This window comes from Lepisosteus platostomus, chromosome 2 (genome assembly GCF_059453375.1).
Source record: "Lepisosteus platostomus isolate fLepPlt1 chromosome 2, fLepPlt1.hap1, whole genome shotgun sequence".
Lineage (NCBI taxonomy): Eukaryota > Metazoa > Chordata > Actinopteri > Semionotiformes > Lepisosteidae > Lepisosteus > Lepisosteus platostomus.
The window spans coordinates 60,969,123-61,030,070 of record NC_142612.1 but is presented as its reverse complement, the minus strand read 5'-3'; the positions used below and the strand labels follow the sequence as shown (position 1 = coordinate 61,030,070).

The 60,948-nt window shown below is 38.1% G+C and overlaps 1 protein-coding gene across 6 annotated transcripts; it reads left to right on the top strand.

The window, feature by feature from the left end:
- Window positions 1-21,791: 21,791 nt before the first annotated feature.
- Window positions 21,792-52,934, top strand: il1rap (interleukin 1 receptor accessory protein). 6 transcript variants are annotated; one of them, XM_088611054.1, is made up of 14 exons: window positions 21,819-21,945; window positions 22,094-22,215; window positions 23,018-23,110; window positions 25,087-25,234; window positions 27,667-27,755; window positions 38,467-38,758; window positions 38,965-39,154; window positions 39,948-40,125; window positions 40,389-40,460; window positions 41,870-41,999; window positions 42,532-42,680; window positions 42,866-43,009; window positions 45,812-45,955; window positions 51,522-52,934. In XM_088611054.1, coding segments are annotated over exons 4-14 (2,100 nt in total). In that variant the 5' UTR covers window positions 21,819-21,945; window positions 22,094-22,215; window positions 23,018-23,110; window positions 25,087-25,232; the 3' UTR covers window positions 52,232-52,934. The 6 variants fall into 6 exon arrangements, with proteins under 6 accessions (XP_088467163.1, XP_088467171.1, XP_088467199.1 ...); XM_088611064.1 differs by having other exon boundaries at window positions 25,039-25,234; XM_088611037.1 differs by lacking the exon at window positions 22,094-22,215 and having other exon boundaries at window positions 21,792-21,945.
- The last annotated feature ends 8,014 nt before the right edge of the window (window positions 52,935-60,948 follow it).

Below are 60,948 nucleotides of genomic sequence, written 5' to 3'. Positions count from 1 at the left end.
GTTCCTGTAATGCTTTGGGTATGGGCAGAACCAACTGGCCAGGGCTCATTCAGGAAATGGCTATGCCTCAGGGCAGGAAACCCAGAGGACAAGGCATTAAACTGCATCAACTTTAGGGTGCCACTGCCCATTTAATGCAATTTAACATCCAGGAGACGTAGACGGAGAACAAACCAGGGTCAGGAAGCCAAAAACCAAGTAGTAAATAACAATGAAACTGGGAGTAGCTCTACCCAGGACAACCATAATACAAAGCACCGGGGAGAGTGTGAAGCAGCATTACATAGGCTGGGGTAAAAGGCTAATTGGGAACCGTGCTGGAATGTGAGGTGGAATGACGAGTCCTCCGGAGGCGTGGCGTAACAGCCATTGGCTGCCATTTCCCATTTGAAGATCGGTCTAAACTCAGCAATTGGAAAAAATTGTCAATGACTCCTTTCATTCAGGACATCGTGTCTTTCAAAAATGTGCCTTGGGAAGATGCGACCTGATGATCAAAACCAAAACCACCCAGCATCTGCACTGCTTAGCCAGAACACATGAGTATGGGGTGTAGTGTGTATGTAACTGTTACCTGCACAAGTTGATTTTCTGAAGTGAACATGTATTATTGACTGTTTATATCTATGAGTTTGCATTAAGACACCAGATCAAATCCCTTGTACATGTAATGTACATGGAAAGTAAAGTGATTTGATTCTGTCAGGAGTGACTCTGCTTCTCTGCTCTGTGTTTAGAAGTGCATAGAGGCTGCAGAGACAGATAAGACAGGTGAGTACACGAAACAGTCCTATTGTCAAAGGTAGAGAACAGGCCTAGTAGTCCAGAGCTCTCTTGGCTGTCAGTGACACAGTGAACCATGTGGCCTCCAGGACAGTGGGGGCACTGCAGGAAAGGCCCGTCTGTGGGGACTCTGATGTCATGTTGAAAGGGGAGTGTCTAGAAGGTCAGAGGTTCAGAGCAGTCCGCCCACACTTCCTCCTGGTCCCCAGGATGTGGTCTTCGGCGAGCTGAGACATGAGAAGCAGGTAGGTATATTTTTCTTTAAAAAAGAGTTTCCTCATACTGTAAACATATCAAAATCAATGTGTATAACTACTTCATTTAAATAATAGATGTCTTACCAAAAACATTTTTCATCTTGGTAGAGAGATGGGGGGCCATAGCCTTTTCAAGATAGAAATATTCTTCTGTGCTTAAAAAAATATTTTAAAATGTATTTATTTATTTTCTAAAAGTATAGAGATTAATTACATAAAAAAATCTTTATTAAAACAGAGCACCTTTCCTCAGTCAAAGATTTTCTAATGATTAATCTCTGTCTCAGATGGCCTGTAAAATATTTGAGCTAAATGGTACTTAGCAGGTAATGTCGTTTTACAGGCATAAGAGAAATTCCGTCTGATTTGGTTTTAAATCAGTCCTCAGTAGGTTTTCACTTAATACAAGTTAATTATTTTTAATGGTGAAAGAATACATTTTGGGTTCCATTGCCAAGCTACTGTGTTTATGGTCTCCTGGCAACAGATAAAGTGAAATAAAATGTTTGCTAACTTAGCACCATAAAATGGATAATTATCTACAGGTGGTCTATATAAACTAAGCAACAATGCTTGTTTGCAAAGCAATCTACAAACATTGTATCATTTTTTGGGATTATAGAATCAGAAAACAAAATCGGTAGATAGGTATACATATTGTCATTCTGAAAGTGCAAACTGTTTCCATCCATCCATTTTCTAACCACTTATCCAATATAGAGTACATATAATTGTAAGTGTTTTATTAAAAATAAAAAATATATATTTATAGCAAATGTAAATGTTATAGCAAAAACATTTTAAAACAATGTTATTATTTTCTATATAAGCTTTCTAACATCCTTTCTTCCATGATGGGTGTATTAGAAATTTGGATGAAATCTTCTCTGATAAAACCATTTCATACTTCTGGTTTTTACAGTGCCTTGCAAAAGAATTCAAGCCCTTTCTATGTTGTCCTGTTTTCTGAAATTACAAAATGATGCATACACATTTTTAAAATTATTGTTTTATTACAAACCTGAATGCTCAAACTGGTACTGCTAAGGATTCACAACGTTACAGTAAATGTCAGCAAAAACGACAAAGACTAGAAAACTGAAATGTTGATTGATCCATGAGCTCAATATTTGGTGGAGGCCCTTTTGGCAGCAATTACTGCTACAAGTCTTTTTGGGTAAGTCTGTACCAATTTTGCACATGGACCTGGTGTACTTTTTTAGCTATTCTTCATGGCAGATTTCCTTAAGTTCCAGCATATTGCTTGAGGACTGCTTATGGACAGCAGTTTTCAAGTCTCTCTATAGATTCTCAGTAGGATTTAAGTCAGGACTTTGACCGGGCCAGTCAAGGACGTTCACTTTCTTATTCTTAAGCTACTCCAGTGTAGATTTTTGCTTTGGGTCATTTTCTTGCTGAAAGATGATTGTCCCAGTTTTAGGTCTGAAGCAGATTTGCCCCTAGGATTTATCTGTACTTTGCTCAATCTATGTTCCCATCAGTCTTAAGATTCTCAGCCCCTCCTGATGAGAAGACATAATTCTTCCAACAACATGCTATGGTTAACAGTAGGGATGGTGTGGACTGAGTGATGAACTATTGGATTTGCGTCAGATGTAGCACTTTGCATTTAGATGAAAAAGATACAATTTTGTCTTGCTTGACAGCAAAGTTGATTGCTTCACGTTTGTAGGATCACTCAGATGCTTTGTCAAAAACCCAGTGCAGAAGTTTTTATTGTTGATCCATGCACACGTTTTCTCATCTCAACCACAGTGGTATTCCTCACCAGTGTCCTCCTTGTCCAATTACTCAGTTTGGAAAGACAGCTTGATCTAGGCCTAAGTGCCTTCCATTTAATTTATTCTGAAATCACATAAACAACTATTAATACAGGCAGAGGCCACTCAACTAATTGTGTGGCTTATTAAGGCCATTTTCTGCACCTAAATAAATGTAGGCTTGTCACAGCAAAGGATTTGAATACTTGAGCAAACATGACTTCTCCATTTGTGTTTCATATTATATTTTTTCTTCTTTTTTTTTTGCTGTGAATGTGTGGAGTAGACTGTGTATATGACAAATACGAATTGTTCCTTCAAAGTGTCATAACCTAAAGCTTTAAAGCAACACAATATGAAAATGGTCTGAATACTTTCACAAGGCCCTGTACTGTATGTGTTACGGATTCGGCCAGTGAAACCGAAACCAAGTAGTGAACCCACTTGCGGGAGCCGATAGAGACAAGTAGTGATCCAAATACCGTATCCGAAGGAGAGAGCAGAGAGTCCAGGGGAAGCCAGTGATCCAAACAGGGAGAGAGTAGCCAAAGCCAGACTGTAATCCAAAACCTTAGACGAAGGAGAGAGCCGAGAGTCCAGGGGAAGCCAGAGAACCAAACTAGGAGAAAGCAACCGAATTCGAGCCGTAATCCAAAAGACGTAGTAAAAGGGGATAAACCAAAGTCGGAACCAGAACTGTACGAGGAGGTAGAAGGCGTAGCACAACTAAGTAGCTCGAAAGGGAAACCAATACTGAGCGAGGGGCTAGGGAAAGACTAATGCTTAAATACCAGATGAGACGGAGGTGTGGTGGTGAAAGTGTACACTGATAGGTGGACTAATGAACTAAGGCTACACCTTCTTCTGCCTCTTTCGTTGCCGAGAGGCAGGGATCGTAACAGTATGTTTGCCTCATCAACTGCAGGGTTCAGACTTGTTTTGTACATAGAACCAAAGTATTTTGAAATACTGTGAAGGAGTGACTGTTAGACATGGTCTAGGTCGATCGTGGGTGTTTTTGTTCAGATGCCACTTTGACGTCTTGTTGGATGATTGGGATCTGGATCCCCCAGTGATATCATGTTGCAGCTTTTCTACCAGCAAAGCACTTCCACAGGCATATTGCATTATCTCATAAAAGCATACCTGTACTAAAACAGGTCAATATGTGTTGCATTCTTGAAGAGCTTCTCTTTATATATGTAGATTTAACTCCTTCCAGAAAATAAGATTATTCTGAATATGTTTTGCACCTGTCTTCAGTACATGCATTGTTTGGACTATAAAAAAGCCATTTGTTTGTTTTCCTGGGATTTCCAGTCTTGTTTCACAAAAACCCACAGGAGATGAACAAATGTTTCATTTCACATATTGACAGATATAACAAGGGCCATTATGAGTTTACCTCGGGGATTCTTTTTTTTCTTTCTCCCATTAAGGCCACCTTTGTCATTTGAATAAATAACTGTTGAGTTGTTCATATCCAGATTTCAGTGCACTTCTGTCCTAGCTTTTTATAATATGATCACTTCCCCCATTTATTTTGGGCCACTCCTTTGAAGGACCTTTAGCAAATATGCTCTTTTTAAAAAGCAACAACAACAAGAAAAACTCAAAATGACTGGCTAAAGATTCAGGTAACCATGTCACATCCCTGGCAGAGAAGCCAGACATTTTGAAAAGAGGCCATGCTTGACTACTTAAAATAATTAATCACACTGGAGTCAAGGGTAAAACCAGAAGATGAAAGGATGGGTTAGACAAACTGTGAAGAGTGAAGATAACATTAAAGCCAACAAAAACCTGGAGAAAATTAAAGGATGATGGGAAGTCTTGCAAATTAATGCTAGACATCATGCCATTTATTGAGTTAGCTTCTTAATTCAATAATGGTTAATTTATGTTTTTTAAGGTTAATGGTTATTACGGAAACTAATTAGCACCATTATTCTGAGACAACTTTGCATTTGCTTTCAATAACGTGTTTCAGCAAGATAACATTATGTTATTTCACAATGATTTTTGTGTTTTAGTGAGATATCATTGCATTCTTCAGTCTGATATTATAATGAAATGCATGCACCAGTCTGTATTTTGTAATGCCTTATTCCTCTATGTATGATTTTAATACAGCTGCTCAGTAAGCAGCTCTCACATAATCTGTATTTATCTCATAATCTGTATTTATTACTATTTAATATACTGTATGTCTAACACACTCCACAAGGTTAATAGAGCTCAGTTAAATTTGGGCGTTATAATAGATTTAGTCTCTTTGGAAATTCAATCCCACATTTTCTGAAATTATCTATTTTAAAACCTGAATTTGTAATAGCAAAATCAAAAATAAAAAGCCACTGCCTGTATGGGTATAAATATGGGGAAAGTATTTCATACCTTTGTAGAGACAAGCACAAATTTAGACACATACAGTAGTGCTGTAAGCAAAGGTTGTGTAGTTTTGCTCCTCTTTGCTAATTGATAGCCCACGAGAGCCGAAGGCGTTATGGCTGATGGATTTGAAATTGTATTATACGTTGATTGGCTGAGGTGACCGGATACAGCTGTATCTGTTTAAAACAAATTGTAAACTGGTCTGTCTGTTGCAGAATCACTTGCTCTCTCCATAGGCTAACAATTATCAATATATTCTCTGGATTACTGAGACGTCCAAAATAATAGCTTTTGTTAGGCAACCTGAGTGGATCAGAACCATTTCTCTATATAGTCTCTTCCTGATTCAGCTTTCTGGCTCATCTCAGCAGTCTTCTATACAAAAACACATTTTACTGTCTGATGTGCTGTGTCTGTAATAAGTGCCGTGTCTGGGTCCCACTGCCACAGTGTCTTCCACTTATGGTGTTTTTCACCTCAGTGGTCTTTGAGAACCTCAGTCATAAGGATGGTCATATGTGAAGTACAGTATAGAGACAAGCTACCAGCCCATTATGAAACATTGGTGGCTGTAATCCATGTGCCACAGAGGCAGGAGTAAGCTGTAACAGGCTGTTTTATACTGTACAGGACCTCATTAACATAATCCAAATTTTAACTTCTGTTAAAACCCATTAGCTGTGGGCAGACCACTTTTGATAGTTTAGCACACTTATGTTACTTATTTTTTCAAAGCTGAAATAACAGCACCACAGATGTTATCTGCTTGAATGAGTTTTGAAAATGTTATGTAGAGAAAACCTTATTGTAAGGTCATCCTTAATAGGCACTACATTTCAAAACAATTCTGTGGAAATTTTACATAGACATCCACAGCAGAAAAACAAATTAGTGTAACCCTATTTTTGATGGAAATCCTGATTCCAAAGTGCTTCCCCAAAATCAGGAAATCTGATTACACCTAAGCACAAGTCATTGCACAAAGGGAGTTTTTCATTTCTATCTTTTATGCATCTTAAATTAAATTTCTCCTTCTAGAGACTTTATTACATAACAAGATAAATATGCATGTTTTTTTTTATTTTTCTGTGAAACAAGGAAGAAAAGGTAGCAATGCCTGCTAATTAAATTTGGTACATAATGGAACCCTTTTTTTCCCTGTGGTGATATTCTACTGTATTTTGAAATGGAGCTCTGGGTGTCTCTGCAGTATAGTGCCCTTGTCTTATTTATAGGAAAAAAAGGTGAGAGAAAATGAGGCTGCTGATGCTGGTAGTTTCCCCCTCCCAGGCATAAATCGCTGTTTTAAACTAGAGATTTCATCAGGTTTTTTTTCTTGGAGTTTTTCAGAAGGCAGGGGACTGGGTGCATTAGCTCTGCTGTCTCTTTGCAGGCGAGAAAAATGAGGCAATCCTCTTGAGCATGAGGTAGATGTCGAGGTGGCCATTTGAGGAGGTGTGTGTGTGGAGGAAGGGGAAGGGGGGGCTGCAGTACTGTGCGTGGGCGAGAGACAGCCGCAGAACTTCACACTGTGTGGAAAACCCCAGCTCTTTCAGCAGAAGGCGAGATCAACAGACGTAATTTATTAAGAGACTATTTCTCATCAATAGGAGGGTAGCTAAGAGTGCTTTATAGGCCGGTGTTTTAACCCCTCTGACCTTTCTGCAATGTGCTGCTCTTTTTTACTGCGTAGAGTTGCTCTGGGAGAGCTGACAGGCTCACGCTACAGCTTAAGACAAGTAAGAGGATGGCGCAAGCTTTATAGCCAGCTGTGGCTGACAAAACTCATTACCTTAGAGATTATTTTTTGACTAGTCATTTATAGGACTAGTCAGTACACTTGATTGGAAAGATTGGAACGTCAACAAACAGCTTTTTAACCAGACACACCGACCCATTACTCATGGGCAAAAAAAACCCTTCAATGTCTATATTTACATGTATGGATTGGAATTACTGTATTAATTACTGTTAATAGTGACACTATGAGAGATTGACTTACTTTTTGGATAAGTAGTATAATGCAATAACACCCCCTCCAAAAGAGCTGATGTGCATCCGTGACCAAAGACTGAAATAACATGAAGGTTCAGAGCCAGCAGCAGCTAGAAGATGGCTGCGGTGCTCTGTTAAACCATTCTACAGTGGGAGAACACTACTCTGTGGGATGCACTCCCTCAGATCACCATGTAGACAGGGAGCCAGGAAGGTTTCAAAACTAGGAAAACTGCGTCCAAGATAACCTGCGAACTGAGAGACAAGTGAAGCCCTGCAGTCTCCTGAAGTGGCTCGGATCAGCCAGCCCTCTGTGAGACTCCGATCAGCCAGCTGCAGTCTAGCCAGGCTGAAAGGCTGAAAGTGAAGCACTTTTCAGAAGAAGCTGAAAGAGGTGAGCAATGAGCTGGAAAAGGCTCAGAGCAGCTGCCACAGTCTCCAGGCAGAGCTGGAAAAGGCCTCGCAGGAGATGTCATCGCTCTTTGAGTTCCATTACTGGGAGTGAAAGAAAAGGGGGCGCAGGTGAAAAATCTGCAGTCTCTGGTCAGCCAGGTCCTTTTCAGAATAGAAACAGCTGGAAGAGAGAAACCTTTCTACCATCGATATCCAGGGTCTTTCACAGCAACATTTAAAGGCTAACAAAGCACTGGCAGTTGCCAGAAAGCAGTACTAAGACTTTCAGAGGACTTTAACCCAAGAGTGTGCAGTGGTAATGAAAGTTCAGCAGCTGTGACCCAGGAGTTCCACAGGGTGAGAGAAAGCTGCCATGACGTCTGACCCAAGAAACCCCAGAACCGAAGAAGAAGGAACCACAGAAAGGCACGCAGCCTCCAGGAGACATCTGGTAACAGATATCTGATTCTTGCCGAGAAAGGCAGGGACTTGTAGCATTTGTCCTTCAAACGGTAAATGACTCACAGTGAAGTGAGTATTCAACCCAGGAAGAGCCTTGAAAACTGTGCCCCTTTAGCCATTGTCTATGGGAGATGACACTCTCCCTCTAAGAGTAAGTTGTGGGGCGAGGAGTTGTGGAAGACCGGCTTAAGTAGGGGCAGTAGTTACAGCTGACCTGGCACTAGAAGCCACCATATTGCCTCTGATTACTTGTAAATAGCCACAAGAATGACTTAATTAATGTCCAATTGTTAAAAAGTTTAGAATTCCCCATTCTCATATGGGTGAAATTAGGCTTTTGATTGGTATGTAAAAAGCATGTGTGGTTCTAGTAGCGGGAGAGGCTCAAAAGGCGTTCTTGCATATAGAGCCTTCTACTCTTCACTGTGTGATCATTGTGAGTTTTTGTTAATGCAGTTTCTCCTTTTTTCACAGTTTTATAGATATTGATGTCCTATTTGAGATTTTTATAGGTGAAAGTGTAGAGATACTCAGTCCAACCCTTCATGGTAACTAAGGCTTTGGTCATGGATTAGTAATTGGATTTGTCTAGTGATATATAATAACCCATAACATTTTTTTCAATTTTTTAGATTTACTTTTTAGATGAAAAGAGGCCTGTTTTTAATTTAATTTAAAACACATCTTGTGCTCTGCAGGAAGCAATCAGAAGTGATGGCTGTAAGTTTAAAACATGCATTATGTATGATATCAAGGTCATATCCATGAGAAGGCACTTAATTTCCATTTAACAGAGTGAAGTTCTCTTTGAAGAGAGAGCTGAAGAATGATATGTTGTACTTGTATTATTTTGTGGTTAATGCCCTGCAATTAAATAATTAGCACATGTGAAACACTACCATCTTAATTAAAAGTGAAGTGTTTAGAGATTTTATTGAAAAAGAAAAAACACCTTTCACATAACCATAAGTTAGTTTACTACTAAATTCAAATTCTAAAATCCGATTGACACAGCAGTGTTGACAGTGCACAATGGTTTTGATATTCTCTTGCAATGCAAAGCCCTTTTACAGCATTTCATGCTGAGATCAGCACATTATTTAAATCCTATGGCCCACTGGCATTTCACATTGAGAGTGACCTGAATTGAAATTAAAGCAGAAAAATGGAACATGGCTGCAATAATTGACACAGAGCAGAACTGCAATAGGGCTGTGCCCTTCTTTATGGCTTTGGGATAAGATATTGTTGTGTAAGCTAACTAATTTATTTCTATTGTTACAGGCTATTGTAAGTGTCTGTTAGAGTGCCTTTAAGAATCTAGATACAGGGGGTGAAACCTGGCTTGTGTCAACATTTCCAGTTGTCAGGGAACTTAAAAGCAAGGAGAGGTTTGCTTATATGTAGAGGTAGGAGATTCAGTGATTAGAGCAATTGGAATGTTTACCTTGGTTTATCTTAATTAAATGACTTGGTAAATGACTAAGAGTGTCCTCTGAAGAACTAGATGCACAGCATAAAACACAGAAGTAAAAAAGAGCATATGGGAGAAATAACAAGGGACAGATAGAAAATATCAGAGAGCTCATTGACCTGATCATCTGCAAAGAGCAGATTGGAGCTGTTAGAGATTTGGACATTGTAAAGAGAGCCTGACATTCTGTCGTTGCTAGAAACTCTGATCTCTAGTGAAAGAATCCCTCAGTTAAAGATGGCACCTCCTGGTTAGTGCATACATTTTTAGAATAGGGAGATAGGTTCCCATTGATTTTGTAGCATCCAGGTTTACAGAGAGAGAGATTTAACTGTAGGTCTATTATGTTTAGTTTAGAAGACAGCTTTCTCTTCTTTTGGCCATTGTACTGTAGGTCATACAGTATATACTGTACCTATATATCTGAGCCTCTCTGGGCATCGGATTTTGGTATAATCCCCACACCAAAAAGTATGAGAATGAAACAATCAAGACCATTGATCAAACTTCGTGCAAGTGAATAAGATTCAATAATGCTTTTTAAAAAAAAATATTTCGACCGACTCAGTTTTGGGATACAATTACAGCGCTGTGCACCGCACCTTCTAGGCCCCAAAGAATTTCCCCCAAAAAATTCAGAATGAAGCAAAAAATCACTCGTCCTAAACCTGACTTGGGCTCCGAAATCCAACACTGAGCTTTAAAATTGTCTATGTAGTGCGTGACAGGAAACCCTTACCTTACCTGGGGTGTCAACTGAGCATTTTCTGTGATCTATATCTGAACCTCTCCTGTCATCGGATTTTGAAATGTTACCCAAACCAAAAAGTATGAGAGAGAAACAATCAAGACCATTGATCAAAGCTCTTGCAAGTGAATGAGATTCAATAATGCTCGGTTACAAATTTTAATCTGACTGATTCACTTTTGGCATATAATTATGGCGCGATGCACCGTGCCATCAAGGCCCCAGAGAGTTTCCGGAAAAAAAAAATTCAGATAGGAGCAAAAGATCACTCGTCATAAACCTGACTTGGGCCCCAAAAACCAGTGCTGACCTTAAAAATTGTCTAAGTAGTGCGTGAATTTTAACCCTAACATGAGCTGGGTTGTCAACTGAGCATTTCCACAATCTACAGTACAGTATGAGTTGAATACTTGGTAGTAGTCTGGAGTTTTTTGAGAGTCCTTTTTAATACTCTAACTTGTATGTTGTATGTTTATGTTGTGTGTAGTTTAGTGTGTGTACTGTTATTGTTAATAAATATTTGTTTTACTCCGTGTGCTTGAATTATCAATATTTTCACCATAGCTTTGCCAGAGAAAAAATAACTCAGGTTCTAATTATTGTATACCAACCACTCAAAATATTCTTGTGATTGGTTGTGATAATTTATTTTACACATTGATTAATTTGGTTGAGTATTTTCTGATATTGATTATTTTCATAAACCCCTATTAGAAATAACAATTTTGTTCCTATATTATATATACAGTAGGAAACACCCGATCTAGTTCTTTCACCTGCACCCAACAAGCTTGTTTTCCTGCTTGTTTTACGGGGCCATTCATCTTGAGATTATTGATCATACCATTTTGTTTGGAATATGAGAAAATAAGAACATTTACAATGAGGCCAATCCACCCATCTAGATTATTGGTTTACTGGTAATTAATTGAGCTATGGAGCCAGTGATCTCACACAGCCATTTTTGTGAAGCAGCAAGGGTAGCAGCTTTGACAATGTGGCTGGGTAGCTTGTTCGAGACGCCTACAACCCTTTGCGTAAATAAATGCCTCCTGTTCTCAGTTTTAAATACACTTTTCTGCACATTTGTGTCTTCTGGTTCATATGTCACTGCTCATTCTGAAGTGTGTGCTGCATGTCTAAAGAGGAATTATTGTTTACTTTCTGAAGTACCATTTCTTATCTTTTCTTTTGTTGAAATACTTTTGACCATTTAGTGTGTGGGTTCATATTGTATGTGCAGGATCAAATGGGCTTCATTCATCATTGCTGGTCTTTGTCCATCCACTCAAAATGAATTAAAAAAAAGTGGTTGAAAGGTCTTTCTGACAGAGTGAACCAATATAGTTTTTAAGACACAGAGTCGGGACAATAAGGAACAAATGGAATTAAGGAACACAAGAAATTAAGGGAGCCTTTTTACATCAGCAATATTTTACTGAAGACATCATTTAATTTTTAACAAGTTCAAAATGTGCAATTTTATTTAAATTAGATTTTTTTTTCAAGCACTGCAATAAGCTCAAAGTTGTTCTGGAAAATGGCTATTAAAAAACTGAATCTGTTTTTCCCAAAGTGTTTGAAATAATTGAAAGAGACAAGAATTATGTTTATAAATGTCTGGTCATATAAAAAATGGTTTCAAGCAAAGTCATTCTTTGTGGCTATCCATCCATATCCAACCCACCCATGTCTCGTCTGTTTTTTCCTTTAAAAGCAAGAATATTGGCTTCAACAACATACTATACTTCACACTTTGAAATGCATCTGCATATAGCAGCCAGCAGCCATATCACCCTGCAACTCACAACTGGCAACCCACTGAAGCTAAGTCAGCCTGGTCAGTACCTGGATGGGAGACCTCCTGGGAAAAACTAAGGTTGCTGCTGGAAGAGGTATTAGTAGGGCCAGCAGGGGGTGCTCACCCTGTGGTCCACGTGGGTCCTAATGCCCCAGTATAGTGATGGGGACACTATACTGTAAACAGGTGCCGTCCTTCGGATGAGACGTAAAACCGAGGTCCTGACTCTCTGTGGTCATTAAAAATCCCAGGGTGTTTCTCGAAAAGAGAAGGGGTGTAACCCCGGCGTCCTGGCCAAATTTCCAATTGGCCCTTACCAATCATGGCCTCCTAATAATCCCCATCTATGAATTGGCTTCATTACTCTCTGCTCTCCTCCCCACTAATAGCTGATGTGTGGTGAGCGTTCTGGCGCACTATGGCTGCCGTCGCATCATCCAGGTGAGGCGGCACATTGGTGGTGGTGGAGGGGAGACCCCATTACCTGTAAAGCCCTTTGAGTGGAGTGTCCAGAAAAGTGCTATATAAGTGTAAGCAATTATTATTATTATTATTATTTTAAATCAATTTTAAAGTTTCCATTCTGGTTCGTATTTCACTGTTTATTTTTAAGAAGTCCATTGTCCATTGTCCATTGTGTTGGACTATCTCCTCACAGTCCTCTCATACTTTTCTCAGTTCAAGACTGAAATTGTTCAGTTGTTTTAGCATGTAAGACATTCCTTCAGGCCCAAAAGAGTAATTGCTTGCTCCTCTCTAGATTGATTCCAGAGACTTGTATTCAGCTTCATTATTCGGTGAATATAATTGTACACAATATTCTAAATGGAGTCTTACTGGTGCATTGTACAATTCAAATGCAATATACCCTGATTGAAATTCTGTCTTTATGCTACATGTCCTAACATTTTGTTAGCCTTAACAGGTTTCATAAGTAGCCTCTTCAAGCTCAGCATTTCTCATTTTGTATATTTTGCTATACAGTGTAGCTATCGACACACGATATTCTGTTCTTTTCTACATTTAGTGTCATCTGCCAGCTGTTTGTGCAGTCTTAAATTTTATCAAAATCCTTCCAATTTGTTTTTCTGCTTCTACCTTGCTTACTAAACCTCTCATTTTGCTGAGCAGCGGTCGTATTATAGATCCTTTTGGGACTCCAATAATTACTTCACCCCAGCCAGTTCTCAATCCAAATACACACATTTTCCTGAATACCTGCCATTTATAATTTGGAAATGAATCTTTTAAGCAAAACTTTATTAACTTTCTTCTAAAAAATATAAATACAATTTTGTTTTCTATGTAGGTGTTTATTGCTTGCTTGTTCAAAATACAAGTTAACATTTTCCTTTTATAAATCAATGTTGACTATCCACCAGTGCACAGGGACACAGCTGGATGCCAGTAACAAACCAAGCCTAAGCCTCCTAAGCTGTGAGATGATGCTGTTTGTTTTTTTTTCACGAGAGGCATTTAAACAAGTACAAGGTTTAGATTTTATCCTGTCTAGAAACGCACCATGCATAAAGATCACATCAGCAAAAGACAGGAGATTTCAATCTCTTAACAATATCAGCTTTTTCTTAGAAACTCTTTCCCAAAAAAACTCTTTGGATCCAATCCATGGAATTGTATAGTTAAGATCCATACATTATTCTTCATTTTGTAAATGCTTGGATTGTTTCAGATTCCTGACTGATTTGTCGTGGGTTCAAGCACCTACTGCAGACACAGGTGTTGAGCCTTGAATGAGATACTTTACCTCATTGGCTCCAGTTCACTCAGTTGTATCATTGAGGACCACCATTGCTTGGAGGTCATTCCTGCGATGGACCAGTGTCCTGTCTAAGGGGGAGTCAAGTGTTCTCAGCTGCTCAACGCCAGGTGACAGGGAGGATACTGGGCATTCTGAGCTGCTGTGTTCTAAGAAGGATTTCATCTATTTTATCAAATTTAACAGTTCTTCCGTTTGGCTTCTCAGACCACATCTTGGAGGGTTGTGGATTCAAATCCTGAGTGAGGCGCTGATGTTATAATTTGGAGCAGGACAATCCATTCAAAACCATTGCAGTACAGCAGGTCTCCAGGTCATCACTGTGACAGAGAATTTTTTCTTCATTGACTTACCCGGTCAATGAAAAATAATTATTTGTGTTTAAATGGATTTGTGGGACACCATCTTGTGTATACAAACTATATATTGTAATGACCGCGGGGCTTCGCACGCAATGGAGCAGGCGTAGGACTCAGGAAAAGGGGTGAAACAACACATTTATTAACCAGAACCGGGGAAAGGTGCATACACAGGGACAGGGGTTACAGCACTGCACCTACACCAACACAGACACGAAGGAAAGAGGCTGTCTCCCAGCCTCCGTCCCACCATGTACAGTCCAGTAGTCCTGCCCCCAGACACTGTTCCCAGCCTGCCTTGCGTGTGCATGGCTAAAGTGCCCTGCGTGGCTCTACATTAAATAGAAATATATATATACTTTTCTTAAGTAATATTTTACTTTACCTTTTAATCTATAATACTGTATATAATTATGTTTTTTTCATCTTTCCTTTATTCAGCAAACTCACTGTGGTATTTACGGCTGCTGTGTGTTCTGTTTGTGTACTTTTGTATAGCACAGACTAGACTTTTTTAACTTGTTTATAAATAATATATAACATATAATATTTGTATCCTGTTTCCCCTTTTATTATTTGCTGTGTTTAAAATGTAATGTAACAGATTTCAGATAAACCTTAATAAAGAAATACCCTATGTTTCTTCCATTAAGCAATACACTTACCTCCTTGAGCATTCTGAACACAAGAAGCACTCGCTGACCAGCAAACTATCTTATCGATCTCGGTGTTAAGGAGTTGTGTTACATATACAGTATAAAGACACCATACTGTATGTGTTTCATCTTCCTATTCCTGTCCTGCTATTGGATTTGAAATGCATTTTGCTCCATCTGCTGGATAAAAAAGGTGAACACATACTGTACTGTGGATGATAATGGAATATATTCCTTTTATTTAATTTCCTCTTGATTTTCAATTGCTGATAAGATACCTGTGCAGGTAGATAAGATCATAGAAAGCAAATTCAAATTTTATTCTTAAAAATACATTTAAAGTATCTTTATACTTACTGTACAAACTGTACATCCAATACACAGAAAAAATAATGTGTCGTGTTGGAGACAACTTGAGTGCTTTTGAAGTCTTTTGCAGTCTCTTGTTAGCTTTATTTTAACAAAATGTTCCATCTAGGTGCAATATGTCTTTTCTCTACTTCTATATAGCAATAAAGAAGGGGTGGAGTGGAGTCAATATGCTGCTCTTGGTAAAGGGTGACCTCCAGCATACAAATTTCATAATGCACGACTGGGTTACAGACTAGTATAGTACACCTGTTAAGCATTATACCAAGAAAGTGTTTTCAAGTTTTCATGGAACTGCTTTAAAACAGATAGGCTGCACAGAGGTACCCAGGTAGTCATAGCTCATTACATTTGATGGGAGCTCCCAAGGTGTGTTTCCTCATACTGTCTGTCTGGAGGGCCATGTGTATGGTTATCACTGGTCAAAAGCAGGAATCAGTGGCTCAGCTGTTGAGTAAACCACTGCAGTGCAACGTGCAAAAACACCGCATCAAAGCAAAGATCCTCAAGGAAACTGAACTGCACAAACTGTGCTTGCACATCAGTTATACAATTGCTTGTAGGGCATTTTACATCTCTTTAGATACTATTTGTTTTTTATCCTGTTCTTTTGTTACTCAGCGAGCATCAGAGAAACATTGTGTGGACTCTGCAGCTGATTTTATGACATCGTCAAAAAGTGATTTTCTCATTTTTCTTCTATCCCGCAAGCTTTTTATTATGTAACAGAAAGTAACGTGAAGTAAGTATATTTCAGTATCCCAGAAACAGAAAAGGGAAAAATGTTCCACAAGTACTGTGACTCCTTTTGAAATTCTGACATTAGATCAGACAAAATGAAAAACAAATTCACTTCAAAAGGAATGGAGTCTAACTGCTAGTTCATTTTATTCACAAATGACAACTACTGATTTTAATTACACAGGGATTAATATAGTATAGTCCCATCTGACAACAAAGTTTGATTTTAACCATACATTTTTATCTGAAGCTGTGCTTTTTCCAGGTTTTCTTTATTAATTGTTCTGAGAGGCTTTCACTGCTGCTCTTGAAAAGACAAGAACATAAGAAAGCTTACAAACAAGGTCTTCCCTGCTGTTTCTTGAAAGAAGCCAGAGTATCTAGCTCAGCAACATGACTGGGTAGTCTGTTCCATTCCCCCACTGCCCTTTGGGTAAAGAAATACATCCTGTTCTTAGCTTTAAATGCACTACCACACAGTTTCCTTTTGGGCCCTTATGTTTCACTGTTCCTCAGAAGAAATCTGCTGGGTTGACTTTGTTGTGATTTTGAATACTTGTACCATTATAATTTTTTTCTGTTCAAGCCTAAAAAAGTCCAGTTCTTTAAGCCTTTCAGTGTGAAGCATTCCATTAAACCCCAGAATGATTCTAGAGCAGCAATCACTTATTTTCTTTAACATGATGACAAATATTGTTCACAATATTCTAAATGGGGCTATACTAGTACATCATATGATTTAAACATACCATCCCTTGGTGTGAATTGTGTTCTTCCTACTGTTTATCACAGCATTTTATTTCCCTTCTTAATTAGGTAGATTAGGTCCCCTTTTCAGGCCATAAAAGCCCATGGGGGGCAAGGACCACCATTTTTCTCAACCACCCAACACTGGAGGAGGAGGTGATGTGGTCAGCATCATGCTCCAGCTGGCCTATAACCCCTGGAAGAATTAACACCTGGTACTCATTTTAAAAGCAGGCTGAGTGGACCTGGGAGCCATCTGGAAGGAATTAGAGCAAGCTAGATCGTATGCCCCTATCTGGGAATGAACCCAGGACCTTCCGGTCAGGAACTAGACACCCTTGCTGTCTGAGCTACCACGTCTCCACCTTCTTAATTGCTTCCTCACATTGTCAGAAAGATGTAAATAAAAATAATACCTAAGTCTTTTTCATCTCATCTAGCTGACCGTTCCCCTTTTTGTATTTATAATTTATGTTTTAACTGCCTGCTTCCAAAACCCCACATTTGTCTTAAATTAAACATCATCTCCTAGTGGTGTGCCCAGTCTTGAATTCTATCTAAATATTTTTGAATTTCATTTACTGCTCCTACAGTGTTTTCTAATCATATTTGGACATAAGCTGCAGACTTGATTAGTTTACTAAGTATTCCAGAATTCACAATCCGAAAATAATAATAAATAATTGGCCAACGAGAGGAAAGTTAAATCTGTTGGTTAGTTCACTTGGTTTTTAATGCTTAATTAACATTATGATCTTGTCTGGCCATTTCTTGAAAAATGAATGACAAATGCCTGATATCTTTCTCCATCTAACTATGCACAAATTAAATTAAAATTTCCTTTCAAATTCAGGAGATATTCATGTTGCCTCCACTAGATGTCTCTACAGGTATAGGTTTTAAAAAAGAACACAACAGCTTTGCTCGTGACTGCAAATTGGGTTGTGAATAGTATGATGAAGCTTTAGAAATAAACTCCACCAGAGTCAGTAAAATTAAAACTTAAGAAGTACATATTGTATACACCACTGAAACACAAAGAGGTTTAACTATGATGTTGCTACATACTTTTATAATACCACAGCAGTACTATGGTGGAGATTTAAGTGAGTATAAGACACCAAAATATAGCAAGTTATTTCATTTTAATTTTGATGTTAGTTTTCATTATGAAATAAGCCCGAGCTTCGGTCAGTCAGTACACTACCATTTTTAACAATGCAACATGGTTATCTCACTTGTCAGGCAGTGGTTGTATATGGCATTAACAGTACAGTGGCTCTGTGCCCCGTTGTACGATTAAGACCACTGGAGGGTTTCACCAGTAATGTCACCAGTCTACAGAGGAAATGGAACCACTATCAGATGTACATTACACTACATACGGTCTTCTATAGATCTATAAAATGGAAAGGATTTCCTAAGACAGTATTGCCCTTACAATTCAAAAACAAAAAGACATTCACAAAATATTCTGCCCATTCATATTTCACTTGCTGCATTTGGGTCTGTAACAGAGGTGTTATTTCAAACTTTCATTATTGATAATTATACTGAACACAAAAAAAATGGTCATTTATAACATGATAATCCATGTAATTATCAGCAAATTGACTAATGATTTTGCAAAAGGAGCAGTAACCTTTTTTAAACAGACACAACAGATACATTCATTACCTGAGAGGCCAGCATTAACATTTGTCACCAACAGGAGAGGGTGTCCGCTGTGAAACTCCCATGTTTGTAGTGTAGCCACTGCCAAAAGGCATATAAACTGAATGTCATACCAGCTCTTGCTGGAGAACCAGTATTCGCATCACAACCACCACTAATAACAATAATCTGGTTAGTCTACCAGTTGCTGTGACAACATGCTTCAACAGAAGATCAGTTCCACCTGTTTGTCTTTAAGCACCAGGGTATTTGAGACTTGTCACTGGATACCCTGGTGCTGAGTCTTAGTGCTTGGTTACTGGTCTTGACATTCCATTCCTTTACTTACCATCTGTGTTCTGGCAGTGTTTGATTCACTATATTAGTGGATTTTTCCCTGTACTTTGTTCTCACATTTTCCTAACTTCAAACTTGTCATTCTCCCTTAACTTTTGTATTTTGGATTTTCCCTAGATTCATTCTTCCGAGTTTACTTGGCTTTGGCCCCTGCCTGTTTTTGGTTTACTGTGTTTTTGCCTGCCTGATTCACCGTGACAGCTCACTGCTCACCTGCTACTCATCTGTGCTTGAATCCAGCCCCTGACTGCTGCACCTTATCAATAAGTATAGATAGATAGATAGATACTTTATTGATCCCGTGAGGGAAATTGCAGTGCAACAGCAGCTTAACACACACAACACAGCCACAGTGTAACGAATTATATACTAATAGTACAATACATACAATACAATACAAGAGTTACTCACAGTCCGGACACACAAGAGGAAACTAGAACAGAACAGTACACAGAAAATCGTATCACACGTATGAATATAAATATAGATGTAACCATAGATATAAATATAAATATAAATGTATTGCACAGGTCCCTGGCATATATTGCACAAAAGTGGTTGTAAACGGGAAAAAGAAAAAGAAAAAGAAAGAGAACAGATGTAGCAGTATATGTGTATATGCGTTTAGTCCAGAAACAGGTCACTGTCGCTGTTGCCTCTGCCAAGACGCAAGGTGGATGCGTTGTACAGTCTTATGGCAGACGGCAAGAATGACCTCCTGTAGCGCTCCCTGTCGCACCGTGGGTGAATCAGTCTATTGCTGAACGTGCTCTTCATTCCTGCAAGCCTGTCATAGAGGGGATGGGAGAAGTTGTCCATGATGGCCTCCAGTTTGGACATCATTCTCCTCTCAGCCACTACCTCCAAGGGGTCCAGGTCAGACCCAATGACAGAGCTCGCTCTCCTGATGAGCTTGTTCAGCATTCCACATACAGCATTCCACTGTATCCCTTTGATACCTACTTTACGGTAGACTTTTGTTGCTGTCTTATGGCATCCTGTCCATACTCCTCATATTCTTTTGGCAAGCATGTATCTGTTCTCTGATCCCTGAGCCCTACATGTCATTTCAGTTTATTCCTCAAATGTACAATGGGGCTCAGTTCTGGAAAGTATCAGATCGGCTTGTAGTCTTCTCTGTCAAAGACTGAAAGGGTTCAGTTCCATCATCTTGTCAGTGTAGGACATTCCCTTAAGCCAAGCAATACATATGGTAGCTGTTCTTTGGACTCCAAATATTTGCAATATTTTTTCTATAATACAGTAACCACAATTGTACACAATACTCTTAATGTGGCATTACTAGTGCATTATAAAATTTTTAACATAACACCTATCCAACCATTTTTAAACTACCTTATCCAATACAGGGTCTCATGGGAGCCAGAGCCTGTTCTGGCAAGCAACAAGTGCAAGACCGGATACTCTACACCCTGGGAGGGACACACACGGACACAAACGTGAACACCAGGTTCCAATATTCCCACAAGCCAATTAACCTACCAGCAGGTCTGTGGACTGTGGGAGGAAATGTGAGGACCTGGAAGAAACCCATACAAACACAGGGAGAACTTACAAACTCTTTGCCATGCCAACCACTGTGCCATCATGCCAACCTAACATAGGTGGATGCTGCACATTGGCGGTGGTGGAGGGTAGTCCCCATTACCTGTAAAGCGCTTTGAGTGGAGTGTCCAGAAAAGCGCTATATAAGTGTAAGCAATTATTATTATTATTATTATTATTAACATAACATCCATTGATTAATCTTCTCTATTTTTGTTCATATTTTGTAACAGTTTAGTTTTTTATTGCTTTTTCATTATTCTGATTTCTTCTAGAACCTCAAGCCTTCTGCCTCTTCTATGCTAATGCTAGTTAATACACGCTTTTGTCATTTTACTGCCTAAGCCAAGATGTTGAATTCTTCCTTAGTGAATACCTGAATGAAATTGAACACAATGTGCCACCATGCTGACCTAAAGCACTGTCTTTTTCCTTACATTTTTTGTAATAGGTTTGTCTCATTCCATCAATTTTCCTGAAAGTGTGAACTTTCTGAATTTTGTTTGGCTGAATTCAACCGGTACAAAGTATAGTTCATAGTTCATAGCACACCGTATTATGATCACAGTTCCCTAATGGTTCTCTCATCTCTCTTTGCCTCACTCTTTCTTGATAGTTTGAAAATACAAGATCTATACAAGCATTTCCCCTCTTGTAGGTGCTCTGTCAAACTGGGTAAGAAAGCTGTCATTAACCAAATCTACTATTTCAGTTCCTGATGCTGACATTCTTATAGGTTTTCCCAATCTATGTGGGGAAAGTCTCCCATAAAACTGTCTTTTTCTGCTCATAAATTCTTAATCGCATTATACAGTGTTAAATTATCAACAACATCTGTATTTGGTGGTCTATGACATACTCCTAACATTAAAACTTCAGAATGTATTTACGTTTTACTCATATTGATTCAGAGACTGTACTGATATGTGGCTTTAGTCTTATTTCTTCAATTCTCTTTATTCAGACTTGACATTAATCTAGTTAAATCCCTTAATCACCTACAGTATGTGAGATCAACTCTACCATTGACACCAGTCCTTTGAAAGCACAGAACAGTCAGTAAAGAATAATCTATAAATTAAATTATGACAAATATTATTTGGGCATTAAATAGCGTATTATAGCTAACGCTAACAAAAAATCCATATTCTTTAGTTTTCTGAAATCATACATGCAGACACTGATGTATGGCTATTCTCTCTGGTGTACACAAGGTAAAGGGTTAGGATAAAAGTCTTTGACATGATGCATTTCTAATGTACTATATTTGTTCCATCTGTGCCTCCCACAGTGCAAAAATATACCGGTAGGTTAATTAGCTTCTGAGCAAATTGACCCTAGGAGTGTCTTGGGAAATAAAATACGAAACACAATGTGTATCCGTGTTCCGTCTGAACATTAATCTGAATTCTACTTTTTAAACTGTTTTCTACACTTTGCCGCAAAACCAGCGGTGACGTCAATCGGACTTCTTTGCTGGGAGGACACGTAGCAGCCGCTTCCCGTAACTTTGTGTATTTCCGATCACGTGTACCAACAGAAGTGCAGAGAGATGAAAGCATTCACTAATATAAAGTAAAAAATGCTATAGCAAAACGAAGGAAAAAATAATTCCCCGCATGGATGTTGTAGGTAAGTGTAATCTAACAGACTAAGATTTATTGAAGTGTCAGTGTTGTTTTTGAGGCATGTTCAAACATTATATATAGCTTGCATTAAGTTAGCTGGTTGAAAAGCAGTTTTAAGTCTTTTACTCACGTTTTGTTTGTTTTCTGCGTAGGCCTGGTATACGCTTTCATGACAGATTAGAGAAAAATAAGATGCTGTATGCATGTATTTGAAGTGACAGTTCAATTACGCAACACTTCCTGCGTTCAGCCTGGCGTTACCAGAGTCTTAAAGGTGTGGTAATTAACATTTTTGTTCAAAACCTATAGATTTATATATAAAAAAAACACCAGCCAGCTTTGTGACGTTTTTATTAGTGTTAAAAACAGTAAATTAGCGGTCACGGTAGAATAGATCTAGTAATAAAAGCTCTAAGCATAACGGATATTCGGTATTATTAAACTGACAGATTTTAGAAGAGCTGAAGAATTGTACAGTATTGAGAGTTCAAGTTATTTATGTATTCGGGTTAATTATTATTTAATTGTTAATTATTTTGTGGCTAATTAGATTTAGAGCTCACTGTGTGCGGAAACGATCTCAGATAAAGATCTTAGCTGGTCGACCACAGTCCACTCCGTTATTGTTACTGTCGTCTCCCACGATATTTGCCCTTTGTTTCTTTCGATTTCATGGAGCATCTGTCTGTTCTCCGTGATTCCGACCGTCTTAGACTACAACCATATTAATTGGTATTCATTAGGATTAATTGCTTTAATTTAATAAATTGCTTTGTAGGGCTGTATTTATTTAGCAATTCCGTATTTTTGAAGAGCAGTGCTTTTTCCATGTTAACGAGCAGTAAAACATTCGGTGAGTCCAGATGGGTTGCCTTCGATCAGAGGAGCTGCAAACTTACAACCTTTGACAACCCCTGTCAAAACACATTTGCTGTGTTTGGAAAATTTCTTCTACCGCTGGCTGTCCTAGAATTGGCACTAAATAAACCAAAAACACTACTTTGATAAACGCAGTATACTCATGTAATAAAGTATTGATTAATAACTTCTGTCTGCAACTGTACGTGTTTGGCTAGGTTGGCGTACAATGACCCTACAACTGAATGGCTCACATGTCTGTGTTGGACAAGTTCTTAAGAAGTGCATGCCGCACAGAGCTCTACAACCAGGTAACAGTTTTATTCTTTGGAAGTTTTAAAATAATTTGACCAATCAACCATAGTATGCACTGCATTTGCACATTGGTTATAAACCGATATAAATAATGTGTATCCACTTTGAATTAAGTTTTTAGAGTCAGAAAGAACTGTATTGCACACCGGACAAAATAAATCACACATACAGTACCTGAAAACAATAATACAGTGACGATGCTTAAAACGTTGTGTACATTTAGCAATGATCTAGCTACTAATTTGCTTTCTGTGAAACAACTGCATTAAACTGTATGTTTGGCAATATCCTAATTTAACTTTTAGTTAACCATCACAAAGCAGTTAGCGATTAAATAAAGGCAAATCCAATAAAGATCATTCTTAAATGTGTTTAGTATGTTCTGTATAATATTTAAGCATGATATACCGACCCTCAACCCACAGTGTAGAGAAGACTTCCTAACTTTAAATTTAGTTGGACAGAAATATTAATTTTATATGCAAGTTGCTTAATTTAAGTCAAATATAAGATGTGTTCTTATAATATATATATATAAGAGATGTTCATTTTTTATTACAATGGTGTTTCTGCACAAAGTGGGCATGGCCTTTTTTAAGTTTTGAGTTAAGATGATGAAATTATGGCCATAGATACAAAATGTGTCTGAGGTGGGGGGATCAATACTTTATTTCTTGCATGCATTATATTTTGGAGTGAAATGATTGGAGATGAAAGTGAACTTACTAGGAGCTGTGAGTGAGATTTTGTGAAATTCCACTCTGCTCGCATTCATTAAATATACTAAACATCAAAAGACACTGCACATGTAGAAATTGAAAATATTTGGATTTTGGATATTGATTAAAATATTTGATTGATTGCTTGCACTGAACAAATTCTCATGTACATTGGAGCAGTTGTTGTTAGGTCCAAGTGTGATAGTCTGGTAGGAGTCACAACAGAGATCACTTGTAGTGATTGATGGCTAACTGATTGCATGGTGCCTCATTGATCATGTTATGGGCCCTTGTTTGCATCTCATGGTGTGAGTTCATCCTGAAGTGACAATATTGCAGCAGAACAACACATGTCCCCATGCTTCTTGTGCCTTTTATGTAACAAGATCATTTGAAAGTTAACGCTTTGGTCGTCTTGCTCACCAGACTTGAGTCGCATTGGGAGACCAGAGAACATGCACCTGCTTATCCAGGCTGTACAAGATAAGCAGAAGTCCACAAGACCTGGTGTAAAGCCTGTGTCAGGGATATATAGCTTGTATTGTAAATAGTACTTCCATTGTTTGAGTACTGTGCCTTTCATCCCTATTGATCAACCCTATTTAATCAACATAATACATTTGCCCGTGTCATATCTGTTCAATACATTTCAGTGCACCTGCTACAAACAATATTATATTATTCCGGATCATTTTGATTTCTGGTAACTGTAAGTAATACGTTTATTTTGATGCTCAGTATATCAAAGATCTGTCATTTTTTTTCTTGAAAAAGTGAAGGCAAGGAGGCAGTCATGGAGTGGTTGATGAGTAACAGTAGTGTAGTACATCCTTTTTAGGATCAAATCAGTAGAGACCATATATTAAGTATACATATTATCAATACTTAAAGTGGTTGTCAGGAAGACAAGATTTTATGTAATTTCTTTTCACTTTTAAGGAACAATCCAGATTTATTGATGGGGAAAAACCACAACTTTCTATAATGCTGGTAATTAATTCACATCTAATGTACTTAAGCAGTAAGTGAATAGGTATTAGCCTGACCTTACAGTTTATGCACAGTGGAGAAAGGGACACGACTATTGCATTTTGCAGTTCATGTGGGGCTTGAACACCAAGCCAGCTTTAGGGATGCCACAGAGTGCTCCTGTCTCTGATTGGACAAGCCTTAATAAATAATAAAGCACTTTGCTGTTTGGCTAGGCACTGCACTGGGGATGTGTTGTGGTAATTTACTGCTGTTCCCGCCAGAGACCTCAGGATCTTCCCTTTCTGGCACAAGTTATTTTCCAGTGGTTTGATTCCATGCGCCACCCTGGTGCTGATATTTATCGGACAATTCAGCACTGACTGTCGGAAAGCAGGAGGAGAAACGGCGTCTTGTCTCAGCTGTGGAAATGTAAGTGTTTCTTTTAATGTCTGCCTTTCTTTCTCTTCATTTCATCCACCTGCAAACCTCTGCGTTTTCAGTTTGTAGATTCTTGTGTGCATTTATTATGTTTTTTTGGGAGGCCCTGAATTGCACGAGTTTCTGCTTCTGCTGATGATAGCCTTATTTTTCTCTTTAAAATATCTTTTAAAATGTTGCAGTATAGGATAGCATTTACATGTACAGTTAAGAAAAAGTTTCCACATGCATTAAAAACACAGTTGTGAATTGCACTGTCGGCTTAATGAATTTGTCGTATAGCCCAGACAGCTATTTAATCCAACATCAGTAATTGATTTTTTTGGCTAAAATATTGCTGCACTGGATCCTGTCACACTATTTGCCAACATTGGTTGTAGAAAATGCTGTGAACTGGAATAATCGTGAGTCCCAAATAGTAATTAGTCAGAAATACATCCAGTAGAGGAGGTCGTTCTTGTTTAAGTAATGTACTAACGTCTACAACTTTATTTGATAGTTTAAGGTTATAAGCTAATAGTTTTTTTTTTAAATTGAAATCTGTAGCAGCCTCCAGATGTACCCTTGGGGAACTGTAACTAAAAGTTGATTTAGCAATGAAATACAGGTGCACTGTCAATATCTTTCAATTTGAATAAATTAAAATTTATGTAAAGGGTTACATGAATGGTGTCCAGTGATTGTAAAAGTAAATTATTTTTTCATAGAATTCATTCTTCAAAAATTGTAAAAATAATTGCATGTATTTCCTAATCCACAATTTTGAGATTTATCCATAAACTGTAAATACTGTATGTTGAAAATAAGTTTTGATTTTATGTTTTGTCCTTTAGTCCTTGTTTCCTCTCCATATAAGAAAAAAGAGTATCAACTCTACAACTCTAGTGATGGCCATAACAAATCGTAGTGTCCATCATCAGGGATATCGAGAGTAATAGTAATAGGTTGCTACCCTTCCAGGGAGAGATTGTAAGAAAGTTTTGTCCACAGTTGCAGTCTGAAAAGTAATTAAGTGACATATATTTTATAATTAACATTTACCATTTACAAAATGGGGTATAATCAACACCCAGGAGCTGTAACTGGTAACGAGTAACGCAAAACCATTCAATCACAAAATGTTCATCTTGAAAAAGATCGTCATCCTCTCAATTTAAAAAATAGTAAAGAAAATCGGTTCTGCTTTAGGTTTGCTGTACATCTCCTGATCCTCGAGTGCTTGTTCTAACAGTTTGTCACAGAAACTTAACCAGAACCTGGTGTCTTCTGTCAAGAAACTTAAGCTTGCTGACAAATGAACTTTACAGTATACAGTATAAAGCCTGCATCAAGCCCAATGACCAAATGGTTAAGGGAAAATAAAATCGATGCTCCTGATTGCACATCGCAGTCCCCTTTTGTCCCATACCATATAGCCTGCAGGAGTGGTTGAGTTTCCCTAATGAGAAGTTCAAGAACCTATTAACAGGCTACAAGCTATGGGAGATGCCTCCTCAAGGCCAAATGATGGTTCTCAAATTGCTGATTGTTGGGGTATGCTGAAGGACATATAAGTAGTTTTACTTTTTATTTGTTTTTTATTTGTTTTTTTATTTGTTTTGTAAAATAATGGATGTATACCCAGTTCATCATACTTAATCAACTTTACTTTAAATAAATTGGGGATAAATATAAATTTTGATACCTCTATGTACAGAGGTTTTTGCAACTGTAATAAGGATATTTTTTAAGAATAAACACTTTATGAGATTAACTGAAAGCAATAGGTAGTTTCAGAACATATTGCATAGCATTACTTGGTTTTTCAAATGAGAGAACCTGTACCTGGATGGTACAGTGGCTCAGTGTTTAGCATTGCTGCCTTGCAGCACTGGGGCCCTGGGTTCAAAATTTGGGGTGCTATCTGTGTTTCTATGCTCTATCCATGTCCGAGTGGGTTTCCTCCTGATCCTCCTGTTTCCTCTCCACTGTCCAAAGGTACTGATAGGCTATTTAGCTTCTGGGAAAAATGACCCTGGTGTGAGAGCACGTGTGTCTGTGTTTGTGTCTGTCTGCCCTGCAGTGGACTGATGTCCCAGCCAGAGTGTATTGCCTCTTGCACCTGTTGCTTGCTAGGATAGACTTCAGCTCTCCCTGTCAGCCAAAATTGGAAGAAGCAGTTAGAAAATGGATGGTTGGATGGAAGGTGTTTGTGTTGGTTTGTGCCCTGTGATGAACTGGTGTCCCATCCAGGGTGGATCCAGCCTTGTTCCCATAGCTTACTGGGATAGGCACTATTTCACAAAACAGTCCTGTATTGGGTTAGATCGATTAGTAATTTGAGGGACTTTATTTTTATCGCATCAAGCTGTTTGAAAACTGGTTAAGAATATGAAATGCGTGTACATTACATATTCGCATTTATTTTTTGTTTATTTTTGCAGGGGACTTTTTCTTTTGCTGTTTTCTGTGTTTGCTGTGACTACAGAAATATCCAGCGCTACTTCAGAGCCAACACAACATTATCTATCAGGTCAGTGACTGTTCTGTTAGATTGGAAAGTGATTGATTGCTTTTTAAGAAAAGGCTTATTCATTTCTGAAGTGCTGATTTACTCCCTGTGTATACCATTTTTCAAGTCTGAAGAGCAGATTGCATTTTGTTGAAGTTAAAATGCTGCATTAGTCTACTCCTAGCACCGGTTCTGCTGGATGGACTGCAGCATGTTCTATGATGTTAATGGGAAAAATATTGTGTGAAAGACTGGACAGGAATGTGCTGTTACTTTAACTGTTCACGTTCTGAGATCAGGAAGCCACTTGAAGCATATTGTTATGGTCTTCATTTTCCTCATCAGCTCTTTCAGTCTTCTCCTGGATGAAGGTCTTTTCAGATCAGTGTTCAGCTCTCTCATTCATCTGAAAACATTTTGGTTTCATCAAAGTCAATTTGCATACCTGTTTGGTCTTGTCTTGCCTTCTGATCTTCCTGTGGATAGTGCAGTCACTCGAGACCCACCACAGTGGATCATCAGTCGTCATGCATTATCCAGCATATGTTGTGTTAGCGGAATCAGAGGTTATTCTTGTAGTTAATGACTCTTAGGCATAGTGACTTTCTATTCTCATTATACTGTTCAAATACTCTTCTTTTTACCTTTGATTTAAAAATCAAGAAAAGGGGTCTGAGCCTTGCACAGACTATTGCTGTGGGATCCAATGATGAAGACTGAATAACTGTTCACGCTGTCTAATACCGTTAAAGAAGCTGTCAGTCATCATGGATAACAGTAGACATGAATACGATAATCAAGTGTTCATATTTATGAAAAAGAAGGGAACCTTTGAACCTCATTCTAAATAGTGTTCTAAAATCACTGTTCGAACTCTAAATTAAGTGTTGTTTTTGTTAACAGTGGTGCTTTGACAAAACATGATGGGTAGCGGTATAGAGGTTAGGTTGAGAACTTGGTAATATGATCTCTAGATGTCTAATTGGTGCCAGCAATTTTCTTTGAAGATTGCATGCTTTATTTCAGAGATTTGTATTTTCATTTTTTTATTTAGCTGAATGATTTTAAAAACCACTTCCTCAGTTTATACTGGTCAATAATTGTTCTGTGTTCGCAAAGATGCCTTGTTTTCTGTTACATTTTAAGTTAAAGATCCTTTCTGATGGGTGATTGTCCTTAGTGAGACATTTTGTAACCTTGTGGCATAGAATTCACTAATTTACTGTAAAACCGATTAACAAGTGTTTATTATTATTATTATTATTATTAGTATTATTAGTATTATTATTAGTATTATTAGTATTATTGCAGTTGTGGAATTGTGGAGTTGCAGTGAGTCAAGTACTCTTCAGTGCTGGTGGGCATGAAAATTAAGTTGACTCACAGTAAATGTACTGTACCATTCCAGATTGAATCACTGTATGCTCAATGAAACACAATAAAATTTTATTGTGAGGAGTTGCTCTCACTTTGCTGTCCCTGGGTACATTATGCATTTCTAGAGAATACAGAAGAATCTATGAATTTTCAACATGTATGCTGTATAATCACTTTTTATCTGCTTTTACATTGGACTTGTAATAATAGGAAAGATCACTTGCTCCACAAAATGACTGCAGGGAAGGTTCCCTCAAGGGGACATGTGGTACAACTCATTTTCAAGCAGACAGTGCAACATACAACCAACAATCTAGCTTTTTTCACCGGTGTCACATTGGTTTCATACTGGAGATCCCATCTGTAGTGCAGCAATACATTCTGGTAACAAACAATCTTGGTAACATCTTTCAAAAAGATTGCAAATAATGTGTTTTAAAGCTGTTATAACAGGGAAAAAACAAAGGAACGATGTCATGACTGCTCGCATACAGTATGTGGTCTTTTAAAGAATAATGTTATATTGTTTTCAGAAGAATCCTTCACACATCAAATGGCAGTAATGGCCATAGTATCATTAAATGACACCTTTACTTCCACTATTATCCTCTTCTGATCGTTTTCTAAAAGTATGAGCAGAGATGTAATGATTTTTTTAGAAGTTTATTTTCTTCTAGTATAATTTGCTGCTGTTTGATCTTGTTTTACCCATGGAAAACGTCACCTAGCTCTTTAATGACAAAGGCTACTTTAATGGCAATTGAGATAAAAAGAGACTAACCTTTTGTAATTTGGGGGGGGGGGGACTCTCTATCTGGGTTGACTGGATTGAAATTAAACTTGAACAGAGACTGTTACCAGAGCATTTAACTAGACCACGAAGAGCTGAATTGAACTGTCCTACTGTATCTGATATGTTCCATGCTTCGCTGCTGGAGTTGATGTAAGTACAAGGTAGTCAATACCAGCATTCCCCATATCCTTGAATCACCCATCTCTTTAATCATGAAACACAGAAACATGTCATATACTTCATTGTTCCCCTTATGTCCTTCTTGCTTGTTTAAAGAATTTTAGAAAGTTCTCTTAAATCTCTTAAAATGTCCTTATTTATTTATTGTTTTTCTAATATACCAGTAGCTGAAATTAGACTAACTGGTCTGTAGTTTGCTGGTTCTGTTCTACCCTCCCTTTTTTAGATTTTGTAGATTTTGTTACATTTGGGATTCTCTTGTCTGTACAATGGGGAGTTCTCATGTTGTAAGTGAGAGCTGTTTCACATTATATATAACTATTTCTGAGTGTTTCACATAATTTTTTGCCATCTTCTTTGTTCCTCTTGGTGATTCTGATATCTTTTTTTCTGTTGCACCTGCAGCTCTGTACGCTCTTTTTCTATAAACATGGGCCCTTTCGCACAGTCTGTGGAGTGCTCTCTTCCTTCTAATGCTTTTTCTTAATATGCCTATTAAACCCATTAGGCCATCTTTTCCTGGACTTAAACTTCACTCCCATATTCCTTTAATGTATGAATTGGAGGAAAAGCCAGGTGTTTTTATTTTGCAGTTTATTGACTTGAAAGCCAAACATTTCAAGTGTAGGTTGGAGCTCTTTCATCATCATCTCCAACATTCTCTACTCTCTGTTCTCTGCGATTCTAGTCGAACTTGTCAGCAAAGAGCCCTGACAGAACATTACTGGAACATGAAAGCAAAACACGTTACAAAAACTGGAATGTGACAAAAAGTGTGTCAGGCTGACAATATCTGAGGTAGAACTTGCTCCATGCCTTGCAGGAGACATGGCCAGGGCCCTTCCAGGGACAGTATCGGCTGTTTTAAGTGCCAAGAATCTGCACATACGTGTTATTGTGTTGTACATGGTGTTGTTCATGCAAGTTCTACCTCATAACGGACTATGAGACCATTTGTATATAGCAGCTACATATTCTCATGCAAACAGTTTCAAGAACCTTTTTGTAACACAGTATGATAATGTAAAAGGAGAGTAAAACATACTGTCAAGTAGAGACCATATGCTTAAAAAGACATACCTCTATATTTTAGCTGTGATAAATAGTCATGTCATTTGCCAAACCACTTTATACCATACAGTGTTGCGGGAAGCTGGAGCCTACCCGGCAAGCAGTGAGTGCAAGGCAGGGTACACCCTGGATGGGGTGCCAGTCCATCGCAGGGCAACTGCAAGCCAGTCATACAGTACATGGGGACAATTTGGAGGCCACGGTAAAGGCCGAGGGGGGAAATTTGGCCCGGACACCGGGATAACTCCCTACTCTTATCGAGAAATGTCCTGGGATCTTTACTGACCACTGAGAGTCAGGACCTCGCTTTCACGTCTCATCCGAAAAATGGGGCCCACTACAGTATAGTGTCCCTGCCACTATACCGGGACATTAAGACCGCAGACCGCACAGACCGCAGGGTGGGTGCCCCCTGCTGGTCCCACTAACACCACTTCCAGCAGCAACCATACTGTAGTTACCCAGGAGGTCTCTCATCCAGGTACTGACCAGGCTCAACCCTGCTGAGCTTCAGTGGGTTGCCACTTGAGAGCTGCAGGGTGATGGTTGCTGGCCGTGATAACTAGTATACAGTATATTTCAAGGTAGTATACTGCAGTACTTTGATCAAGGTCTGTTTTTTAAATTTGAGACCTGAACTCTGCAGACCTGTAGGTGGCCAGGATGTCTTGGGAGATCCAAGAGAGGCCTGGCCGTTCAATCTCACCCTATCGTTCTCTAGATATGTGTCTTTTCCTGGAGAATTTACAGTAAGTCACAGTTGGCTCATGAATGACCCAGGCTTGAACCCGCTACACGTGAATCGTGGAGCTCAACTTGCACTCAGGCCACTTCCTTTACTGCTTAAGCCTCTTGGGAAATTGCAGCGTGTTCATGGGAGAATGTGGGATAATATGAATCCAAATCTTTTTCAGTTGTATTCTGTTGTAGAAGTTGTAGTTTTTCACAAAGTCTGGGACAGGCAGTAACACTGGCAGTAAGAGGGAGTGATAATGTAATGTAATGTAATGAAAGACAGTACCTGCAGAGGAACATATTATATGTGGTTGAATAAAACTATTCATAAGAACATCATAAGTTTAAAAAAAGGGATAGTATTGGACTCTTATAACCTGTTTTGATAGTAGCTAATTGATTGTAGGGTTTCATCAAGCCAGGGTATTGGTTGCAATATCAGACTCAGACTCCCGCCACCCTTTATGTAGAGAAGTGCCTCCTGTTCTCAGTTTTAAGCACACTTCTACATTGTTTTCACTTGTGCCCCCTGGTTCGGTTTCACAGTTTGTTCTGATGAAGTCCTCCATGGCGGCTCTATTGATGCTTGTACTTTTGGAAAGACTGGCATTATGTGAGAATACCAGTTTAAACAGTGCAAAATATTTTTGGTGTTTTTAATATTAACATTTTTGTTTCTTGTCTGCCATGTTATTAAGGCAGTTTTCATGGTTAGTAGACAGTGCTTGTACAACAGAGGAATGATATGGGCCTATAAAGGAGATGGTAGCTGTCAGTGAAGTAATGTAACTATTTTATGACCTTGCAAGTTGTAAAAGCAATACATTTCAAAGTGCTATAAGTTAAAATGTGAATGATTACACAAAGCCTTTCAGGAAGCTAAGGTATTAACACAAGTAAGAACTGGAATCTCCAAAGGGAATTCTGTAGTTATCAGATAAATTTAATAATGCAGTGTATACTTAATAAATCATATATAAGAAACAAAAATGTAAAATGCCTCCTATTATAAGATTTTTCCCACATGATATGACAATACTTTTCTCTCCAGTATCATCAAGAAAAATGTCACAATTTTTCCCTAAACCCTAGTTTCAGTTTACTGAATGTACAGAAATAGAAAGTAGTAAATGATGATAACCATAAATACCCTTAAATAAATACCCAGCACCTTAGTTAATGTACAAAAAAAAAAAAATGCTGACATCTTTACCAAAGGTGGTTTACGTTAGTTGTGCATGTACAGTATAATTTCCCTCACGGGATCAATAAAGTATCTATCTATCTATAAGATGCTTGATATGACTCTTGTCCTGATACAGACAGATAATGCTGATACTGCCAGTTTAATTAATTATTAGCATGATTAATACAACACTTAAAGACCAGGTAATAGTGAAGTCCTGAAGTGAAACAAACTGGACTGGGCTATATATTGTGTGAAATGGAATTTGACTGACTGCTGGCAAGGGCAGTGAAATTTATAATTGTTTTAGTGAGTTAAAAGGGAATTCTATTTAATATCCATAACATCCTCATGTAATTAATACATTCAAAACAGTTAATTCCTAAACCTGCAATTGTTTAAAAATAGAATTTTGTCATTACAACGGTGCTTTTAGGGTTAAAAGTATGTTTCGATGTCATGATAGAAAATGGATTACTTTTGCCAGCATCCATTTGTAATATGCAGAACTTCACGAATTCTATAAAAATTGAAATAGGAAGACTAATTTATAGTCCCTAGGTTTTAGACAGCGCAATTACCAGAACTTGCCACCCCTGCAAAACGGACCAGCACAAAAATTCAATTATAAAGCATGAGAACAATAAATGTATTTTTCAGATGTGCTTTAATGTTCCTCTATAATACTTGCATGTTATCGAAGCCCAATAACTCACAATCAATATTTCACAGGGAAGGTGGTTGAAAGGGAAGATAACTTTTTGGAGAATGTTAATCAAATGAAGGCGTTTGCTATGTTAATTTCTGCTGTGACAGAAAGTTCATCTTTTGACAGAGGCTTTTGACATTAGGTCAGTTAATTTGTATAGCATTTTTTAAACATAACCACTGCTTTCTCTGTCATTTTCCAGTTTGTGTGTGTTCAAAATATCAATTACTTTGAATAGGTTTTGAAAAAGAAATGTACTGTATTTTATTTAAATAAGGTATTGAATAAGTGCAAGGCACGCTACATAATTTTATGTTTTGGGTTAATTTATTGGAGACAAGCTAAACTCTGCATAGCCCCTCTGCTCAGACAGTCTTCCCAATATGCAAAACTATTTTTCCGAAATACCCCATATCACTGCATGGAATGAAAACGCAAGTCACAAAGTGATTAGCTTGTCTATATATTGCAAATCCAAAAATGATTCTTAACCATTTATTGCATTATTTTTGCTACTGGTGGAAGTTATGTGCCACATTTCACTTCATAACGGCTTTAAAGGTACAAATGCAAGGGTGGTTTCAGATTAGCTGCACTGTAGAATTTAATTGCATTTTGAATGGGAATTAAATGCGATTATCAGGTAAACATTTAGAATGAAAACATTAAAATCAAATGTTGATTGTTTTCCCATGGTCTGGATATTTGATTGCAGCCACCAATTTCCCTTTTGCCAAGTTTTTTTCTGTAGATATTTTATTAGCATGACCCACGTTTTAAAAGGGCTTGAACCACATGATGCAGTTCATACTAAAGTTATTGATCTTGATCTAATCTTCATTGTGTTTGATTTCAAAGAAGACCCAAAATAAAAACCCCAGTGACTTACTATGAATGTACAATAAACAGTGCAGCACTGAAAGACATGATTTAATTAATCTTTAATCTTTGCCACACTAGCTCCTATACTGACCCTGCCTACTGGAAAGAAGAAACGTGCAGGATTAATAGTCCTTATACACCAAGTACTCAAGAGAAGCACGCTTCTCTTCATCTAAACTCTCAGCAATCTCCCCCAGACTGCTCCTCTAAACCCAGATTAACACCCTTAAAGTTTTTATATGCCTGAACATTATTAACTACATGTAAGATTGTGGCTTTTAAGAAAAGAAAAGTCATACAGAGGGTTGTGAGGTCCACGCAGAAAATCATTGGAACCCTCCATCGACCGGATATATCTCGACCTCTGCCACAACCGGGCTCGAGCTATACAGTACTTCTGGACTCAATTCACCCTGGCCACGATCTGTTTTCACCCCTGGGTTCTGGTAGGAGGTATCGCAGTATCAGAACACTGACCAGTAGATTCAAAAACAGTTTCTTGCCCCAAGCAGTCCGCATCTTAACCAGCTCAAATTAGCACCTGCACTTTAAGGTACTGCACTGTTTGCACTATGTCCTGTCTTGGCTGTATTATAACGTCTATTGTCTAAATTTATTGTCTATATTTGTTTTTCATTTGTGCCCATTTTTTCTTTACTGTTACTGGGTACGGCTGAAACGAGTAAGCATTCCAGTACACTTGTTGTATATGGCAAATCAAAATCTTAAATCTTGAATCTTGAATCTTTTATGACCTTCTTTATTGTGATTTTCACTAAGAGACCCCCTGTGAGCCTGTTTGTCAGTCAGAGGCCTTCTGGTGCCCTCTAGTGGCAGCATGCCTGTTATTGCAGTCCCTTCAGAAACCGGCCTGCCACAGGGTGTGATAAAATTGCTATGCATAGATAAATTCTGATGGGTGATATGGTGGGGTAGTGGCTAGGATTGTGGTCTCGCAGCACTGGATCCCTGGGTTCATTTCCTGGGGTGCTTTCCCTATGGAATTTGTATGTTCTCCACGTGACTGTGTGAGTTTCCTCTGGGTGCTCCAGTTTCCTCACACACTTCAAAGGTATCCTGGTCGGTTAATTGGTTTCTGGGGAAATTGGTCTTGGTGTGAGTGTGTCTGTTTGTGCCCTGCAATGGACTGTCATCCCATTTAGAGAGTATTCTCAGTCTTTTGCCATTGCTTACTGGGAGACACTCTGGCTCCCCCTGTTTTGGAGAAAGCAGTGAGAAAATGGATGGATTTGTGAAGTCTGCTATTTATAAGTCATAGAAAAGTCCCATTAAGGTCAATTTAACAGCAAGTGTTAGTTTCCAAAAAGAAATACATGTATTTGTATGTGATTCTCTGATTTAATGGGTTTTTAAGGAGACTACTGAAATAACAGACATTACTGAAATAAATAGCACCAGTTGAGATAATATGTATATGTTATTGATTCAAACTCTTAAAGCAGATGATAAATATCTTTAGATGACAAATAAAGAACTTACATTACGTTGTCAGTGCCGGCTGTCTAAAACAGTAGAGCTCAGGGCACAGATGCACTGCTGAATCACTCCTCAGATTCTTTGTGCCACTATTGCATAGCTACAATCATTGTAGAATTACATCGTTTCTAAGGGCATTGTACCCATTTGATTATTTTGCTCGAAAAGTATTTGTTTACAATGAATGTCAGCAACGCTGTTTAACTTTTTACCTGTCTCGCATACAGTGCAGTCAGTAAGTATTTGGACAGTGACACAATTTTTGAAATGAAACAATGACTATGAGGTTGAAGTGCAGAATGTCAGCTTTAATTCAAGGGTAGTTGCGTCTATATTGGGTGAACGATATAGGAATCACAGCCCTTTATGTACACAGTCCTTCCATTTTAGGGGACCAAAAGTAATTGGACAATTGCCTGCTTAGCTGTGTCTTGGCCAGCTGTGTGTTCTTGCATAGTTAGTTCATGCACAAGAGAGCTAACAAAAGGCCTCCAGTTCATTCTAGATGTGGCATTTGCATCTGTTGCTGTTGTCTCTCAACATGAGAACCAACGAATGAGGCTGTAAAATAAGATGTAATCTTAAAATTAAGAAAACAAAATAAAGCATGATGACTGTAATCCTAAAATTTAACTTGACTAGTTTTCCTTATTTCGGCTATTCAACCAATCTCGCCATATTTAATTGACCACCACTTGTGTGCCAAAGTTTTTGTGCTCGCATTGGTCTCAATAACGGTGTCTGCTGGAAAAGAAGATTTCTGCTTTTGGATTTTTTTGTGACCTTTGTGGCATTGATGTCTGCTCTCATCTGCTCAAGGACTGTGATAAAAGGAAAACAAATCCGTACTGATTTTGTTTAAGGGCCTGTGTGGTTGTTTTCTAGATGCTGAGCAAAAGCATCACTTTTATCCAGTTTAAGATGATAGAATCATATGGAAGCCACTTCAAAGATTTTTATTTTGTTCTCTCTGTGGTAATTAATAGTGATGACTGCAACAACTGGCCTCCTCCGCTAGCAGTTTAAACATGCTGGGGAGCTGATCGTAAATCATGACATAGGGGATCTGACACTAAGCTGCTTAGTGTGGCACGAGTGACTGCATCGGACTATTTGTTAGAAGGACTCATTTCACTGAGTCAGTACCCTTGGGATTCTGGAGCCTAACAGCCTTGGGACTTTTCTTGTCCGAGCAGTGGTGCATGCTGTCTGAATTCAGTAAACTGCTGCAATGCACCAGGGTAAAAGCACAAATTCTTAATGTCTTTGTGGAGGAACTCCCAAGAATGAAAGAACACAGTACCCGTTCACATCCTTCCACTTTATTTCTTGTAACTACCATTTTATTGTGTTTATTTGAATAATTCCCTAAAAATCATCTTTGCATTACAAACTTGGCATGTTTGTAAACATATCCTCCAGTTAATGTTTGTGATTCATGCCTTGTATGCTCTGCAAAGGAAAGGGATCTATCATGATGTCATACGTTCTCCAAATTGCACATGACAAGTGATAGATGTGGTTTATTTATTGGAACACCTGCAGTCTGTGCAGTATTGGTGCACAAGGCACATGGAGTGGCAGTAAGTCCTGAGCAGGTGATTGTCTAACCAGGACTTCAACCAAGAGTCGGCTGTGCTACAGTCTGGTGTCCCAACAAGCCTGAGCCGAGTACTTCAGATGTTACAGAAAGTCCGCTTCATTTTTGTCAGCGATTCCTTATTCGTTTGAATTTTGCCAAACATATACATTCAATCCCAACCAATAAAATCCCCTCCTGCACTCAGTGGTGGTACTTCTTCCTCTCCAAGAAGCCCTCAAATTAAAGTCGTCCAACAGGGGCGGGTGTCCTGGTGGCAGGAGCTTTCCACCCCCTAACTCCAGCACCATGTGATTGACCATGTGACCTGTTTGTGTGTTATTAGTTTAAGCAGATTGTGTTTGTCTATTATTGTGACTTGATTTTGACTTGGCCAAAAGCCCTGCAAGTGAAGGGAACTGTGATGTAGAGCTCAAAGCCATAGGTAACTGATGAGTATTACACCGTTTTAGGAACGTTTTATCTATTATTGATTGTTATTTGAATGTTCTTCTTCCGTTGTTATCACTATACCAAGACATTTGCTATTCCATGCATGATTCCTTTTTTTAATGCAGCGTAGCTCTGAATCACTGGTGGTAGTCTGTAATTTGTTTAAAAATACAGTCTGTGATTTGCAATCCCTACATTCTTACTTTTAAGGAATGTGCTATTCCTCGTTCTTGTCATTGTTCTCATCCCGATATTCTTGTTCTCCTCAAGAACACTGCCATGATCAGGACATCTGTGATAGAGAGTCAGCGAAAGGTGTGAAGATTTATGATGGTGAGCCAGGAAGACTGAAATGCCCCTTGTTTTCTGGAACATGTAACTCCAGCTTTGCCCAGTCCAAGGATCTGAGTCTGAAGTGGTTCTGGAAGGCAAAGCCAGATCAGGGCTCTGAGCAGCCAGTGGATTTCAGTCTCCCAGACCACAGAATTGTTGAACGGAAGGAGAAGTTGTGGTTCCAGCCTGCCCTATTAAATGACACCGGAGAGTATGTCTGTCTGCTGAGGTATGGACTCATTAGTATAAACTCATTGGGATTTTACAGTGTGCCTTGTTGTGATGAGCACTCAGCAAATATGGATTTAAACCATTATGTTCAGGCGATGTCTCATCCCGCATGACGTATTGAGTTTTGTAGTTTACTGTTTGATAATTAATGTGGTTACAAGTCTGTCATCTCAGAAAGATTCCGTTTTTTCTTAACATTTTCAGAAATGTAAGCTACTGCGTGAAGGCCTCGGTAGGCCTGACAGTTCTCGAGAAAAACAATGGCTCCTGTGTTAATGATCAGATGGAGACAGTCACTGCTTTGATCCCCATAGAAGAAAAGCAGGAGCTCACCTGTCCCGATATTGGAGAATTTATACCACCAGCAGCTAAATATGATGTCACCTGGCATGAGGTAGGTAAGAACCAATGAAAGCAGTACACTAAGAGGTGAATCAGCCTCCTGCCATTCAGATCTTGTTTTTAGGACTATGCTTGAGAAGAAAGCACTCATTTCCTCAGCAAAAAAATGTGATCATTTGTAATGCCATTAATAATGGTACTATGTGCTGATCTATTTTGCAGGTGTTTTTACTTGACTGTAACTCATCGATGTTTATTCTCAGCTGTAAAATCTTAGAATTAAAATTCGAATACAAAAGAAAATGTTCTAAAATCTCTATATGAATTGTGTAAGAGTCTATAAGACTTTGAATCAGAAGTAAACCTGATGCAGCTGTTCTGTCTCGAGGAAAAATCAAGAAATCAGTTATGTTGGGGTTTCATGCTTGCCTTTGCTGGGCTTTGATTGTGCATTCAGAGGCAAGTCTGAGATAGTGTTTTCAACAGGGGTCTGATCATGCTACAGTGGTACTGAGACCTGAATGGGTGAGAATGGTGCCTGTCATTTGCTGGAGGTACAGTAGAGTTTAGGGTTGAGATCTCTTCTAGTTGAAGAGAGAGATATCATGCCCTGGGACTCTCAATGGCACTAACACTCCTCACAGCATGTGACCAGTCTTCCAGTGTAGCGATTTTGGTGCTTGTCTGGGCTGTGTCCCAGTGTCTTGGGCTGCGACAGTGGTTCAGATGCACATCCCTGCTGTGTACGCTATCTAAGATATCTAAACATTGGTGGCAGTTCATGCATGTGTCTGAATTGATGCACAATTTGTTTTGACATCTACATCTTGGTTTCTGTCACATAGAATTGTCACCCCTGGATTAATGGGAAGTATGGTAACTCTGACCGCGCTGTGAAGAACAATAAATTCATTTTTTACATCATGAGGGAAATTCGTAAAGGGAACTACACCTGTGTGGTGAACTATTTGGAAAATGGCAGACCAGTGACGCTCACTCGGACCATAAATGTCAAAGCTGTTGGTAAGCTTAACGGTTATTGTGTTGAAAGCAAATGGTAAAACCAAAGATAATCTAAAAATTGCTTTTCACCATACTCAGCCAGATTTTCCTACTTTTCATGTATGTTTCAGCCTTTTGCAGTTATTCTTATTGTGTTCTATTCATGAAGGCCTCAAAGAGAGCTGTAAAATAATGCAGACTTGTATGTGTTAATATAGGCAATACAATCTTTGTGCTCATTTAAAAGAAATTTGTTATAATGAAGTCACCTCTCTGTTTTTCAGGTTCGTCTCGTTTACAGTACAAACCAGTGATCCACATTCCAAATAAAGAACTTACTTTCACTGTGACACTTGGTAATTTAAAAATAAAATCTGTTCATTTTGCTTTTGCTCTTTACTGGCAACCATAGTGTTACCAGCTCTTCTGCATTTCAGCAGGAATGGGCCTGGTCTGTAGTGGGATGGGAGACTTCTAAATACTACAGAGTTACTGCTGTAACTGTGTTGGTGGTCCAGTAGGTGACACTCTTCCATCTGGACCATAATGCCCAGATTGATACCCCAGTATGGCAGCCAGGGGCACTGAGCTGTAGAAGATGCCAGCCTTCGAATAAGATAAGGTTAAAATGAGGTTCTGAATTGGTCATTAAAGAACCCAAGGTACTGTCCTTAAGGGTTTTCATCCTCATTTACTGGCTCAGTTCCCTAGTCTGGTCTCATTGAGGTTCTTACTTAATTCGACTGAAGAAATCTCCCATTCCCTTCCCTGATCAGCTGTGCAGTGGGGCTGCCATGCATCACTTGGTGGAGGGGGGCTGCAGATCAGTGATAGAGCACATGAGCAACCTCCTATATTTGAAGTGCTTTGAGGTTACTTGGGTTGAAAAGCTCCATATAAATGAAGGGATTATTAGAAGAAAATGTGGACATAGAGGCAATAAGCCAACTATTATTTGATTGCAAGGTTCTGAATGCAAGATGTAATGGTAGGAAACTTAGAGTGAACTTTACACTGTAGTTACAAAGTGAATGCATGATTGCATTAGTAGTAATCAGTAAGCCCTCCTTCATCTTTCTCTTGAGCTTCTTCCTGCTACCACACAAAGTTGAGGGCATACAGACCCAGTCTTGACCAAGAGCAGAACAGGGCAGACACTCTCCTGGTGCTGGAGGGCTGCAGTCCACAAGGAGTAAAAAACTTGAAACCGTGGTAATATAAACAAATTAAATAAACATTTGATTCAAATGAAGCCATTAAGTGACCAGGAGACATGGCAGCCCTCCAGGAACAGAAGTGGCTCTCAGTGATTAAGACAGTCATTCGATGTCTGAACTTAGACTTTTCTGCCTTTATAGCTGTGGGCTGCACTTACAGTACTGATCCTTGAAAACCAACTCCTATGCTTTTTAGAGAATGGCAGCACAAATTAACCCAATTAACCCTCAGATGATCTGCATTTGCTGTATCATTGATTTAAGTGGATTATAGGCAGTTACTGTCCACCATGATGAATGATTGCAGCTTTCCCCTGTTACTTACACTTAATGTCTGTAGCAATTTAGGAGGTTTTCCTCATCTTAGTAACACCTAGAGAAGAATGAAAGGACTTGTAACAAAGTTGTTACCATCCTGCTTTTTGAAAACAAAGAAATACTTGAATGTATAGTACAATAGATATCTAACCTTCTTCTAAAACATAAATAATAATTATAATTCCATATTCATTGCTGTCATCCTTTGTTTCCTAATATTTTGTTCCTAGGAGAGACGGCTGAATTGCTCTGTGAGGCATATTTTCACTATCTGAAAGACTCGGTCACTGAAGTGTGGTGGTCTGTGAATGGCAAAAGAGTGGATCCAAATTCCGACAAAAGGATGAAGATCAACTCCAGGTCTGCGTATTTCCTTATTTTAGGCACTGAAGGCCCTGTATTTAAAAATACATATACATACAGTACAAATATTAATAATGATTGCTTTTTCTTCTCTTCCACATCCCTTTGCTTAAAAGTGCCTCCTTTTTATTGTTTTAAATACACTTCCATGGAATCCTTCAGTTTATGTTTCACTGTTTATTCAGATGAATTGCGTCAGGCTTACTTTGTCAGTGCCTTTCATGATATTGAATACTTGTCAGGTTTGCCTGTAGTCTTCTCTCTTGAAAAGGTTCAGTTCCTTCGGCCTGCCTGTGTAACCAGTGTAAGATCAGTGCTTTACTTGTTTGTGTTGTGTCTCTCTTGATTGATATGTGGGTTGCAGCATTTTCAAAGGATGCCTGCACGACACCGCATTTGAAGACACTTTGTCAAGATTTTCGGTTAGCCACGACATTTTCCTCAGTTTCAGGACCCTCCCCATCAAAACAAAAAGAATAAACCTCTGAGAAGCAATGCCCTTTTAAACTGCAGTTTCCTTTTCCTCCAGTGAAGTTCATGAACAGCTGGGGCACAAGAGTATAAGACGAATCCTGCAGATTGACAAGTTCACCTCCGAGGACCTGAAAAAAGACTACGCATGCTTTGCAAAAAATAAATTGGGAGAGGTGAACAGCAAGGCCAGAGTTGCTGCACAAGGCAAGTGGTTCTAAGCTAACTGAGTTAAGAAAAAGAAAGTTAAAGCTTACTTTAGCATGTTTGAAAGTCGGGATTCTCTCTCATGCTGTGTTTTGGAGAACAAGGCTTTTTTGTATTTGGGTTTTGGCCTGAATATGACCGATCTTTACTGACCAATCTCATTACTGCTTTTTTTCCACATTCAGCTTACATTCCGTCCATAGAGCTTGGCTGCGGCCTTGGTGTTACCCTCTTCCTCATGGTTATATTAATAGTGATTTACCACGTGTACTGGCTGGAACTGGTGCTGCTGTACCGAGCTTACTTTGGAACTGACGAGACCGTAGGAGGTAGGCCTTTTTCTTACGCTTTTGAGTTCCACAGTGCAGAACAATTGACTGGAAAACAGGTTCTTTTCAATATAATTTGCTCACCAAACTGGTTTGCTTGTAGTTTTGAATAAATTCTCTTATGGTCCTTGAAGATATACAGTGGTGTGAAAAAGTGTTTGCCCCCTTCCTGATTTCTTATTTTTTTGCATGTTTGTCACACTGAAATGTTTCAGATCATCAAACAAATTGAAATATTAGACAAAGATAACACAAGTAAACACAAAATGCAGTTTTCAAATGAAGGTTTTTATTATTAAGGGGAAAAAAAAATCCAAACCTACATGGCCCTGTGTGAAAAAGTGATTGCCCCCCCTGTTAAAACATAAATCAACTGTGGTTTATCACATCTTTGGAAAGCTGAGTTCAATTTCTCTAGCCACACCCAGGCCTGATTACTGCCACACCTGTTCTCAATCAAGAAATCACTTAAATAGGACCTGCCTGATAAAGTGAAGTAGACCAAAAAGATCCTCAAAAGCTAGACGTCATGCTGCGATCCAAACAAATTCAGGTACAAATGAGAAACAGAGTAATTGAGATTTATCAGTCTGGAAAAGGTTATAAAGCCATTTCTAAAGCATTGGGACTCCAGCGAACGACAGTGAGAGCCATTATCCACAAATGGCGAAAACCTGGAACAGTGGTGAACCTTCCCAGGAGTGGCCGGCCGACCAAAATTACCCCAAGAGCGCAGCGACGACTCATCCAAGAGGTCACAAAAAACCCACAACAACATCCAAAGAACTGCAGGCTTCACTTGCCTCAGTTAAGGTCAGTGTTCATGACTCCACCATAAGAAAGAGACTGGGCAAAAATGGCCTGCATGGCAGAGTTCCAAGACGAAAACCACTGCTGAGCAAAAAGAACATAAAGGCTCGTCTCAGTTTTGCCAGAAAACATCTTGATGATCCCCAAGACTTTTGGGAAAATACTCTGTGGAGTGACGAGACAAAGGTTGAACTTTTTGGAAGTTGTGTGTCCCATTACATCTGGCGTAAAAGTAACACAGCATTTCAGAAAAGGAACATCATACCAACAGTAAAATATGGTGGTGGTAGTGTGATGGTCTGGGGCTATTTTGCTGCTTCAGGACCTGGAAGACTTGCTGTGGTAAATGGAACCATGAATTCTGCTGTCTACCATAAAATCCTGAAGGAGAATGTCTGGCCATCTGTTCGTGACCTCAAGCTGAAGCGCACTTGGGTTCTGCAGCAGGACAATGATCCAAAACACACCAGCAAGTCCACCTCTGAATGGCTTAAGAAAAACAAAATGAAGACTTTGGAGTGGCCTAGTTTAAGTCCTGACCTGAATCTGATTGAGATGTTGTGGCATGACCTAAAAAAAGCGGTTAAGGCTCGAAAACCCTCCAATGTGGCTGAATTACAACAATTCTGCAAAGATGAGTGGGCCCAAATTCCTCCACAGCGCTGTAAAAGACTCATTGCCAGTTATCGCAAACGCTTGATTGCAGTTGTTGCTGCTAAGGGTGGCCCAACCAGTTATTAGGTTTAGGGGGCAATCACTTTTTCACACAGGGCCATGTAGGTTTTTTTTTCCCTTAATAATAAAAAACCTTAATTTAAAAACTGCATTTTGTGTTTACTTGTGTTATCTTTGTCTAATATTTCAATTTGTTTGATGATCTGAAACATTTCAGTGTGACAAACATGCAAAAAAATAAGAAATCAGGAAGGGGGCAAACACTTTTTCACATCACTGTATGCTCCTTTTACCAAAAAAAAAGCATTGTGAAACAAAGGTACAAGAAATTATTTCTTCACTTCATTTAGAATCTCATTATGTCATCATCTAAAAATGTGTCTTCTGTTTCCAAGATTTCTCACATGATAGTCATAGCTTTGTTTTTCATATGTTTTTTATTCCTTTGAACAAATGTTTACATTTAATTAAAGTATCCAATAACCCTTCTAGTGCTTTAAGTAAAATATGATTATCCAGTTTTATTTACCTAAGAAAGGTAATTCCATTTTTATTTTTAATTTCAGACTATATTTTCTTAGTGGTGATTAGTGTAAATCTGAGTTCTAGATTACTGTAGATTATAGAGATTGCTGTTACAAAGGGAATTGTTTGTCTAAATAAGATATGTAAATTAAAGTTAGATTTTACTGTCTGTGTATCATTTGAGAATTAGAGGTGTTGGTAGTAGTATACAGAGCATTATTGTCCATTTTGGAAAATACACATTTGTGGAGTGGAGCTTTATACTGAAGTTTGATAAGGATTAATGTTGATTGTAATTTAATTCACTTTTATACATTACTAGCAAGTTAGGATACAAAGCTTGTCATACATGTCGTAATTTAGATATCCAAGATTAGCTCTTTCTAAATTTCAATTTCATAATTCTAGATACACATATTTGTGCCTGATTATATACATTCTACAACAAAGACATACTGTACATGATAGGGTAAAAAATTACAATTGTATCCCTTCACAAATTTCATCAGAGGTTTTGATTATTTTTGCTTTTTAAAATCTTTTGACATGCTTTACCATGTACAGTATAAGTTCATTGTTAAAAGTGACAGTCACTCTTCTCTGAGTTAGGGGGGCATAATCATAGCCAGTCATCCTTTGCTAGTAAAGCCATGCTTTACTAGTCTGAATAGATGAGATTCTGAATGGCTAGACCTTCTGTTTCTTGCTCTCTCTAGGAATGTCTTGGCCATAGCCTTCAGAAATCAAAGATCTTAATAAATCTGAAGAGTTTTTCTTGTTTTTGGTTGTCAGATGGGAAGGAGTACGACATCTACATTTCCTATGCCAGGAACACAGAAGAGGAGGAGTTTGTGCTACTTACTCTCAGAACTGTTCTGGAGAATGACTGGGGATATAAAGTGTGCATCTTTGACAGAGACAGCCTGCCTGGAGGGAGTAAGTATATTGCTGAGATTTCTAGGTGCAATTACAATCATTGTTTTTTGTCCAGACAAAGGTGGGGGCTGCTCAGGCTAATCTTATGAATGTTTGTGGTGGTGAATGTCCATAGTATTTTCTATTTTGTGTGGTTGTACTGTGGGTAATACCATACGTGCACTTAATTGTGCTGTGATTTACCACAGTTTGTACTATGCCTCCAAGTACCATTTCATTAGCACAGTGTACTTTACTTTTCTGATATATTTTAAAAGTGAAGACCACTTTGGCGTTTCCTGTTAATTCCATTGCAGAACTTTGATCCAGCTGGTACTTTAGTCACTTAGTTGATCTTGCTGAAGGAAGTATCTCAGCAAATTAAGGATGGGCTGTAATAAAGACATGGAATGGACTTGAATGGAAAGGAACAGAGGTACTGTGAGAGAGAAGGTGTTTTGAGGAAAAGAGGTTTCTGTTGTCATGTACACACAGCCTCAGAGGTGAAATAATGAGGCAAAATCTTCCGGTGCCTTTTTAAAAATTAATCAGTGACGGCCCACAGGTTTGACAGGAATATTTCCGACTCATATTTCTGCTTTGCATGCAACTGGCACGTTAATTTTACCCTTTCCGAATCGTAGCTATAATTTGTACATGAGAATACACCAGATCAGCTTTATTCTCTTTGCTGATCTCTTTACAAGGAATGAATCAATTTAATGGATTTTTATTTGCGTTTTTGTTGTTTAGCGTCCTTAGTGATAAACCCCACTTTAACACCAGCTTTTCTAAGTTATAAGGATTCTGTCACATTCTTTGAAACTAAAGCAGCAGGTGCATAGAGAGTTGCAGCAGTAAGAAGAACCTAACTTTCCAACGCCTTGTTCCCCAGCCATAACAGACGACACCCTGAGCTTCGTTCGGAGAAGCAGACGTCTCATTGTTGTGCTGAGTCCAAATTATCTCCAGCAGGGCACCCAGGCCTTGCTAGAGCTGAAAGCCGGCATCGATAACATGGTTCTCACCGGAAAGCTCCGAGTCATTTTGGTTGAGTTTAAGCCTGTGAAACAGGCAGTGTATATAAAGGAGCTGAAGAGGGCACGTCTGGCCCTCACTCTGATCAAGTGGAAGGGGAAAAAATCCAAAGACACATCTTCCAGGTTCTGGAAACAACTTCACGTGGAGCTTCCTGTAAAGAAGGTGAAAGAGACAGTGCCCTGCGAAAAAGTCAACCAGAACTTATTAGTTTAATGTTGTAGAATTATTTGTATATTATCACATAGTATAAATAGCAGGTCAAAAACTGCACAAATACTCATTAAAACTACCGTTAAGAGGACCTAAAACAGAAACAAACTCTGAAACCTGAAGTAGTACATTCAATTCCAGGATGTTTACTTGCATTTAGGTTGCTGTGGTGGGATCTTTGTGGTCTGGTGTGGCTTAAAGCTGTACTGAAAGGCACTGGCAACCCCACTTGGCCTTTCATCAATAACACTAAAAGACACGCCAAAGACTGCAACTTTACAAGGGCACACCACTGGTGCGATAACACATGTGCAGACATCTTGAAAATGATCCGCCCGGACACGTAGTTTACAGAAGCTTTAAACTAGATGATTAACATTATGTGAACAATTAAATTTTATTTGACCCCAAAAAAGTTATTTATGTATCTACAGCAACATGAAATGCAACTTATATGCACTTGTAAATGTTACCAAATTTTCCCTATTCAGAATTTTCTTGCGTTTATTTTTTTACCCCTATTTTAATTTTATTCACTTACTGTGCCTTTCCAAATTTGCTACAAAGTTAGTATATTTTAGTATATTTATCTTATCTTTTTATAAGCTTATTTTATACTTAGGTGTCCATTTAATTATAATGATTTTATAATATAGTGTCACAGACCTGTAGGCACTATTTTCACATGTAGTAAGACAAAAACTGCTGATAGTTATTATTTTATTATTATGAACTTATTGAAGTTTGCTAGTCAGTCAATTATTTATTGCTTAAACATTTGAATGTTTTTAAGGAACATGAAATGACTGAATATTACAGATCATTAAGCTTAGTTTATTAATGAAAAACTACAGACTTACAACATCAGTTAATGTCTCACAAATCATCAGTTTTTGGAAGTTTGTATTTGTGTCCTGTCTGTGCCCTTTGGACCTCTGTCCCCTTGTGTAGGTGTAATATTTTTCTGGTGCTTATTGTGTAAGCATTAATCATATCAATTTATCATTTCTGTAACCTGTAGTTTCTGTAACATGGCCGTTTTATTTTTGTTAGCTTGTTATTTTTTCAAATGTTTATTTTTTTACTTTTGCCAGTTGTGAACCAGACATTCATTTAGTTATTGGTAATTTTAGGAGATTTAAAGAAAATTATTTAGGAAGCTTGGAAAACCAAAAACTAAATTAAGCAAGCAGTATGGCTTTGTCATGGTAAATTAACAGAATAAGAGCATCCAACACCAAATGTCAGTAGATTGCAGTTTTTTATAACATATCCATCAGTTTACAAAGTATTAGAGAAACAAATAAAAAGCACAAACTTTAGTGTTGTCAAGGCATATTTTACTTATAATTTTCTTTCTTTTTTAAGAGTACAACCTCCGATCACTTGAAATGGTGATATATTTAGAGTGGTTGCTGTGTGAGATTTAAGAATAGTGTGGCATTGTATTACAAATGATATACAAAGGCAGTAAATATGTATTCATTTTCTGAAAGAAATGTTTCATACAAAGTAAAAAATACTAAAAGTATGGATGAATTTCATATGTAGCATTTTCATATAGAAATAGCAGACAATTGATAAATATTTAAGTCTAGAAGCTGTTAAGGCTATAAAGAGACTTGTAGATATCATGAATTGTGAGAGACAATTTATTTAATGTACATTGGCTTTCATATAGTGACATTATGATTATTTTGCACATGACTTTTCAAATGCTTGACATGTAAATATATTTTCACATCCCCTCGTCTTTTGTTAATTTCTTGTATTTTGTTGTTGTATATACAGTACTGTAAGTATTCATTTGCATTTCATGCATAAAAATAAATGTTTTTTTTCTTTCTGATGTAATGGTGTTATCTAGGGTTTTATTGTTTTTCTTTTATATATTTGTTGCACATTATTGGAAATCCCACAGCTGTCAGAGCTCATCCCTTTCTGAATCATTTTGTGAAAAGGGGAGCCCTGGCCTTTTCATTCCGTTTCAAACCTTGTTGCCAACTTATCATTTCTTACCTCTGCAGGAGGGTGAATTATGTATCAATTAAGTAATTGGAGTGGTTTGTCCTCGATACTAACTTATAGTACAAATTCTAGAGAATTGGATTTACCGCTGTGGCTTGGCAAACTCCAATGAATTAATTACATTATAAATAAGATGTAGAAATATATGATCATTATCCATGTTTTTTTTTAAACAACCGTGAGATCACATCTTACACGTTCATCTTATTTTTGTTTACATTTAAGTTTTATGAATCCATTTCGTTAAACCCCTTTAGCACAGCTGGTTGGACTGATGAAAACCGCATAATTTATTGGAAATGGTTTTCTTGACTCTCACCCCCGGACCTTTAAAAAGTCTGCCGAGGTTAATGAAGTATAATTCCTTGTGATTACTCCCTTCTTGGTTTCCAGTTGCGTTGAGTGGAACATCTCACATCGGCTCTCGCATCTGATGTCAAACCCGTCTGCAAGCCTACTAATTAATCCTGTACTCTAATTACAGTAATTAACAATCTGGTCTTGCTCAGGCTCTCCGTCTGTGAACATGAAGACAATGAGAAGGGCAGCAGATGAAAATGCTGACTTTTTTTGTGACTTTTGGAAGTTATTGTCACTTGTATGTTCCAGTCTCCTGAAATCGTGAATTGTGCCTGCCTGGATTAAATTAGAGAATGTATGAATCATGCCTACCAAATCTACTCAAATAGCTGAAACCTAAAATCTTGGTATATAATACTCTCCTTAATAATAATACTTGAAATAATACTCTCCTGGTGTGTGGGTTTCGTGAGGGTATCGCAGGGACATGAGATGAGGCTCTTTTATTTTCCAAAGATGCTCTACACCGTAATTATCAGGGCCAGTCTGGGGATGAATGTGATTAAGATTCCTGCCTTGCCTGTTTCCAGTTGGCAAGAGTATTTGCGGAGAAAGAGCCCAGCCATAACTTTGTAGTTTCTACGATACCAACTTGTCAAACCAGTTTTTTCTCATAGTTTGTGAACCGACTGCTTAGTAAAAGCCTGTAAAAGACTTAAGGGGAAGAAACAAGAAATTTCTGAATGATATCCTGACAATGCTTTTCTCCTGTTCCTGGTATGTAGATGGCATGAATGCTGGTCATCTCCTTTTTGTTTGGTTTGTAGTTTCATGGCGATTTAGCACGGGCTTGGAACAAAGATATGCCTGTTTTCCAAAAATGCAATACAGTATAATTAGCGGAGGTGTTTTGGGGTGAATGAACCATCACTCCTTGCAGTATATTTCCAGAGTGTTTTCAGGTGACAAAAAGCAAAATAGAATCTGGGGAGGTCTTGAGTAATCCTTAACCTGTTTAACCTCACCGTTCTTAAATGAGCAATTCTAAAAACACCTTTTGTATTTGACTGAGTATGTAAGTGTCAACTAGATGTCTTTCTAGATACACTCATCCCTGATTATACGAGCACAATTGGTTCCAAAATGTCTCCTTGAAGGTGAAAAAAATTAAAAATGTGACACTAAATTCTCATGAAAATGCATGCAAGTCTGATTCATTCCAAGTGCTTGTAACTGAACTTAAATCAGTTTACTTTAGGCACTTTTCTAAATTGAATCGAAATTCTGTATTTGAATAGCTTGGCACCTTAAATTGCTAATATATGTTACAATAAGTAGACTTAACCAACACGTTTTATGTGTGCTGTAATGTTTAAAAGTACTACGAATCTGTAATGTAAGGAAATAAAATTTGCATGATCTCTATAGTACACATGAACAATGTGAACTGATCAAAAATGTCTTACCAAGCAAAAATTCTCAATTAATAAATCTTGTGCAGTTATGGAATCCATAATGATAAAAGTAAAGACAGAGCATTAAGCTGTTTGGTGATGCTGTGCATTCATAGCACGCATAATCAAAATGAAACACTTCACAATTATACAATCAAAATCCTATTCAACTCTGTAACTAGTAAAATAGCCTTACTGTTTCTGATAAAATAGTTAAGACAACAACGACCGAGGGGAGAGAATGATGATGGAAGAGGGAGCCATTCTCTTGGAGCTCATATTAGCGAGGGAAGATCACTAGTGTAACAAAAGAGGTCTGTATATGTATTGCTTGTTTTAGTGAGTTCTTGTACTGTAAGTGAAGTGCTTGTTTAATGAAGGATGAGTGTACTGTACATTATAAATTCAAGAAAAGCTGTCTATTCAAATGTAACCATAAGTATCCAGCCTCCAGATGTTTTTGTTTTTTATTGTGACATATGTTGTAAAGGAAGCCTCAGCAGGTTTCTGGGTACCTACTGTAAATGAGTGCTTGTCTTCTTTCTGGATTTCAGATATACCTGAAGATGTTTTAAAGTTTATACAGAAAAGTCGCAGACTTATTGTGATTCTAAGTCCAGATTATATGACAGAAAAGAGCATCAGCCTCCTTGAGTGCAGATTAGGACTGCTCTGCCAGCACACAGCCGACACCAAGATAATCGCCATCCGCTACAAGCCTGTTAGCTTCCCCTCCAGCGAAATCCTTCAGCTAAAACAGACGACAGTCATCAAGTGGAAAGGGGAGAAGTCCAGCCATCCTCGCTCCCGGTTCTGGACCCGCCTCCGCTTGGCGCTGCCGTTGAGAACGCTGGCCCTGGGAGTCCGCCTTATTGACAGCACCTCCTCCCATTCGGACCTGAACGTGGGCGCCTTTCCAGTCAAGAAGGGGCCCTCTGAGCCCAGAAAAACAAGGCCTGCCTCAAAGCCTGCGGCGGGCCTCAGGACAGGGGAGAGGCCGAGGAAAAGAAATGGTCCTTGTATGACCTGCAGGGCTTGTGTGAGGTTCTCAGAGCGTAAGGACCCAGTTAATTTCTTGAGCCAAGTGATGCCACAGCCTGTGTGGCAGACAAGGCTCTGTAAATCCATAGCCTATGGCACAGAGGTGAGCTGGACCCACACAAGGCCTAAACCATCCTTTGAGCACAACAGGCAACCAGTCCACTCTCAGACTGACCAGTGCTGCTGTGACATGACCAACAATAACAACCTGTGTGCTCTCTAGAATGATGTTCTTCCCGCATGAGAGGGGTGTGTCGCTAGGCCTTGATAAATCAATTCAAATGTGAGGTCTAGTCCTTAAGACACATAGTCCTCCATAGCACATCATTTTTTCCATACATTGGAGATATAAAACAAATTCTGTCATTATCCTCAGGATTTGTGCATGACTAAAGCGCTTGCCTTTTTTTAACAGATTTTATTTTAATATATTTATATTTGAGGGGAATGGGGTTTGCGCATTACTAGGTACTGTATGTTTGGTCTGCACAGCATGTCTTTGGTATGTAGGAGGAAACCAGACTACCTGGAGGTACCAACACTGGGCTTGGGGAGAACATTCAGACTTCACATAGAAGGAGCTCCAGGCCTGTACACTAGGTTTTGAATACAAGTGAGTTAGTTGCCTGCTGCTGTTCAGGTGCTTGATTGCATGAATTTTTACTTGCTCGATTGTTCCGATTGAACCTTTACCCATGTCTTCAGATATTTAAAGTAATTTATATGCGTAAGAGATTAGTTTCTGTCTCAATACAATTTTTCACTTTGTTTTAGAATTGCAGAATATTAAAATCTCACTAGATGTCACTCTTTCCTCTGAAATGCAGTGAAGAGGTTATTGGTATGCAATGGAAAGTACAGTATTGTGTCAGCATTTCCAATTACACGACTAAGGCAAAATGTGCAATAAATGAAAGCTAATCTTTCTTATTTTTCAATACATTTATTCACCTCAAAATTGCATTTATATTAACTGAAAGACAAAAACATGGTTGTAAAACTGACCCAACACACAGGAAAGCTTGTTTCTGCTTATATAAATCTAGAAGAAAAAAGAGAGAAATTAAGAACTATTTTTAAAAGGGCACAATTGTTGTGGGAAATGCTTCATTAGAAGAGCCTCAATATAAGTACATAATACATAATCATACATTAATACAATAATTGAGCCTCAGTATAAATACAGCAACATGTGTTGTGTCTGCCCTGCAGGACAGATGCTCTGCAAAGGTATTCCAGCTCTTATATAATATACACAGGCTCAGAAAGAAGTTTCTTTTCCACTTTGAATGTTTGTCCTGTTTATGATGTTTGTGAGTGTTTGTCCTGTCCTTCCACATGTGATAAAAGTTGGTTTCACACTTTGAGTGTTGGACATCATTAGATGTGATTACTTCCACTCTTAATGCCTTGTTGAAGGTAATTAGTTGCTGCAACTGTGAAAGCAAGACATCTTTATTCTGTCTTTTAGAAAATGTTAAATTAACAGATCCCAGCAATTACTCTAATACCTTATATACTTCTTTGTGACTAAGTGCTCATTTTCAGAACTTCAGTCCCTCATCAGTACTGTATATTAAAAATATATTGTTTTTATCATTTGAATAGAACAACTGCATATGATTCTGATATTACAGGCAGCAAAAGAACAGAATATGCAAAAGAATATGATACTGCCAGTCATAGCACCACAACAACAGTAATTACATAATACATCTAGGGCAACTTTAAACCAAATCCACTCAATGGATAATTGTGTGCTATTAGGTTTTACTGGAATCAATGCCAATAATGCTAGAAATAGTACTTCCTTTGTAAAATATTAAACTTTCAGGTAGTACGCTGCTCAGCATACCTCTTTATACTATACACTGTATTCATAACAAATACAGTTTATTGAATCAAGTCAATTAGATGTAGCAAGTGCAAGTAATTAGTTTCTTGGTTCTGGTTACAGTTCTGAGATATACAATGAAGCTCTGGGTCTTTCTGTGAGCCAGCTGGAATGCAGCATCACGCCACGGGCGAAGTTATCACATAGTTTACTTGTTTGTGGTTAATAATTAATATTTTCAATGTACACTTGACCTTTTTCTTCAGTGTTTACATAACATCGGCTATTTTGACCTGCATACCTTAACTAAAAGCATTTCATTTTTAAAATGACCTTTTGAACTGCAAATGAATGTCAAATGGGTGGATATTGCTGTTCAGTGGACAAGCAGCCTGATTAGCCTAGGAAACTAATATGAGCTCTAAGGCAGAAAACATGCAATATACAATTACACACGGAGTGCTTAAAATGTGCTCTATGCATGTTGAATATAATTTTATTAATTAGAATTTCATTGTTTAAAACTTTCAAACCACTTAACCTAATTTACCACTAAGTAACCACTAGGATAATTATAATGTCTACTAAATTTATAATAAACTTCAGCCTTTGTTAATCCTCTAGAGGGTTTTGGTTGCCTCCACAAACTTCTGTTTGCTCCTACACAATTTTGAGGCATATCCTGTCTTCTTCTTAGGGGTTGTTATGAAAACGCAGAATCCTTTGCTTCGCATTTTTTGTTTGGTAGCTTTTTCAATGAAATTGTGAACATTGATGATCAATACTTGATTTTCCTGTTCCAGTACTATTCTGCTGTACTGTAAGACTGATGACGTGATAGGCTGAAGCTAAACCAACACACCACAAATCAGCCAGACCTCATGGGAATGGAATAAACTTCATTTTGACATCACTTAATATTAGTTGATGGGAAGATGTCTTTTTTACATTGTTTCTTTTAAAATGAGCCCTACATGGTGTCCTGTTGAGAAGATGACGCTATCACGGATGTCAGGAAAGGCAAGCCGTGGAATGACAAGGAGAGCAGTAGAGACCCAATGCGAAGCGGTAAAAGGGGCAAGACGGGGGTTAGCCCAGGCTCGGTTAAGAAACCTATGCCCTCAGGCCGCGGACAGGAGCAACCTGGTGCTAGGCGGGTCTCAGGTGATCTGTACCGTCAAAGCTGAGCAAGGAGCTGAGCAGACACGGGAAGTAAATAGGCTACACAACAAGACACACCAGAAAGACATGAATAATCACAGGGAACTAGGAACAGGAGAGAAGTAGAGCACCCTCTAGGTGTACAGGGCGTGACAGACACAGAGACAGTAAGCCCTTTCGTCAGCCCTAACATTTAGCATAATCAAAGAGCCATTCGTTCATTTTCTGCCTGTTTCTTCTTCTCTTCTTCATCTTTTTCCTTTTTTATCCGTATCTCTTTCTTTCATTCTTTACTTCTGGTTTCTCTTTCTTACTGGATATAAAACAAGCTGGCTTTTAGCTCAGGATACTTTTGTAACAAAAATCTGTCGTTACGATCTTCCAGCTCACTTGCCAATGTTTTTCGAGGAAGTGTCTCACTTTGCTATATGACTAACCGCACTGAGCTTTAACTGTTTCTTATATGACATTTTGACAGTTCTGCCAAAGGCAGACTTCAAAAGTTTTAACAGCACATGTTCACTTTGCTTTTCATCACATTTCACTCTTAGGAGGAATCCTACCTGCCTTAAAAAGGCGTTGTATAACAGAGCTGTATGTAGTCTGTGAGATTTTGTCTGCTGGGCCTAGATGAACTCTAAACTATTTCCCCATCCTAAAGTAAATACATTTTGTAGATAATAGAGATTTTTTTCTAACGGCAGCTGCATTTTACAGCTAGTTTTACATTTTATTGTGTGTATCTAAGATATCTGTTTCTTCCAGCTTAGTTATGGTGGGGTTTTGATGGCTCTTAGGAATTAGCGCACAAAACATGTATGATTGTCAAGGCTGCCTAGTTGAATGCAAAGAAACTTTGCTTTAAGATGTTTATAGTGACACTGCCACTGAATCTGTTACAATGGATTAAGAGGTAGCTAGCTGTGGACTGACCTTTCTTTATAGGACGGGTGTAGAATTTCAACTTGTCAGACAAGCTTCTGAATTTCAAACGATTAGCATTCATTCTTCAAGTGTTGAGGCACCAGGACTCCACTTTGTGCACATGGTGGATAGGAAAGAAACAGATGGTAGCCACAGGCAGAAGCTATGCACATGTCTAAACAAACACAAATCCATCCACATCCTTATTAATAAGAAGTATGGAATTTCAATTTGTATTTTCTTCAGAAGAGATTGGGCAGGACTATAGGACTACATACAATAATTAAAGATTTAGATAATTTTATTATTTCGTTTTCTTAAGAAGCACACTAGATTTTCCAAGATATTTGTGGAAATCTGTATAATCTGTTTAAGTTCATGCTTTATGGTCTTTTCTGTAAATAAGTTTTAATGGAACAATGTGCATGTATCTCCATTTCAGATTTCAAAGTACCTTTATCTTTTGTATTTATACATTAGCGACCTGTGGTACACAGCCTGCAGTTTCTACTAGGAAGTCATGAGTTGATTCCATCAAGGATTAACGAGGCAACTTTAAAAAAAAAAGTGTGGTCTGGACAGTCCCAAGTCGACTAGTATAGGTATTCGTTCCAGTTGCATCTTCTATCCCTCTACCAGCTCATACTGGGCTTTGCAGTTTGCCAGCTGTGCATAGGGTCACCCAACTGGACAAGTCTCACTGGGTTAGGTGACTTGACATGGCCAGGATACTTTTGCCAGACTGGCTGGATGCAGGTGAACTTGAGGCACTGTTGTCTGTGAGAACTGCATCTCTCCTCCGTCATTGCAAACTCTGCTGTGATCACTGTGGGTCTCTCACTGGGGGAAAAAAGCAAATTTCAATGAGTGCAGCTTCAGAGTACAGTGTGTGCCCCATACTGGTAAGCTGTTTAAAAAAGCATATGGCTTGAAATAAAGTTCAATTTTTATAAACCATCAAGTGCACACAGAAATAATATGAAGAAAGACAAATAGATGGTTAAATATATAATTTTGGAAACACAGGAGGCTGTGGTGTTACATTAGATATTTAATAAAATTATTTTATACATGTGTATGAAGTTTACAATAGTGTAAAGTAACTGACAAAAAATACATTTTCATGCGTTTTCTGTCAATCTAAGATTCTCCCCTAAATTATTTCATAGTGTTCGATCTTTCAGCCTCTTATTTTAGCTGATCCAGAATAACATACATCACTACTTATGACAGCTATACTGTATTGTCATTATCAGAATTTTGTCTTCAAAGAAACCACCTAAAGAAATGTTCAAGACTGAATGAAATATGAATATCTTTCCTACTGTTTGGAAACCAAGATATAGAAAGCAGAGGTGATTACTTTACAACTATAGAAGGCTATGAGACATATTTCTCTTTATCACATTTATTTTCTTTGATCAAACACTTTCTTCATGATTTTATAGACCTCATGACTAAGCTCTCATTCCCTAAGTTAATCAAGTCACACCAAATGAGACTCTCTACACATTTCATTCCTTTATCACATTCATTACGATCCAACTGAACTACTGAAATTCAATAAAACATATCTTATGAATGCTTAATTCAACTTTTATTGTACTGTATTTGCTGGTCTGGCAGTACAGCAGATGTGCAAAACCCAATGACCAGAATAAAAAATATACCTTGGCATTAGGTAGCAGGCATTTCTAAAATTAATATATACTGTACAGTATGTTTCTGCAGTGATACTGAAACATTTGATTGGTATGTTCCTTCTTTCCATAACTGTCAATAACAGGTGCTTAGCCAAATTGTGTTTTTGGCTCTGTCCCATTTTTCATACACAGGCAACAACATTTTACAGTCAATTATTTTGCATTACATGTAGCAGTACAAGAACAATGCAACGGCATCCCCAAAAATAAATGTAAGAAGAAAAATGCAGTTTGCTTCAGGGTAGGTACATCCACCCACATAATAATACAATTCAAAAGAGATGAGTTGCCATCAACTTTGTTCATTTTATTATGTTGTGTCAAAATGTCAAAACAGTGGAAGAGTAGCTTTAGTACTTCATTTTCCTTTAAGTGCATTAAAGTAATTAGGAGGAGACAATGAATGATATGGAAAGACAGTAAACTGTAGAGGCATTTTGCCGCTAGGCACTGAAAAACACCACTCCAGACTCGGTGATTTGCTGCTTTTTAAATTTTCTACATTTTCCTATTTTTTCATTTCATGTGTCTTGGTAGATAGGTAATGGAAATTATATAGCCATCTCTTAAATCAAACATGCATAGACTTTTTTTTTTCAGACAAAGTACCCACTATTCAATGGCCTGTTTCAAGATTGACAGCTTAGTTCTTTTTAATTGTAATATATTCAGTTAATACGTGATTTGGAGTCATTTTTGTTCCTTTGTTAAGGTACGACACAAAAGCTTTGAAAGTTGATGAATGTAACCTTACATTACCCTACTAATGTCTTCTTTACATAACCTGATCATGTGCCAAAAACAATTGTCAGAACTTTTCATATTATGTCAATTAAAAATAATTTGATTTGCTTAAAAAGAAGATTTGATTTTAAATGTGTACATCTCATAATGAATTATTCTTCAGCAGGCAAATTAAGGTTATGTAATAAAACAATGTTCTAAAGTATAGATCAAAGCAATCTTTATAGTGCAAATTTTGATACTCAATGTAAATAGCGAAATGGCAATTTGTACAGTTTGGATTACAGTCAACACAATATGGATGATCATGTAATTGGGAAGCTCAGGTTTTAATTATGAGAGAAAGTGTTAATACTCCATATTCACCACAAACCTGTCAGACAGCAGATTAACATACTTAATGTGCGGTTTATTAAATTGATATAACAGCTAAACAACAATAAGGTCTAATATGATAAGCAATCAGGAGACAATAGAAAAACATGAATTACCATCCTTAAAGTGGTTTGTGCCTTTATAATATTTTCCTTCCCCTACTTCCAAATTAGTAGTACTTAATACTATTAGGGCTGTGTTACTGTATTTTTACTGAGACATTTATCTCCTCCTTAACCTACCATAAGAAAAAAAAACCTTAAACGTTTTTAACACTTTCTTTCACTCTTTAGTTTCTGCATTTTAGCATGTTTGGAAATATTTTTTTTTCCTTTTTGATCAACTTGCCATTCATTTACTGAAGTTTTAACTGAGGTACTCAATTTAATCAACTAGGAAATTCACTGAGCTGCATATTTGTTTTGTTTTTTTTCTTAAGGAGTGAGAGTCCTTGTTTTTTTATTCTCTGGAATTTAAATTATAATGCTAATTTCTTTAATGCCTTGACCGGCATTCTGAATACCTTTAATGGTGTTTAAATTATTGAATCTGAGAGGAGGTGAACTGTGATTCTTAAATCTCAAAATGAAACTATGAACCATATTGCTGTGCTATTCAGTTTTGGAGATCTCTTCCACAGGCCACATGGTGATGGAGGAGGTGGTCACCACTGTTGCCACAGGGCTTTTGTGCCCTTGGCTCAGTTCTGGATTGGGTTGCCTTCTGTGTAAAGTTTAGACATTGTCTCCATGTTAGCATGTGTTTTCATTGGGCACTCCTGTATACTCCCACCTTCCAAAGACCTGCTGGCTGTTTGGCTGTCCTACGTTAAGAATATAGAAAAGAAAAGGCTGCCCATTACTGCCCATTTAGCCTGTTTGGTAGTTAATAGTTAATTGATCCAAGAAACTTATCCATCTGTTTATTAAAATAAACCAGGGTACTGGTTCAAAATGTTTGGTATATGTTAAAGACCTCCATAAAGCAGAAGGTTACAAGCTAGACAGAGGGCAAAAATAACTGGAGATCAAACTCATTATAAGTTACCTTTATTTCATGTCTTGACTCTTAAGAGTAAGTAAGTAGTTCTGCAGGAACTGTTGGATGTATGGAATAAGATGGATTAATTCTGGGCATGGATTTAGAACATTTACATTGTTTTGATGTGATTCAGGAACATAAGAACTAAAGAAAAGTTAAAAAAACAAGAGCAGGCCATTCAGTATATCTTGTTAGTTTGGTTGCTTGTCGCGTAAGGATAAAAGAATGTCATCCAGCCTCAAGCCATTACTTGGAAGTGTCCCAAGAAATCAACAGCAAAGGCAGAAGCTTGTTTCAGACACAATCATTATTGTAAAGAAAAACCTCCTGCTTTGAGTCTTCCATGAGACCCTCTTCCTTCTACTAAAATACCTTTGAGGAATGTATCAAGCCTATTTACAGTTGCCTATGAAGAAAACTAAAAAGATTCAATTCCATTTATATGTCTGTCCATGACATACTGTATGATTTAAATGTTCTTTGTGTTTGTCAACGTGTACCAAATATATCTCATCTCAGGAGTGATTTGCATTTTTTTTGCTAATATTATTGGAATGATTACTGTAATGATACAAAGCATGAACAATTATCCAGCAATTTGACTAAGCTATTTTCTATATAATTTTAATTAGCTTAAAAGTACTTTTCCTAGAGGACCTACCTTTACAAATATTTGGTTTAAATCTACTTACTTGAGGATAACAAAACACAAATTCAGTAGTTTGGTTAGATTCTAAAAGTACAAAACAAGATGACAAATACAAAGGGATAGTGAGCTTAATACTTCGGCTCACTACTACTTAATACTCACTTGGTTAAGTAAATGACAGTGCTGATCTTTGGCCAGCTCCATCGGAACCCCCTTCACGTGTATGGAATGAACCCGGGAGGCAGCTGTAAAGGTGAAATTGGGGTGAAGGGAGGGGAGCTAGTGAAAATGCACAGAGCCAGGGTAGCCAGGGAGTATTTATATACAGGAAAGTGGAAGTGCAAAATTGAACTTTGACCTCCTCCCAAATGTCTTTCCAATGTAATACCATGAGGTGCCAGAACGCAATGTGAGTGAGAACAACCTAAAGCCTTAAATCATTCTGAAGGGTATAAAATGTTCAACAGACAAGTGTCTACATCGCAGAAGCTGTGCGTATTTTGATCTCG

Bases quoted from the DNA above. Each gene is read 5' to 3' on its own strand.
- il1rap (XM_088611037.1), top strand. The intron at 27,756-38,466 runs GTCAGTGACTGT...GTTCTCCTCAAG, and splicing joins AACACAACATTATCTATCAG to AACACTGCCATGATCAGGAC. The intron at 40,461-41,869 runs GTAATTTAAAAA...TTTTGTTCCTAG, and splicing joins TACTTTCACTGTGACACTTG to GAGAGACGGCTGAATTGCTC.